This window comes from Myodes glareolus, chromosome 17 (genome assembly GCF_982192425.1).
Source record: "Myodes glareolus chromosome 17, mMyoGla1.1, whole genome shotgun sequence".
Taxonomy (NCBI): Eukaryota; Metazoa; Chordata; class Mammalia; order Rodentia; family Cricetidae; genus Myodes; species Myodes glareolus.
In genome coordinates, this window is record NC_142042.1 from 13,702,354 (window position 1) to 13,757,986 (window position 55,633).

Consider the following 55,633-nt stretch of genomic DNA (forward strand, 5'->3'; position numbering starts at 1 on the left):
ATGTATTGCCATTTATACATATCTGTATCATGTATTGTCATTTATACATATCTGTGTGAATATATTACCATGTATACATATCTGTGAGCATGTATTACCATGTAAACATATCTGTGAGCATGTATTACCATGTATACATACCTGTGAGCATGTATTGCCATTTATACATATCTGTGTTCATGTATTGCCATTTATACATATCTGTGTCATGTATTGTCATTTATACATATCTGTGTGAATATATTACCATGTATACATATCTGTGAGCATGTATTACCATGTAAACATACTTGTGAGCATGTATTGCCATTTATACATATCTGTGTGCATGTATTGCCATGTGTACATCACACTATGAAGCAAACACACTGTTTGTTCCTATGGAACATCAAAGTAGTGTGAGCCCAAAGTAACAGAGCTAATAATTATTGTTATTACTTTATACCATTCTTACATGCAAAGGCATTATTTTATATTTCTATTGCTTCTCAGTTAACAACACTACACTCCTGTATCATTATCAAATGGCAACTACTAAATATAACTAACTTTTGGCGGCAGGATCTCATTTACCCCAAGCTATGCAGCAGAAAATAGCCTCTGACTCCTGACCCTCCTGTTCCTCCCACATCTCAAATGCTGATGTTACAGATGTGCATTACCACACCTGTTCTTTAAGTTACTGGAGATCAATCCCAGGGCTTGGTGAACAATAGGCAACCACTGTACTTACTGTATTATACCCCCATTCCTGAATAACTTCATAATTCTCAAAGCAGTTTTAATTTTGCAAATCCTCAGACGGGATCTTGGAGATCATCAATGAGCAATAGGCTACATTTTGAGGACCAGGACCTCAGAAGAACTTAGGTTTACCAGTGGGCTTTGGTTGTGAGCAACTCCCTTCTGATTTGTACGAGACTTGAAGATGTCTGAATAAACTATTTTCTGAAGTGCAAACAGCTAGCGCCAACTTACAGGGTAAGAGAATGAATTCGAAAGTCAATGAGTTGCTGTTCAGACAGTGGTGGCTATAAACATCACAGCAGTCCCTTGTCCAATAATCAAGTAGAATGTTCTTCAGATTGAAATAAAGCTCAATGGTGTATTAAGATGAATATCCACTGGGCGGTGGTGGCACACGCCTTTAATCGCCGCACTCGGGAGGCAGAGACAGGCAGATCTCTGACAGGCCTGGTCCACAAGAGCTAGTTCCAGGACAGACTCCAAAGCTACAGAGAAAACCTGTCTCAAAAAAAAAAAGATGAACATCAAAGTAATCAAAACAATTACCAGCATCTAAGACCCCATCCAGGATTATTAAGCATTTGAAGAAGACAAAGACCATAACTCTACAATGTTGCATGCCCTTGTGGAGAAGTGTGTCTGTTGCACTGTAAGTGTTCACTAAATTCAATGAATAAGTAAATAGGTTAATAAAAACTAAAATAATCGTCTTGAATTCATGGCAATTGGCAACAAACAATAAAAATAATTTACAATGATTTAACCATGTTTTATGATTTAAAATGTTTTAGCCATGATGGCATAAAAGAAACAGTAAAGGAAGAAAAGCCAATGCACAGACTTCAGGAGCTGTCTACATGGAAATCAAGATGCTAAGCTCACTGAATTCTTCAGTTACATGGTTATGGAGAAAGTTATTCCAGCACAATCAGCAAGGGAGTTAACTACAGCATCCAAGAACAAATGCGTTGGTGCATCTGTGGGTGTGTGGTGTGGTGGTGTCTCACTAAGGTCAGAATCCGTGCCATATCCATGGTTGAGATAGACTTCACATCACAAAGACTAGATCTCATATTACAAAGGCTGACATTGACTTTTCGTCATTTTCACTGCCTTTTTGAAAGATAGAGGGCCTGGGTGTGGAGGTGCACAACCCTTGGGAGGAGGCAGGAACATCAGGAATTCAAAGGCAGCCTGGAATACATAGAGAGTTAGAGATCAAACCTAGGCTATAGGAAGCTTGTCACTGAGGGAGGGAGGAACACACTTTTAATACTGGTTTGCTGCTACTTAATACTTAGGCTCTTCCAATCACACTGCTTTACTTGGAGAAATCAGCCAAGAAGAGAAGAACACAGAAATCATCTTAATAAAGTCAACTTAAAGAAATGGTTGTTCTAGAATTTTGTGTTAATATGATCTTTATTGTTGGCCACCTTGATTTCAGATGCAGTTGAAATGGCATGGAAAGATTTTCTGCCTTGTATTTATCAAAAATGGGGACTAGGTACTGAAAGAATTCTACTTAAACTTAAGTCTTTAAGTCAAAGCTGCCTGAAGACTCCATCTTACAACCTGAGTGAAACAGAATAAAAGTTATCTCATACAAAGTCAATCCTAGCACTCCACATTCTTTTGAGTCTCCAACTGACAACTACTGTTTACAGCACAAACCCTCAAAATAATTTTAAGGTGAGTTCCTTTCTAATCATCTTTTAAGAAAAATAGCTTATGTTCTGTATTTTTTCAAACCATAGCCTCTAGGTGAATTGCCCAAGAGTAAAGCCCAAAGCTGTCCCTTTCTGAAACTGTATCCTAGAGTGGCTTAGCTTCTCCACACTTCCATTGTATAAAGAATGACCCGCCTCAAGTGCTTTTGTGATTCCTTCATTACGAGAAACCATTTCAAATTTGGCTTCCTCATGCTCAGTGACATCTTTCACTCTGTCTTGTTTGAATCCTCTATTCGTCCAATCCAATCCATGCAAGAAGGCTTTGAGATCTTTGGAGGCAATGCCAGAGTTTTCTCAGGTGTGTACTTGAAGACAGAGCACTAGGGACAGCACATGAAGCACTCACTTTTTTACACATGAACTTAACCTAAAAGAATAAGGAGGATCAGAGAATAAATGTGAATTTATTGAGGTCTGCCATGTACTGGAACAACATAACAAAGTCTTTCATAGGATGCTTTTCTTTTATTATTTTGTTTGCTTGCTTGTACCACGGTCTGACTATGTAAGGCAGAGGTGCCAGCCACTGAATCCAGCTTCACACATTGTATCACCTAAGCGTCACAAAACTCCTGGAACAGGTATTACTATTCTCACTTTACGGGTAACAAAATTGAGGCTGAGAAGCTAAAAATAAATCCCTTACCTTCAAGCTAATTTACAGTCTAGTAAGGCAAAGATATTGTATCTGTCAAACTAGCCAAAGCAATGCAAACAGTACAAAATAACAGCAGCTCAAGCAAGTTCAAGAAAAAAGAAAACCATTTCCTTAGGAGGACTTTATAAATGGTACCACATCTTGACTAGTCTAAGATAATGCTAACAGTTAAAGATAAAGGCACTCCGAGAAGTTACAGATTTTACTCCGGCACCCACCGTCTGTCTCTAGTCTTAGACCAGCTCTCCATCCCCCACCCCATTTAAAGCTTACAAGACAATCTTTACGGTTTTACAAAATTTACTCATGAAAGCCAAGAAGTTGATTAACAAATAACCTTTAGCATGCCATGTCTGCTATTTATTGAGGTGTCAGGGGTCAGGGCACGTACATGAAGTTTTTTCTCTAGATTGACTCATTTAGCATTGCCAGCATTTCATAATAATTCAGATATTTCGGAAACAGACAAAGCTTAAGGAAGAATCACACAACCCTAACAAAGAAATACGTGACTATTAGGCGACCAGCACAAGGATCAGGCTCACATCGCTCTGACTCCAGAGCCGGCTCATAATGACATTGGACAGCTGTCTCAAGCTGTATGGCTCTTTATTCAATCCAAAAGAAAAAAAAAAAGAAAGAAAGAAAGATTAGGTGAAGTCTATTAAGTTCTCAAGTTACAAAAGGATTTGGAGTGTCGATACCATTTGAAAGCTGAAACTGAAAAGGAAAAAGAAAAGAATACCACCCTGGATGCTGGAATGTGAGGCCTTAGAGAGAAACAAGTTAAGCCTTTGCTATAAGATAAGGGGGGGGAGGCCTTTTGTCCTGTGGCAGGATATGAGTCAGGGTATTTACAGCCGGCCATCTGGTCTCTAGCTAAGGGAAGGAGGAAGATATAAGAGAAACAGAAAGCCCCTAGACGACCCCCTCCTTGGTATTTAGGTGAAAGGTCAAGAATTTGCCACTCAGCTCTTAGCCTTATTTGAATTGACCAATGGAATGAATCCCCATAACCATGCATCTCGCTTCTGTATGCGCGCTTTTGCTCTCCTATAAAAACCCCTCACCCCAGCCTGGCAGCGCGCGAGTCTTCAGAGAGACTTTGTCACCCCAGGTACCTGTGTATCCGAATAAACCTCTTGCTGTTTGCATCCGTACGAGTGGTTTCGACTGGTCCGTGGGGCACGGGGTCTCTCCTGAAGGAAGACATCCCTCGGGAGTCTTTCAAAACAAACATGTAACTATCACGTAAGGTAATAAAAGAAAGTCCGCATTTGATCCCCAGCCGTTTGGAAGCATTGTGCTCATACCATACCCATCTCAAGAACCAATATGAAGTTATAAACCACGGCCACTCCCACTTCAGTCCTGTTTGTTGTTTGCTTTTTAATACAAGCCTTTTCATCTGCTCTTTCCTAGTGTTTATTTTTTCTCAGTTGTTCACCCCTCGCTACGAACAGACCCTGAAGACTTAGCCTTCCAGTGATAGATGATGGTGGTGGTAGTGGTGATCATGGCAATGACAAATACCCACAACTATGAGGATAATGACCCAAACAACCCCAAAAGATGGCTCACTTCAGTAAATACCTGTTGCCTTAGCTGTCTTCCAAAGTACAATGAATGTATCTACCATAATCCCCACTGACATTCGGCAGCAACGTCTGTAGAATGAATGCAACAAGGAAGGTCAACAAGAAATAGGAGTATTTCACTCTACCCATGCAAATATTCTGGTCACGATCCAAATTCCTGAGTGGAGCAGACATAAATACCCTCCTTGCGTGGCCACCTCACTTAGCATGTGCAAACATGGTGCCAGGTCTGAAGGTCCTTCTGCTCCTCAGCCTGCATCTCTTGCAGGAGGCGAAGAGCTCCATGGTCCATCTCAACAACAATGGGTACGAGGGAGTGGTCGTTGCAATTAACCCCAGTGTGCCAGAAGATGAAAGACTCATCCAAAGCATAAAGGTAAGAAGGGTTTTATTAGCTGCATATCTGCATGTCAGTAATTCTTTTTCCCCAGGCCGCTTTGACTGTGTTTATCTTGTCTGCAATATTACCTACAGTCAAGATGAGCATCTCCTTAGCTCTATATTTTATTATACATTAAAATCAGTGTCCAAACCCTAAGTAAATCATCAACTAGTTAAGGTAATAGAATTAGAGCAAGTGGAAAAAGAAATGTTCTCATATTTTTCTTAATGATGCTGCTTTTACAAAGTCTGTATAGCAAATGCACTCTTAAACCTCAGCAGCTGCTGTCTTACACATTTCTCCAGCTGCTCCTACAAGCCCAACTTTGGAAAACCTAAAATCCTTACCTGTCATACTTTAAAGAGAACCTTGGACACGTTAGAAGTCAGTGTGTTTCTACTTGTCCTTGTAATAAAAGGTATCAGCAGGAAGCATGTGTACTCTATTCTTAGATCCTCTTGGTATCACCAAGATGTGGTGAAGCACAAGGATTCTAACTCTTATGCAAATGAGAAATTAAGAGATGCAGAGTCATAAAATAAGTGACAAAACTGAAACCAATCAGCCCTTCATATTTCTATTATTACCACCTGGGGAACTTTGTCTTTTATTGCACTTGATGTTGATTAGAAAGGCTCATTGCACTTATTTTCAGCTGTCTCTTCTCTATGCACAGTGTGTTCATTAAAAACAAAGCCAACATCAAGTATAACAATCTGCCAAATTTTAAATTCTCAACGTATGTAACTGAGGCCTTAAAAATATAAGATTCAGATTGAGCAAACTTCATCATCCGGGAAAGACATTCTGTACACAATACATTGATTCCCAGGACACTAGGGACAAGAAAACATACAAGGAGTAAATCCAAGTCACTCAACTTTCCACCGTCTGCTGGAGTACTAACCCAGGCCGGCTTTGACCACTTGCAGGGGTGTCTTTTCTTCTTCATCACCCATGTCTGTACTTACTCCTTGGGTCACCTTGCTTCTTCCACTCTGTCCTCATTGCAGGCTAAGTGCAGAGAAATGTTACCCTCTGCCTCTTGGGCATACGTGGCAGTTTTCTAGAGCAGTAAAGAACCATCTTCAGTTGCTCTCTGCTGGTGGCAATGCATTGGATTCACTGATGTTCCTCATAAAGATGTTCACCACTTGTATCTGCACCAGCTCCACCTGCTAATAACATGACAGAGATCTCACGCTCATTTGTCAAAACTGCACAAAAGAGGGAGTGCAGTATTTGATTGACAGCATTCCCTTTCTCACCTTTTCCCAGAAGAACTTTTATAATCTTATCCAAGCCAACAGAAGCAGCAGTATGAGGAGAAAAACCAGATTCCTAGTTATTATTCATTGGTTCTCCAAGTTGAAGCGAGATTTCAATGATTTCTGAATGTCCAGCTGAGGACGCCCAGAGCAATGCAGATCTGCTGTCCTGGTCAGCTCTGGGAGCCAGGGACATTGGCCATGATCCTCTTTGGCAACTCTTCCCTTCTGCTGTAGGCTACAGATTGCTGACTACTAAATTAAACTCTTAACCCTCCACACCATTTTCCAAGCATCTCCACAGACTTCTAATTACTTCTGTAACTAACCCAAATCTTCACTCCTATCTCCAGCCTACACTGCCAATCTCAGGGGTAGACAGGTAGAAACGTGTGTGAATTTGGGCACAAGAAAAGAAACACAGATTTAAGACACTTTGTAAATTTATTCTGTTTGAGGGAAAGGAGATTTGATTTGCTTCTGGTTTAGGTACATATGTTAATGCTAATTTTGTTGCGTGACATTGTTACCACAAAGCACTTTTCATTTTGTCAGGAAATGGTAACCCAAGCCTCTACTTACCTGTTTGAAGCCAGCAAAAGAAGATTTTATTTCAGGAATGTAAGCATTTTGGTCCCGACGACCTGGAAGTCAAAACCCAAGTACTTAATGCCAAAACGAGAATCATATGACAAAGTAGGTGTTACATCCCCCTCCTACCCTGCTTCCTGTATCTTTTACAGATGAATACTTGTACATTTTGGTAAATGCTAATCATGTTGGGAATAAAACTAGTAATATAGCTTTTATGGGTGTACATGAGATGATCCTTATTTGTAAAAATCTCTTGTTTCAAGCTCTCTAGAAATCTCACTGGATTTGTTCTGCATTTTAGGCAGATGTCATAGTTGCTGACCCTTATCTGAAATATGGAGATGATCCCTACACACTTCAATATGGGCAGTGTGGAGACAGAGGACAGTACATACATTTCACTCCAAACTTCCTACTGACTGACAATTTACGTATCTATGGACCCCGAGGTAGAAATATTTATTTTATACTTCTTATTTCCACTGGGGAAAAGCAAACAACAACTATTAATTTCCAGGACTAACTATAAGAAGAGCAAGCACTAAACGATACTTTCATTTAGAAATATACTGATTATAATCAACCTGCTGTATATACAAATTTGATAATTAAATAAGTCATTTGTTGGTCTCATTCTCCAGCTCAGGTTAGCAGATGAGCAAGGAATTTAAAGTAGATGGAAATCATACTTAAGTTATTTTAACTACAGTTTAACAGATGACAATCTTCTCTCTCAGGCAGAGTCTTTGTCCATGAGTGGGCCCATCTCCAGTGGGGAGTATTTGATGAATATAACACAGACCAGCCCTTCTACATGTCCAGAAAGAACGGAAAGAATGTTCTCGAAGCAACAAGGTATCACAGTGTAACCTAAACTGATTCTCCTCCTCTTGCCTATGGCTTCAGCACTCCGTAATTGGGTAGTTTGAGTACAATTCTAGGGTTCGATGTACTCAAGCCCTGTGTATGAACTGGTAAAATGTTTAATTTAACTTTTAAATTAAAGGGAGCAAACATTTAGGACATTGAAGAAATGTTGAAAACGATAGGAATCGGTGTCTGGAGGAAATATCACCATGAGAGAATGTCAGTTAGATCAGGCACTAGAGAAATGTCTAGTCCTGTCCTCTTTGCGGTGTGCAGTGTGCCGAACTGCCTGGAGTCTTGTACACAGGCTGGGCTGCTCTCAGCACGGCCTCCTACCCCGACTGTCACACCACAAAACTACCTCTTACCTAGACAATGCCTATTCAACTTTTAATTATTTTCCTCTTGATCTTTCTGCTCCTCCCATTTGAGGTTAGGTGCCCTGAAGAGAGTTCCCAGAGAGTACGCATGCGCCTCTCGCAGACTTCGGCTAAACAGCCCTAGCTGCCAAGGAGTTTTGTTTTTTCCCAGTAGAGTTAAAGATCCTTCCGACTGTGGATTTTGTTTTGTTTTGTTTTTGGAGTTCTCTAACAAAGTCAAAACTATCAAAGGATTATCAAATGATGAGTATTTCAAACATTAAACATGAATGCATTTCCTTGTAATCAGTCATAGAAAGATAAACATTGGTGAAAGGAAGGCTCTAAGCCCATATTCCTGAGTTCCCTATACTGGGCTCAGAAACTCTGAGTCTCACCATGAGTAAGCTAAGCTTCGGGGCCAACCCTAGAGTTCCCTCTCTTGAAAGGCATTATAACCTCCATTATCCTTGCAATACAAACAACTCCATGTAACCAGCTAATATCATGAAGTATGAATATGAAGAAATTATACATATAAATAAGTTTTCAGAATCCTTTTCCTATTCTACCCTAACCTCTGACAGGGATTTGACAATTATCTTTACCATGAAACCCAATGGTTTGATGCAGTGTTCTTCCAATTCTTTTATAATTAACTTACTGACTATAAAAATGTGAGCAACAAATTACTATACATTTAAAGCCATGTAGTTTATATTTGGAAATTTAAGATTTTAAATATATTTTGACTTTCTTTCCTCACTAAAACAAAATCTCCTGTAATTCTTAACTAATTTAATCTTTATGATATCCATGTAAGTTTGAAATTACTGTCTTATCCCATGACCACAGAGAAAATAGCTTTATTGATCATATCAGGAAGCCAGTGGATGTTTAAGAATGTGCAGTGAAAACATAGTTTTGACTAAAGTCAAAGGTGTGTACAGGCAGTCATTGCGCCTACTTTTGTCAAAATGAAATGTTTGTGCATGATCAAGCAGCACTGCCACTGAGAAAAAGGAACATTGGTCTTTATTGCTGACTCCCCTAGGTTCAAATTAAAAACAGAATGGGTGGGACTCTTCAAAACTGGGGCTGAGGGTGTAGCTTTGTGGTAGAGGGCTTGCCTAGATGCACAGACCCTGGGTTCAACGGCTAGCCCCACAAAAGTAACCCAATTCTTTTACCGTAGATGTTCCACTGGCATTTCAGGCAGAAACGTGGTCCAGGAATGTCAGGGACGCAGCTGCATAGCAAGGCGATGCCGGCGAGATTCAAAGACAGGACTGTTTGAACCCAAATGTACATTTATCCCAGACAAATCCCAGACTGTCAAGGACTCCATAATGTTCATGCAAAGTCTTGATTCTGTAAGTACTTTCTATTTTCTCAGCAAGGAATCCTTGCAGAGTGTTAAGTGCTGAAGCTATTTGTCAACTGTGGTACTGTGTATTCACAAAGAGGAAGAAGGACTCATTCAACTGATCAGAGGCTGTTTGCTCCAGCCCATGTTCGGGTGCGTCTCGATAGTACCCACCCCTCCTTATTAACCTGCTCATTATCTTCAGAGGTAGCACTGTGCCCACTTAGTGAGTCACATAACTCCTTAGAATCCCTCTCTCATTTCTGTCTATTGAACCATGTCCAGGATCACAGGTTTCATTTTTCTCGCAAGTGGTTATTCATGCCGCTCCCAAATTAACCTGCAACTGAGCTTTCGGTTAACGTCTAGAATTTCCGCTATCTTCTCACTGACGCTCACAAATCATCATAAAAGGCTAACACTTTGAAAATATACATGGCCCTTTCTCTGTAGAGCAGATATAAGAACAGATCTAAGAACAAAGGTTCACAAACATGATGGTTTAAACACAGAGATCGACGGGTTTCAACAGATGTGTTCGTCAATGGATGTTGACACAGAAACCCGGTCTGTCGTTTTCAAGATGTCACTAAAAGAGGAGTGCTAAGTCTGATATTTAGTTCCCTCACTTTAAAAATGGAATTGAAATATGTTTCCCATTGCTGTTGTTATGTTTATAAAGTCTAATATAAACAAGTCTAAGTTCAATGCTTGATTCAAGGTGGGTACAAAGCAAGCTTTAGATTTTTAATTTTAAAACACATAATATATTTTGAAAATATCTAGTCAGCTCTTTCCTCAGATAAGCCCAATCTTTTGTAATTTTAAATTTTTACTTGACACATAGTAAATCTATGGGATACAGTGTGACATTTCAATGGACGGACATAATGCCTAAAGATGAAATAGTACTAATTAACATAGTCGTTACCTTAAAGATTTAGGCTGGGTTTTGTGGTAAGAACATTCAAAATTCATTCTTCAAGCTGTTTTTAAGCGAAAATTATTAACTAAAGTTCCATATCGTGCTATTAAACAGTAGAATTTATTACAGTAATCTAGCTATAGTTTTATACCACTAGCCAGCCTCTGCACTTGGATTCCCAGTTGCAAATAACCAACATTCTACTTTCCTGCTAAACACAACATTTCAGATTCGGTGTATATTACTGAGATCACACAGCATTTTCTCCTTGGGCCTCATTTATTTCACTTAGCACAATGTTCTCTAAACTCATTTATACAGAGACAAATAACAGTGCTTCTATGCGCGAATAATATTCCTTCATGTCTGTGTGTGTCTGTGAGTGTGTACACCACATTCATGATCCATGTATCTACTGAGGAACACAGGTTGAGTCTATATTTTAACCACTGGGACTAACGTGCATGTGTAGTTAGCATGACTGTTGGTTATCTCTGAAACACATTGGTCTCCTTTTTTTTTTTTGTATGTACATCTCGCACCCTCTCCAGCATTCTCTTTTTGTCTTTTATTATTTCAGCCATCTGGCTAGAGTGAGGCTGTATCTCACTGTGTATTTCATTTGCACTTACCTGATGGTTTCTGACCATGCCCACCTTTTCATATACCTACCAGCCACTGCATGTATTTCTTGAAAAATTCCCATTTGGATCATCTGATGGTTTTTAATCGTGTTATTTCTGGGCAATTTTTGCCATTGAATTCTTTGAGTTTCTTAAAAATTCATATATATTTTTTGTAGACTGTTTGCATTTTCTGCCTTGGTGAAGGTTGTCTGTTTACTGGCGGCTATTTTCTCTGCTGCACTATCCAGTCCTAACTCATATAAACATAATGATATTTGCATAGTAAAAGTTTATGCAAATATAAGAATATCTTAGATAAGAAAGTACTTAAAAATACAAATTAAAGTTACATCTCTAAATTACAAGACCAGCTTAATTAAAACAAGCAATTCCTTATATACTATCTTACTAACAACAAATACTACCTCACTGATAGAATTAAAAATTGCTGTGGAACCTAGGCAATAATGAAAGTTCAGGTCAATTTATAGACTTGAAGTTCTCTTCTGACCTTTGTAAATTAGCCCAGGTTTTAAGTGGATCTCCCTTCAGGAAATATCCGACACAGGATTAAAGACAGTTCACTTTACCTGGCAGAGTCTAGATCAGCAAAGAATTCAGCACCAAAGCAGACAAGAAATCCCCTGACACACGGGGATGATCAGAACACACTGCCTGTTCCAAGTCCTGCATTGCCAAGGCATGTATCTCTGAGGCCATAACTCCTGCTGCCTATGGGGACACGAGCAATAAGGAAGACACCTCTGCACCTGAGCAAGTATGTAGGGATGCTGATTCCACAAGATGCTACTCAGGAAAAAAAAAATACTTTATTTTAACCAGATTTCTTACCCAGCACCGGACTAGTTTCTAACTATCATGCTGCAGATTAAACATATCACATACTAAACCCAGAATATGAGCTCAGACTCAGAACATACATGACACAAAATAGTGAATGTTCTCTCCAGTGCGTTCCTTTCCTTAACATCCTTCTCTCTGTTTCAAACTCAGTGCTGTGTTAGGAGCTGACAATAAGTAAATAATTAAAAATAAATTTTTCTGATGAAGTAATGGAAGGAGAACAGTTGGAGTACTGAGAAACAATTTAAAACAAGGCAGGAAGAGACATAGATATATGAAGCAGTGTTACTGTAAAGGTCAGAATGTGGCTTCTGAATGGATGAGTTTTTAGCTGGGATTTGAAAATGAGTATGAATTTGGCAAAGTTGTCAGAGGAAGAGAAGTCTATGCAGGGAGACCGACTGACAAAAAGTAGGACCAGGCAGAGTTGGTCCGTGAAACTGTACAAGTTGCAAACTGTCTGAACATTTTCAATGTAGTCATTGAAGATTCTAATGCTCATTAGGAAAATTTTAGGGAGATGGGAACCTGCAATAGAATTTCTTTTTCCTCATTTTTGCAAAATTACCATTAGGGTGAATGGGATTTCAGGTGAAGGTTTTTGGCATAGTCTAGAGACAGAAGGAATTCTACAGAAGCAAGGAATGCTTGCCGAGCAGGAGGCGGGGAAATGGGGCGGAGCCTACAAACGGGCACTTAACAAAGCTAAGGTTTTTCTCAGCTTTAGACGAATGAAGAGACCGCTGCTCAGTTCTCTCAGGAATGGATACGATGCGGAGGCGAGGATGGGATGAGAGATGAGGCTGAGTGAGGCAGGGACGCGGGCTGGGACGCCACAGTCATAGGCAGATGAGGGACTTGATTCAGACAAAGGTCGGTCGGTCGTGGCAGGGGGAGAGGGGCCAGAAAGAGAGAGGTTGACAGACAGCGCACACCCGGAAGTGATGCGAAGCACTGCTTTGTTCGCATGCACATTTCCCCCCATCCAATGCAACCCCATTTGGGAGATTTTAATCTGAGCCATGCCAGAAACAAACACTCTCACAATGTAAATGTGCACTTAGACGTTTAAACTAACACACACACACACATATATATGCCCATAAGTCCGTATATGAGCTTAAATCTGCGGGTGTGGTGTTTGGGAACAAAAGTAATGAAATGACTATTAAAAGCAGTTTCTGCGACCTTACTTGTAGGCTGTTTCCTTTCTGGACACAGTGCTTGTTTATGAGGATGCTCTTCCTTCTTCCTCCAGGTTTTCAAAACCTAGAGGACTTTCGGGGTTTATAGTAATAAAAACTTCCACTGGCAGAATTATTAAGTGTGATTCATCTCTCAGAGAAATGTCTACATCTCTTACACTTTTATTATCTCTCAAGGGTACTGTTTATATCAGCACTAATAATAACAAGCTAGATCGCTAGTGCCTGTCCTCAAGTTTCTGGGCTAACCATGGAGATGTGGGGCATAGACAATAAAAATAGCCATCTCTCCTATTCCGCTTTTAGGAGGCAGAAGTTACCAGGAGCCATAATACTCTTCCCTTAAATTTCATTCAGGATGGGAGATCCCCAAAAGTTTAGGTGAGAAAACAAGGAATTCACTTAATCACATGAGCAGCCGCCATTCTTCACTGACAACCTAGCTTTGAAATCTCCAAAAAGTGTTAGCTGCACAGAGTGATGGCATCGCTCACTTCCACTCCAAGCACGTAAGACGGGTGCCCAAACAATCGATTACAAAGTGATTCTCCTCAGGAGACAATTCCTGTTCAGGATGCATGGCAGCTAACTTCATATCTGGAAAAGAAGGTGATCCTTACACGTGTTTACAATATCCTCTTTAAATTAATGTCTTTTCCCCAGGTGGTTGAATTTTGCACAGAAAAAACCCACAATACGGAAGCTCCAAACCTACAAAATAAAATGTGCAACCGCAGAAGCACGTGGGACGTAATCAAGGAATCTGCTGATTTCCAGAATGCCTCTCCCATGGAAGGAGTAGAAGCACCGCCTCCACCTACATTTTCATTGCTGAAGTCCAAACAGCGAGTAGTCTGCTTGGTGCTGGACAAATCTGGAAGCATGAGCTTAGTAAGATTTTTGCTGACTTTCTCAAATTAAATATAAGTTAAATATAAAGAAATGTAATTTAATTTTAGTTTAGTTCTAATAAACTAACACGCATGTGTTTATGCCAACGAAACAGTGAGAGAAAAATGATGATTAGAGGGAGGTTACAAGATTATGGAGAATTTTATCTCATAAATTTTAGCTCTAACTAAAAAAAATTAATTGCACGCACGCACGCACGCACGCAAACACACATACACACACATACACGAAGTCAAGTGAAATGGTGTCTGCCTAATCTTAGCTACTCAGGAGGTTGCAACAGGAAGATCACTGTGTCTATTAGTTTTAAGCCAACCTGGGCAACCTAGCAAGATCTCATCTCAGAAAAGAGTAAGCAAAGGGAAAAAGATGGAAATTATCCGTGATTACACCATCAAACATATCCCTTCATTCTTTTCTTATTCTTAATGTTTACCTTTTACTTCAAAAAATGCAATTATATTTTGTATGTTTTACAACCTGATCTTTTATATAACATGCATTTAAAACTCCCCATGTAAAACTGATTCTATGAAAGATTTGAATAATATGTCGTATTTACTGAAGCAGCAAGCACAGGGCCTGCATGGGTCCACACAAGGTCCTCTGCACATAACACATAGCTGTTAGCTTAGTGCTTCTATGGGACTCCCGACAATGAGAATGACTGAGCCTCTCTTGAACCCGCTCTTGGGACTCTTTTCCTCCTGTGGGGTTGCCACGTCCAACTTTGATAGCTTAGTTTTTCTGCATCCTGTTATATTTTATCTTGTCATGTTCGGTTGTTATCTCTTAGAAGCCTGTACTTTTCTAATGAGAGACAGAAAGGGAGCAGATCCAGAGGAGAGAGGAGGTGGGGAGGAACTGGGAGGAATAGAGGAGGAAAAACTATAATCAGGATATATCTTATGTGAAAATAATCTATTTTCAATAAAAGGAAAATGGCAAAAAAGAAAAAGAAATACATCATATTTAATGATTATGTCATATATATAAAAAGCGTAATTTAATCAAGTCCCTATAGTTGGACATCTTTGATGCTTTGCTACTTGGTATTTATTAAAACATACATTTAAAAAAATATTTTATTCAGATAATTATTTAATAGATTGTTAGATAAAAATGTAAGAGTTCTATAAATAACTAGTGGTTTTAAGGTTTATTTATTTTAATTCACGTGTATATGTGTGAGCCACTGTGTATATGTGTATATGTGTTTATGTATATGTGTGAGCCACCGTGTATATGTGTATATGTGTTTATGTATATGTGTGAGCCACCGTGTATATGTGTATATGTGTTTATGTGTATGTGAGCCACTGTGTATATGTGTATATGTGTTTATGTGTATGTGTGAGCCACCGTGTATATGTGTATATGTGTTTATGTGTATGTGAGCCACTGTGTATATGTGTATATGTGTGTGAGCCACTGTGTATATGGACTTATGTGTATATGTGTGTGAGCCACTGTGTATATGGGTTTATGTGTATATGTGTATGTGAGCCACTGTGTATATGTGTATGTGTGTGAGCCACTATATATATGTGTGTATTTGTGTTTATGTGTATATGTGCGTGAGCCACTATGTATATGTGTATATGTGTATGTGAGCCACTGTGTATATGTGTATATGTGTGTGAGCCACTATATATGTGTGTATTTGTGTTTATGTGTATATGTGCGTGAGCCACTGTGTATATGGGTTTATGTGTGTATGTGTGTGAGCCACTGTGTATATGGGTTTATGTGTATATGTGTATGTGAGCCACTGTGTATATGGGTTTATGTGTATATGTGTATGTGAGCCACTGTGTATATGTGTATATGTGTGTGAGCCACTATATATATGTATTTGTGTTTATGTGTATATGTGCGTGAGCCACTGTGTATATGTGTATATGTGTATATGTGTATGTGAACCACTGTGTATATGTGTGTGAGCCACTGTGTATGTGTTTATGTGTATATGTGTATGCGTGAGCCACCGTGTATATGTGTATATGGACTTATGTGTATATGTGTGTGAGTCACTGTGTATATGTGTTTATGTGTATATGTGTGTGAGCCACTGTGTCTCATGCCTGCAGAGGTCAAAAGAGGATCTGATCCTCCGGAAGCGGAAGCACAGACCGTGTGAGCCACATCTGGGCTCTGGGAGCAGAACCCAGATCCTCTGCAAAAACAGAAAGGACTCTTTTCTGTTGAGTTTTTATTTCTTTATCTTTTTGTTTTTACATCTCAACCAAAGTTTCTCCTCCACCCTCGCCTCCCCTCTCCCAACCCATTCTTTTTCCTCTGTTTCTCTTCAGATACTGGTGGGAAGTCTTAACCGCTAACTGTCAAAACTCCAAACCGATTTTTTTTCCTTAGGTTTTATTTATATTTTTTAATGAAATGAAGAAGCTAAACTTTAAAATACACCAATGAATTATTATCAAGATCCTTGGTGACTTTTGTGTGTCACCAATCTGACAAGGTGTTGAGAGACTCCAGAGTTGCTCACGTATCTTTCTCTTCTTACAGGGAAACAACGGCACTCGTCTCATCCGAATGAACCAAGCAGCAGAGTTGTATTTAATTCAAATTGTTGAAAAGGGATCCTTGGTTGGCATGGTCACATTTGATAGCACTGCTACAATCCAAAATAATCTAATAAGAATGATCAATGAGAGCTCCTATCTAGAGATCAGCGCAAACCTACCTCGAGAAGCTAGTGGTGGAACTTCAATTTGCAACGGGCTCAGAAAAGGATTTGAGGTTAAAAAAGAAAATTAATTACTATCACTTGCCACTGACTATTTTTAACTTTCAGCAAGGGTTGTGAGTTCCTGGGCTACTTATTTAATAACTTTCTAACCTGATCAAAACAGTCATCTGTGAGATGAAAGCGGCACCCTTTCCCGCTCTCTGTGCCAACTCTGTGCCCCGCGGGAAGACTGGGTAAACCAAGACTGCAGCTTGAAACGATAATACAAAGGTTATCTTCCGCTCACTCTGAAGCGGAAGCCTAACGACTCCCCCAGCACTAAACCACAGCTTTTTCTTGCTTTTCACTTATTCAGAAATCATTTTCCTGTGATTAGTAATGTGGCTTTTCCCGTTCAGGCAATTACCTCCAGTAACCAGACGACTTCCGGTTCTGAGATCGTATTACTGACTGATGGGGAAGATAGTCAGATAAGGTCCTGCTTTGAGGAAGTCAAACACAGTGGTGCCATCATCCACACCATCGCTCTGGGGCCTGATGCTGCCCAAGAACTGGAGTCTCTGTCAAGCATGACCGGTACACTTCAGAATAGAGTTTGGACTGGCAATCGTCTGTAGTCTGTTCTGCCACACATGTTCTTTCCTATACACTGAAAACTGCTCAAAAAATTCCATTTCAAAATTAATCTTTGCTTCTTCCCACATGGGTTCTTTTCTCCTCCCTTCCACTCTTCCATATGCGGACTTCTCACGTTCTCCATTATCGGCTGCTGTCGTTCTTTCTTCCCCTGATTCCAACCAATACCGCTGATCAGAACCTTATTTTCTATGGTTTCTCAACCGCATCCAAGACTATTTCTCTGTTTAAAAACACATTCAAGCCCACAGCAAATGTTTGGACATCCCAATTCTAAGGAAGAGCAAACGGAAACCTAGAGGCTAGAAATGATTTGCCTAAGAGTCCTGGCTGGGTACCCATTTCAGAACTCATCCCATCGTGGAGTAGTTCAGTCAGGTCCTAACGAACTCTAAGCCTTGTGTGGGCTACTTCAGTAATCTTCCTGGTGGGTTTGCTGATATTTATTAGTTCTACAAGTATGTAATGAATATTATATTTTAAGCAATCATTTCTCCTGTGCAACTTATTCTTTCTTAGCTTCTTACATGCAAGTAACCTCCTTCTTCCTTAATGTCTCCATTATCTATTTTTATCTATCCATCTTTACTTCATTCTAAACAGTCAATATTTAATTATCATTGATGTGGTTTTGATCCAACTAAAAAACGAATCATTAACTTCTAAGAACTGGCTTAAATTTCATTTCTGAGATCTTATATTTTATTTGGACTTTGCTAAGATAGCATACACTTCCTTCTGGTGACTGATGAATAATTAGAAAAATGTTTTAACACTTTAAATTTCCCTCTGTCCTTATCACACTTCTTTTGAGCAAGGTTTTTGTAATTTTAGAATTCTGCCTGGGACACTACAACGCTGAGGATCTTGAAAAGTAATCTTTTGTGGAGTATAGCTAAGTATCTTAAATAGATTGTTAAATAGATCAATGACCGCACAAAGTAAATGGGGTCTTCCCATTTAAAATTCCCCTTTAGGAGGTCTTCGCTATTTTGCCAATGAAGACATAAACGGCCTTATCGATGCTTTCAGTGGGATTTCATCTAGGAGTGGCAACATCGCCCAGCAGGCTCTGCAGGTCAGCAAAACCCTTTGTCTTCTTACTGTTGCAGTGAACTTCCATCATCCTCATTATTAACTATTCTCTAGCACCTCTTCCTTAAAAGCAGTCCCATTGTATGGAGAAAGCACTTCCCTACTGAAGTTGGTTTTCCGTGGCTTGCACGTGCCTCATCTCCTACAGTTCTTTATTCCTTACAAGATTATTTCTACTCTTTATAATTTAATAATTTAATTTATTCCTTAACTATTATTTGACTGAAAAATATTTAATTATTTTAACTGAAATACTTTTTAAAACTTAAAATTACACTGACCTAACTAAATTTTAGAATTCCATAGTAGCAACATTTGAGGTTTTAGCATGCCTGTTTTTTTATTTCTCCAACAGTTGGAGAGCAAAGCCTTGACTATTGCAGGGAAGGGACGGATAGACGGCACAGTACTGGTGGACAGCACCGTGGGCAACGACACCTTCTTTGTTGTCACCTGGACAGCACAAAAGCCAGACATTATTCTTCATGATCCAAAAGGAAAAAAATACACAACCTCAGACTTCCGAGAAGATAAGCTAAATATATACTCTGCTCGGCTTCGAATACCAGGCATCGCAGAGGTGAGCCTGTTCTTTGGTTTTCATCAATTATCAATTTATGTTAGAAAAAAAAGTCCCCTTCTATATTCTCAATACTAAAACAGTACCAGATAATTCATCTTAAAAATAAGCTTAATAGAACACATAAGGATTCATTCTCATGTTTTTTGTTTAAAAGTCATTGTTTAGGCTGTGGCAGTACCCAAGCAGTGCACTAACATAGCTTGCTCCATTCCCATCAAAAAAGTAACAATTATTCCTCTTTTTACATTTCTCGGCAATTATATATCCTAAGCACAGAGTAAGAAAATACTATCAAAGCTCTTAAAATATTTTTTTTCAGACAGGTACGTGGACTTACGGCCTCTCAAATAATAATGTCATATCTCAGTCGCTAACGGTGACAGTGACCACTCGAGCAAGAAGTCCTACCACGCTCCCAGTCATCACAACTGCTCACATGAGTCAAGACACAGCGCGGTACCCTAGCCCGATGATTGTTTACGCCCGAGTCAGCCAAGGGTTCTTGCCTGTCCTGGGAGCCAATGTCACGGCTGTTATAGAAGCCGAGGATGGACATCAAGTCACACTGGAGCTCTGGGACAATGGGGCAGGTAATGGAACTGGCATCGACCCTGAACTTAAAATTCTCTCGCTACACTCGCTCTCAATGCTTCCTCTGTATGCTTAAGAACTGTATTTCAAAGTGCGCGAAGTCTACTTGTAATGTGTTAAACCTTTGCACGGCTGTAAGTACCCATGGCCGTCTTTAAAGTTCCTGAGCGGTTTTAACTTTACCCATGGAAGGAACTTGAGCCCAATTTTTCTCCATCTCCATTGTCAGCGTCTTAATGCATTTTGTTTTCTTTATATTTTCTTCTTTGGATAAGTTACTTATATGAAATAAGAACAGCTATTATTAAACAAATGGGCACCATAAAAGGACTGAATCCTACTGTAAATGACTCCAAAACCACGGGATTATCATGTAACCAAGACAGGCTTGGAGACAAAATGGTCTGACCCTAGGACTCATGGACCTGAAACTGTGCTCCCTTATCTGTGACGTCACCGCCATCACCTGTGCTCACAGTCACAACTATCATTTTTCTTACTAGGTGACTAATTCTTACATTTCAATGCCAAGGTGCTGATACACTCAAAAACGATGGTATCTACTCAAGATATTTCACAGAGTACCATGGGAATGGGAGATACAGTCTAAAAGTCAAGGCCCAGGCAAGAAAACACATCACTAAACTACATTTAAAACAACCGAACAAGTCTCTATATATACCCGGCTACATTGAAAATGGTAAGTAACACTCAAACAGAAATATGTGTGGTTTAGGTCTAATGAACACAATAAGCATCAGAAACATAACAGACTACAGAAAGGTCAAGGATATAATTCCTTGTAATCAGTCATCTGAATGCTTCAAAATCAAATTCAGGTCCGTGGCCCTGTAGACTGTATTTCTGCAAATTGTTAACACCCACCTTGTCGTTCCGTTTACGTTTCTACACTTCACCCAGCATCTTCTATGATGCGGGCTCAGTGCTAGAGGCTAAAGCTGCAACTATGGATAAAACACAGTTCGCGTCCTCAAAAGATTTACAGATAAGTATTAGACAGAGATTGGTTAAAATACAGTTTAGCTAGAATTGTAATGTTCCCTCGTCCAATTCAAAGTGATGTTAAAACACGCTTTTATTTCCCTACACACTGTCACTTCTCAGTGTCGGCTGTCAATCACCATTAGCACCGAGTCGTGCAAGATCAACCTACAAGAACAGACATGAAAACATATAAAGTCATTTTTGTTGTTGTTGTTGTTGTTGTTGCCGGGGTGTAGGTCAAATTACCCTGAATCCACCCAGACCTGAGGTTCCAGAAGCCACAGACGCTCCAGTGGAAGACTTCAGCAGAGTAGCCTCCGGAGAGTCGTTTACCGTGTCTGGAGCGCCTCCTGATGGCAACCACGCTAATGTGTTCCCACCCAGTAAAGTCACAGATCTGGAGGCGAAGTTTGAAGGAGATCACATCCACCTTACTTGGACGGCCCCTGGCAAGGTCCTCGACAAAGGAAAAGGTGAGCTAGGTGTTGAGTTTTCAAATGTTCTAAACTAAAATCACTGTCTTCTGAGCCCCCAAGGTTCAAATGAAGACTGAGAAGCCATTGACAATGGCACTGGGTCTTGTTCAGTCTGCATGGACTGGCTTTTTGGGATCCTGGCCTGTTTGGATGCTCACCTTCCTGGACCTGGAGGGAGAGGGGAGACACTTGGATTTCCCACAGGGCAGGAAACCCTGACTGCTCTTGGGAATGGTGAGGGAGGAGGAGAGGGAGTGGGGGGAGCGGGAGGGTATTGGGAGGAGGGGAGGAAGTGGAAAGAGTGTTTTCGGATACTTGAATAAACAAGTCTAACGGAAAAAAAAATAAAATTAAATAACAATTTCAAAAAAAAAAAAAGAAAAGAAAATCACTGTCTTTCACTTGCTTAAACTTCCCCAAAGTTCTGGTAACATTTATGGAGTGGCTTCAACAGCCCATTGCTCACCTACTTTCAGATGTAAAATCTCAAACCCCAAAAGATACAAGTTGACCCAAATTATTGTATCTAAACAATTTAAATTTTCAACCCAGGATTTTTTTTTGGATTTTTTTCATCAAATTGTCTCTCTCAATTTGAACTATTTTTAAATTAAATGAGAAGATTAAGTAACACCATTCTGTTGGGTTCTATTATTGTAAACAAAGACAATTTTCTAAAAAGTTCTGGTTTTACTCAATTTTATTCAATTACTGTTCAGTTTCAAATACTATTGGGCTCTCTGGAGCAAAGTCTACTCTTAGAAATCAATTAAGTACAAAATATACGTAGGTAAACAAACAACTCCAGACAGATAGAGACAGATGATAGATAGATAGATAGACAGACAGACAGATAGATAGATAGATAGATAGATAGATAGATATGTTAGAGATAGATAGACAGTCAGACAGACAGATAGATAGAGATGTTAGAGATAGATAGACAGACAGACAGATAGATAGAGATGTTAGAGATAGATAGCCAGATAGATAGATGTTAGAGATAAACTAATTTTAGTGATAGATAGATGATAGATAGATAGATAGATAGATAGATAGATAGATAGATAGATAGATAGATATGTTAGAGATAGACAGACAGTCAGACAGACAGAGATGTTAGAGATAGATAGACAGATAGATAGATGTTAGAGATAAACTGTAATTTTAGTCGTAGATAGATAGATAGAAGCAGATAGGTGGACAGACAGACAGATAGATAGATCAAAATTCTTAAGATATTTTATGTCAATTTCTCTATTGGATTTCTAAACTCAGTGTGGAATTCAGTGCTCAAGCAGGCTCCTCCTGCCCTTCCCAGCAGCTGTGTTACACTCACCGTTAATTATCTCCTGAAGTGTTCCAAACACCTTTCACTCATTATCATTTACAAATCTCACTTCAGAATACCAGCAACTAAAAACTTTCGTTGAATTAACCAAATGACTAAGTCCTGTTTTACATTTTTAAAACCGGAGAGGAGAAAGATGGCAGTAGTAAACTTAAGGTGTCGGCCGAGGTCGGACCGGGTCCCGAGCACACGTGTCCTTAGCGCTCACGGCTTCTGCGCCCTTTGATGCACCCTCAGCTGCTCTCCGCTTGTCTTTCACTGGGTGCCCCACCCCCATCCCATTACCCCTTCTTTCAACGTAATAAAAACTCACAAGAGATGCTCACGGTCTTCACTGCACAGGAGCATTGTGTGTCCCTTGTCCCAATTTAAAACTGAGTTCAGCTCTTTCTACGTCTCTCTGAAAAGAAACCTGGGCTCATGGTGGAGAGCTGGTATTAATGATAATTAAGTTTTTCTCCGATTTTATGACTGGACATTTTTAAAATAACTGTTCCTATCCTTGTCTCTAAAGTCTGTGAGACGGGATACCCAGACACACTGTTCCTGGGCTCTCCATCATTAAAGCTCGGCGGGCACGGCTGGTAACTCCTACGCAGGCGCAGTGCAGTGCAGAGAGCCGTCCTCCTGACTCTAATGAACACGTTTCTCTCTTTTCCAGCCTATAGATACATCATCAGAATGAGTCAGCATTCTCAGGATCTCCAAGAACATTTTAACAATGCTACTTTAGTGAATACTGCTAGTCTGATGCCTAAAGAGGCTGGCTCAAAGGAAGATTTTGAATTCAAACCAGAAACTTTGAAAATAGAAAATGGTACCAAGTTCTACGTTGCGATTCAGGCCAGTAATGAAGCCGATCTCACCTCGGAGGTCTCCAACATCGCACAGGCTGTCAAGTTCATTCCTCCACAGGTACCTGACTTGGGTACCAAAATGCCCATACCCAGTTTGACAATTTTTGTATTTGTTGCAACTTTATTCATATTTTAAACTAGAAATTGTAATAGAACTAAAATTCAATCCTATTTAGAACTAATTTGCTAACCTCATTATCTACTATACAACTCTTTGTAACAGGAAAGTGAGTGTTCAATGTTGTAAATCTTGTATTTGAGTCAATTAAAATCAATTAAGTTGCTATATATAAATCAGAGTATTTCCTTAATCTAACTTTGAAGATGATGAGTTAAATTGAATAACTCATTAAAATGAAAAAGTTATTACACTACATATAATATGTCATTTTATAGAAATAAACACACAAAGAAACAATATAAAGCTCAGAAAGAGAAAAATTATGTCTGTTTACAGTCTAAACCTGAAAAAAAAAACAAGAAAGAAACAAACATGGACTAATTTCCATAGAGCACTGGAAAACTAACTCAATATACACGAAAAATGTAGTATTCTGTAGGCAGTGCACACATATGGGTGAATACAAAACAGAAAAGTCTTCCAAATTGAAAGGTAAATTTTAAAACGAAACTTTAAAAATGAAAGAAATATCTAGATAGCCTTGGGGATTTTAAAGACCTTTTACAAAAAGGCTGACTAGATATGGTGGTGTGTGGCGGTGAGCTCAGCAATTAGGTGTCAAGGAAGGAGGATGGGAAGTGAGTGTAAACTACATAGCCCAGTATGCAAGATCCTGTCTCCAAAAAGAAAACTTTTAAATCTGCTCAGGCATGATTATATGTTCTCTGTGGTTTTTTTAAATAGGAAGCAAAAGAAAAGCAGGCAAAATACATACGTAGGCAAATTATTTCATTGTATTAATCTCTTTTCTGTCACCCAACGGCCCACTTGAGAATGGATAACGTATAAAGGGACTTGGTTCTGGAGACCTGAAGTCTAAGATTGGCAGGCAGCCTCTGGCAAGGACCCCATGATGAAGCTTCAGCTCTTGATGCAGATTAAGGACGAGTACAAGCCTGTGGGAGAAGCGGAAGATAAGAAACACACTTTGTGATAGCCTGCCTTCGCAGGAGCCAATCTGGCAAGAACGGCTCCAGGCAAAGCTTCCTAATCACAGCACAATCACTTCTCAGCATCATTGTAAGATGGGTTTTATAGAAAACAAGCCATATTCAAACCATACCAAAAGCCTAGTGGCAGCTGAGCATTGCCTAATATTTTAAAAGGCAGACTTTATCTCAGAGTCAAAACCTATCAAAGCAGTCCACATTCTCCTGACTCTTTGGCTGAGAGCTACTGTTTAAAAGGAAACAAAAGGAACTACTCTCGAATGTTTCTCAAGGTTCATCTTCTCCGGGTGCCCTTTGGAAACATCTCCTGTGTCATATAGCATTTTCAGATCGACTGAAGGCTTGGAAATAATGACCCCAAGCCTTTAATGCCAGCTCCCCTGGAGGCTGAGGCAAGCAGATCTCTGCTGAGTTCCAGGACAGTCAGGACTACTTAGTGAGACCCTGTTATGAAGAAGTAAATTAAACTGAAGTTGAATGGCCTGTGATGAAACCCAAGGTTGCCATCTGCAGCTGTTACCAACAACATGGTCCCTTCCTGGGGCTTCAATTACCCCATCTACAACTGTTACCTATGACACATCCCCTCCCTCGGGCTTCAGTTACCCTGTCTGCAGCTGTCACCTACAACATCTTCCCTCCCTCAGCTTCAGTTACCCTGTCTACAGCCGTCACCTACAACATCTTCCCTCCCTCAGCTTCAGTTACCCCGTCTGCAGCTGTCACCTACAACATCTTCCCTCTCTTGGGCTTCAGTTTCCACCCCAAAGGCTGCTTCCTGGTTCTCTTCCACTTGAGCAGCTGTCCTCTGACTCTGGGTTCCCTGGTGCTGTGTCATAACTCTCTACAGAGCTTCTCTCGCACTGTTGTGTATTTTACATATTGTTTTCTTTCAGTTGAACCCATGAAGCCGGTCTTCAGGTCCTGTCCAAGCAATGTCCACACTGACTCCATTCTGTACGTGAGGAGCACTGGGAAGGGGCACAGAACACAGAGAAGCAAACTCATCTTCTGTGTGGGTCAAAAGCACCACGATTTACGAGAGTTTGGGGGACACATTCTTTTCATTCCCTCATTCATTCATTTAACTATTCGTTCTTTTTTATGTTGCCTTTGGCTTTTTTTTTAAAACATGGTCTCACTACATACATAAGCCAGCAGTGTAGGCCACCAAATGCTTCACATTTTAACTTTTGTAACACTGCTTTTAGGAAGAAACCGTTGTCCTCATTTTACAGCTTAAAAATAATGAGAATGCGAGAGGTTAAAGTTGTGGGCTCGGGAGGGGGTTTCCTTGCTGGTAATGGAGTGTATGAGCCGCTCAGGTGATATGTTATGTTTGAACAAACTGGCCCAAGATAAACAGGCGGGGTGCAGTACAGTGACTCAAGACAGGAAGAACAGCTGCTCCTAATGAAGATGATGTGGGAAGATCCTACAGATGAGGCTTTACCAAGCCTGGGCTGGCAAGCGTGGGGCACTCCCAACCGCTGAAGATAGGCGCATGCAGAAAAGCTGCGGGTCTGCTGCCATCGCAGGGTTTTCCTATATTCTCAGGAAGGCTCGGGGACTTTCCATTCCCTGCGCAAACCCTGAAGACTCTATTTACAGATCTACAAAATAAAGCCATGAGAACAAATTTTAATTAGCAATCGTTTTGTGCCAACATTCACACTCACAACACCATATGATAGTTAATAATAATGTATAATACTTATTGATGTTGTTTAAAGTGTCAAAATCCTGCCTGAAGGATTTTCCCTAGGTTGTTTCCTTTAGTGCTTCCAATATTTCATACCAATTCTTACAAGAGAAAATAAGTGTCTCAACTCCAGACAGAGAATAGAGTTCCCTTTCTCTGTGTTTTTAAATTTTTTTTATTACTTTTAATTATGTTTGTGTTTGTGGGTGTGTGTATGCAAATGAGTTTGGGTGCCCAGGGAGGCCAGAGGCATTGGATTCCCTGGAGCTAGGGTTAAAAATGGACGGGTTTGTCTGACGTGTATTTGGGAACTGAACCCAGGACCTCTGGAAGAACAGTATGTGCTCTTAATTGCTGAGCCATCTCTCCAGTCCATTTTCTCTGTGCTTTTGTTCTTCATGGGTTCTCAAGACACTGGATGAGGGAAGGCAATTTTCACTCAGTTCTACTGGTCCAAATGTTAACCTCTTCCAGAGGCAGCTTCACATACAACCCCAGGAACAGCATTCCAACAGTTACCTGGGCATCCCGGAGCCCAGGTTAAACATCACCTAAAATTAGCTGTTACCGAAGGAGGCTTCCAATACACAAACAAAAACAGGCAGGTTCACAAAGAACCAAAGAGGCACCCCAAAAATATTGTTTAGAAGGTTTTCACTGAAATAAGACTTTAAGTTCTCAATGAGAGGATTTGATTCTGGACTGGAAATTACATGACTCATTTCCACTTGACTCTTCGGAAGACAGACTGCTGGGCACAGCGGTGCTCTTCAGTGGTCCAGCACTCGGGGATGGAGGGGGGGGGGGGATCAGGAATTCAAAGACATCCTGAGCTACATAGCAAGTTGGAGGTCAACCTGGTCTACATGAAAGATTGTCTCAAAAAAAAAAAAGGAAGTATACAGCTGATTTGTTGTTGTCTCTACTCTTGAACCCTCGGTGTTACCAGCGAGGGAAGCACATTTCAAAGCAAGCATCCAGGAGGGAATACAGAGGTCATTTAATAAAGTCACTAACACAGAGATCTCACTTCCAGGATGTTGTGACAACATGGGCTTTAAGTTTGCTGTCCACTTTTGAGTTCAGCTCCAACTGAAGGATGACATTGGAAGGTTTCTTCCAGCAACTTGACCAGAATCAAGAGTTAAGTTATTATAAAAGACTTAGACAGCTGAGACTTTAATGCAACCCTGCCTAAGAAAGTCCGTTATTTGGCCCAATATTTAAACAAAACAGAAAGTCTGGTTTCCCTCATGTGGAACCATCATAGCGATCTGCAGTCCCTTGAACCTTTGTTTAAATGGAAGCCAGCAAACAAGCAAAACTACTCAGAAGGATTTTCAAGATTAATTCCTCTGATCTAACTTCTGAAAAGCAGGGTATGTCACATATGTGTTAAATATGTAGACTCTATGGTTGAATCGCCCCCGAAATACCAAATTTCCCCACCTCTGAGACTCACTCGGAGCAAATGAGCTTCTTCGGGCTTCCAGTTCTAAAGAATGCTCTCTCCCCAAGGCTTTCTGATTCCCTCCATCCTGAAAGTTTCCCAATTCTGGGCCCCCGAGGGGTGTAGTATAATTCCCTTACAGAAGCCCCCTTGCTCTGGTCTTCATTTCTTATTGCATTCCAGTCTAACCCACATAACAAATCTCCAAGTTCTTTGGGGCCAATGCCAGCATCACTCAGCTCTGGGTTGTTGATGAACAGTGCACTGGCAGGGGCCAGAGGACACAAAGAAACACTCATCTTTTTTCACAATAATGAAAAGGAATGAGAAAAAACACCCAATATACATTTATTTCTGTGTTCAGGACCTTGTTTGCACAGAAATTACAAAAACTGCTTTCATACACATTTTTCTTTTTCTTCATATGTATTTTTATTTAAATGTGCCCCCTTGCTGCCTCTCAACATCATGGTTTCTTTTTCTTTATTATTATTTTATATTATTATATACATGCCTAGATATATAATATAACCTGCTTGGCCCATTTAGTGTTACTTACATGTATATGATTTCAGGGCTGACCACTTAATAGCCGATAGCCCCAGGAAACTCATTCTTTTTTTCTTGCTGTTTCTGGCTTTAAGATACAGGGTCTACTCTGCCAATAGCCCAGCAGTCTACAGTCCCAAACCCAGCTTCACATGCTATTCCATTAAATCGTCACAGAATGTCTCTTAGAAGATTTCAGTGTCCTTGTTCTAAGTTAGGGGAATTGAGGCTCAGAGCAAAACTAAACTCAGAAAAATAATCTCTTGCTAACAAGAAAGTTTTAAATGTAGTACAAAGATACATTATGCGGGTGAAAATGAGTCTAATCGGTGGACACAGGCTACAGTAACAGGCTCCGCTCCTCTCCTCCTTCATCATTGGCCATACACTTAACTCGGCTTCTCACCGCATCCTCTCACACTCAAGTGATTCCAAAGCAAGAAACAAAAGCAATATCGTCCTAGTCCTCAATGGGTTTGGATAAAACCTGGTGAGAAAACCAGGTACAAATCCAAGAGAAGCCCCTGGAGAAGAGCAAAGCTGGGCCTGCAGGAGTCACACATGGCAAGACTGGGAGTTTAAATGGGAGCACGGCCATCGATCGGTCCTACCAGATGGGGTTGAACATTTTTAACCTGGAGACCTGGTCGTGTTTAAATTGGCAGTGTGGTTTAATCAGTAATAAAATATAGACTCTTTCAAAAATATATTAAAAATACAATAACAATGACTCGGGGAAGCTGAGAAACACTTAGATGCTCCAGGACAGATAATATGGAAAGATTTCACAGGAAAGGCCATAGGACATTTCAAAAAAAAAAAAAACGTATTTAAAAAATACAATAACAATGACTCAGGGAAGCTGAAAAAAACTCTTAGATCAAACCACACTGCCAATTTAAACACGACCAGGTCTCCAGGTTAAAAATGTCCAACCCCATCTGGTAGGACCGACCGATGGCCGTGCTCCCATCTAAACTCTCAGAAAATATGGAAAGATTTTACGGGAAAGGCCACAGCAAGCCTGGGCTGGCACAGTAGAATACCATCAACAGTTGGAGGCAGAAACATGCCAAAAAGCCATAGTTTCCCTCCCAGTAGCCAGTTTTTCTGGTAGTCTTTGGCACGTTCAGGGACTCTTCATTCCCCCACTTTAGCACTGGAAGACTCACGGTTGAACAAAATAAACTCACGTAAGCAGAGCTTCACTAGCAATGTCTTTTAGCAGCTCCCCACTGTCCACTGTCTTAGAAACGACCATACATGCATTCACCCATGTCACTTAATGACCAAGGAGATTGCATAAGGCAGGTCACCAACTGACATCAGTATTCCTCTCTATCAAATATATGTAAATATTCTGGTCATGATCCAAATTCCTGAGTGGAGCAAACACATAAATACCCTCCTTGTACAGCCACCTCACTTAGCATGTGCAAACATGGTGCCAGGTCTGAAGGTCCTTCTGCTCCTCAGCCTGCATCTCTTGCAGGAGGCAAAGAGCTCCATGGTCCATCTCAACAACAATGGGTACGAGGGAGTGGTCGTTGCAATTAACCCCAGTGTGCCAGAAGATGAAAGACTCATCCAAAGCATAAAGGTAAGAAGGGTTTTATTAGCTGCATATTTGCATGTCAGTAATTCTTTTTCCCCAGGCCGCTTTGACTGTGTTTATCTTGTCTGCAATATTACCTACAGTCAAGATGAGCATCTGCTTAGCTTTATATTTTATTATACATTAAAATCAGTGTCCAAGCTCTAAGTAAATCATTAACTAATTAAGGTAATCGATTTAGAGCAAGTAGAGACATGCTCTCATACTTTATCTTATTGCTGTTGCTTTGACAAACTCTATACAGCAAATATACTCATAAACCCCAGCAGTTGCTGTCTTATTAGAAAACCTAAACTCTTTACCTATCTTACCTTAAAGAAAACCTTAGACATGTTTGAAGTTGGTTAGTTCTTAAATGCATTTGTATAATAAAATCATTTGTGGAATAATGTACTTTGTTCTGAGATCCTCTCAAAATCTCCATGGTGCTTAGGAACACAGGGTTTTTGTCCTCTATCAATGGAACGATTGGCTTTTAGGATCATAGCAAGCAGACAGCTGAAACAAGTCAGTCTTGTTTATCTTTATCATTCGCACTCGGGCAATCCTAGAATGGAAGGGCTGAGACCAGCTCCCAGCCCCTACCCAGGTTCCTCTGAGAAAAACTTCCCGGGGGTGGAGGGAAGAGTATACGTCACACACGCAGGGGGCAATGCTCTTCATTCCGTGTGCTCTTTATTATTCCGATACAAATTCCCAAGCAGACATCTATCCATTCATTAACAACTTGTTAGTAATAATAAAAAAAAAACTACAAGGCAAATTCTCAGGGACACGGGCATTCTTTGAAGATAATGATAAAAGGCACAGTAGCAAAACTTACCAGCTAAGCTGCAGTCTATAGCAGCTGCATCGGTAAAGGTTTCCTTACCTCCTTAAAAGGGCGTGGGGGGGTGCTGCTACAGGTTACAAAAGGAGGAAACTAAACCATTAAGAGATCTAAGAAAAGGGCAAAGAATACATGCATTACTTTACGTTTCTTAAGTGTAACTAATAGTGTAGGCTAATACTTTGTGGCCCTGAAAACAGAGGTGGGGGAGCAGAAAATCACAGAAATGCCGCTTCTCCACGGGGTGAGGGTAGTGTGGGGAATCTGCTTCCAGCTGACCCAGGTACAGTACGTAACCATGCAACCTGAGTAAAGAAGGGGAAGCAAGCAGCGCTGATCTGTATCCGCAGTTTCACCAAAAGCTGGCTGCATAAAAAGGGAACCTTTCAGATTTAAGAATTCGTTCTCTGCCCTTCAGTCGTTTCAGAACCTAGGGAGCGGACCGACGTAAATTTTCGTTCATGGCTGAAAGACTGGGTAATTGTTTCGTAGATCTGACGGTTGCGGAGCTGGTTTCCACCGTAGAGCTCAGGGTAATAGTGCTAAATTTCTTTCACACTGGGTTAGCTAACCAGCAGGTCAATTATCTGTTATTCACATAAAATCCAGGGCTGAAGGTAACAGTTACTAAACTGAGTTTAGTTAGATCTTGCATCGGAAGTTGGCGTGTAAGTTGTAAACAAAGCATGGGTTGCTATTTTGAGTTAGAGCAGAGGGGTCGCTATTAATCTCTTGAAGGACTATGATATAACATGGATAGACACCTGCAATGCCACCCTAATTCATCATAAATCTTTGAAGGACTTAGATCTAGGAAGGCCAGATGCCTGAAACACTCTGTGAATGTTCCGCCTGTGATCTCTCCACAAGGACTTCATCTGGCCAATTTGCCTTGTCAATCAGTCTATGGTACAAAGACTGGACTATGGGAGCTTGTTTTATATACAAGAAATATAGTGTAGGAAGAAGTCATCCTTCTATCAGTACACAGAGAAACAGTACCCAGAAATTGAGGAATACACTGCCGGGATTTGTGGGACAAGTCCCAAGCGGTTTATAAAGAGAAACCGTGGGATAACGGGAGAATCACAAATAGAAACAGCCAGTTATTTATAGACAGTATTTTTTTTTATGAACTTGCTTAAGAACTTAACCTCCATCAGAAAATTTATTTCTCTGGTGTGTAGCCTTAGAAACACACCAGCTGTCGTTATTGCATATCTTCATGGACTCCATCACTAGAATGATGCAGTAGGTTTATATTCTGATGGATGTGTAGAAATATATATATATATATATATATATATATATATATATGTAACTATGATAGTTAACAAGGAGGTCATGAATTTGGTAGGGAGAGTGGAGGTTATGGGGAAAGTTGGAAGGGGTGGTAAGGATGGGTGTGGTGTAGATTCATATTTATACATGAAGTTTTCAAAAGATATGTTTTTATAATCTAGTCTTATATGTATAAACTCTACTCAGTTAATAACTACAAATAAAACAAAAATAATTCTAATAACATCAAATACAAATGTTACCAGACTTTTACCAGTTTTTTTAAACAACCCAATTGTAAGAAAATTGATTAAATAAACAACTTGCCTACAGACTTCTGCTCATAATGACCTTTATACCACACCCAGAGACTTCATTCCCCAGCCCCATCCTAACGCTAGCTGGAGGGATGGGCAAGTGAGAATCAGAGTTGACTTTGGGCACATGGGAATGAATTCATAGACTGGAGAGATTCAGGGAAATGTATTCTACTCTTTCAGTTACTCCGTGCAAATATATTTGAGGAAGAAGAGGCCCCATCTATTTCTTCTGGTTTAGGTAGAGACATTCTTGCTCATTTTGTTTTGACATTCTTACCACAACAAACTTTTAATTTTGTCAGGAAATGATAACCCAAGCTTCTACTTACCTGTTTGAAGCCAGCAAAGGAAGATTTTATTTCAGGAATGTAAGCATTTTGGTCCCGATGACCTGGAAGTCAAAATCTCAGTACTCAATGCCGAAACGAGAATCATATGACAAAGTAGGTGTCACACCCAGGCTCTAAACTGTTTCTTACGCCTTTTCCAAATGAATGCTTATGGGGTTTGATAATTATTGATCATTAAGTTAGTAATTAGTAGAATAACTATTCTTTTGTTGAATGTGTATATGTGTATACATGTGTGTGGACTATGTTTCTGTACATGTCCACATGTTTGTGCATATGTGTGTGTAATGTGTATGCCTGTGTGTGTAGAGTGTGTGCATGTGTGTGTAGCGTATGTGACTGTGTGTGTATATATGTGTGCACACATGCTCATGTAGGAGTCAGAGGACAATACTTAGTGCCTTCCTCTATTTACTTTCAACCTAAAATTTTTTTAAGACAGGATTTGTTACTGAATTTGAGAGTCACCAATTTTGCTAGACCAGCTGGAGAACCATCTCCAGTAATCTGCCTGTCTCTACCACCTCACTACTGTGGTTACAGACATAGGTCACCATACCCATCTTTTAAGCAAGTGTTGGGACTGGAACTCCAGTCCTTGTTCATAAGCAGAAAGCACTTTAACCCACTTAACGCAGCCCTAACTTTGATCAGTTTAAATTTAAGACAGTTCTGGTTTGTAAAGTCTCTTGTTTCTAATGATCTTAAAATCTCACTGGGTTTGTTCTGCATTTTAGGCAGACGTCATAGTTGCTGATCCTTATCTGAAATATGGAGATGAGCCCTACACACTTCATTATAGACAGTGTGGAGACAGAGGACAGTACATACATTTAACTCCAAACTTCCTACTGACTGACAATCTGCTTATGTATGGACCCCGAGGTAGAAATATCTATTCTGTATATATTTATATGTTCTACTAGGGAAAAACAAACCACCACCATTAATGTGGATTTCTAGGACTTTGAGGAAAGCAAACATTAATTAACACCTTTATTTGAAAATATGGCAGCTACATTCCACCTCTTTGTGCATCCAAACTTTTAAATATAATCAGTCACTAATTGTAACTGGCATATTTGAATTTTTGAGCTACTAAAAAGTATAAATTTATAGAGGTTGTAACAATTTCAGTTTTGGAAATCGACAAAATGATGATTGGAAATAAAAGGAAACTGAGTTCAAATATTTTAACTACAGTTTTACAGACGACAATCTTCTCTCTCAGGTAGAGTCTTTGTCCATGAGTGGGCCCATCTCCGGTGGGGAGTATTTGATGAATATAACACAGACCGGCCCTTCTACATGTCCGGAAAGAATGTTCTCGAAGCAACAAGGTATCACAGTGTAGCCTAAACTGATTCTACTCCTTCTTGCCTATGGCTTCATTTCTCTGTACTGGGCAGTGCAAGTGGGCAGGTATTCAGACAGCTCATCACACATTCAAGCCGCACCATTATGTGCCAATATATATCCGACTAATCCTTGTGTCCCCATCTCGGGATATTGATAGGTACTGGGACCTGTCTAGATTCAGGTGGTCTTCCCAGATCAAACCTGATCCATATCAGTCCCGAAGGGATCCGCAGCCTCTCGTTTCCTGAAGAAACAAAAGCAAATCTGCTTCTCCAAAGCATTTTTTATTTCAATTTGACAATTACATTTTTTGCCTTTTTTTTAAGTTAAGGCATTCTTTAAATATCCAGGCTGACTTATCTCGACAGACCCTTTCTCAGTTCCAGCTCTCTCAGCTGTCCTTTGCTTTTCAGCAATCAAAAAATTCAAAATCAACACAATAACACACAGGATCCAGACTCCCTCTGTATTTTCCACCTTTGCATAGCTTTTTTCTGTTATATTGCTTTTAATGTCTCTTTAAATATTTTATTTTATTTTTTAAACTATTCATTTTTTCTATGACTATACCCTTTTTCTTTTCTTAAGCCTACGCACAATCGTTAAACACACTGTGACCTGGTTCAGAGGTTTGTCCCATCTGGACCTCTTCTACTGCATACCTTTTATCCTTTTTTGACCATGTGAGCAAACCTTTAAACTACTAACCTACACAGGATCCTCCGCTTGGCTCTCTTGGCTGATTCCGCCCGCTCCCATCATGAAAGCCAGTCCTAAAACCTGCAACCTGGTTGGAGGTGACCAAGAACTGCCCTCAACTTTCCTAGATCTCTAAAATGCCAGTGCTTGTGCTGTGGCAGGCATTTTCACTTAGTTTTTTGTTCCTACTTAATCTACTGACTGCTCAACAGCTTGCCAAGAAGCAGAAACTCTTAAAGGAGCCATATCCTTTTTTTTCCCAGTTTTCTCAAGCACTATGGAAATCCAAGTGCCACGTTGGCATGCCAATATGCTGTTGGATGTTTTTGCTCTTTGGAGGGGTCCACCACCCAGCTCCCAAGTAAATCACTCATGGAGGCCCATTATTTCTTTTAAATGCCCAGCCTTAGCTTGGCTTGTTTCTTGCCAGCTTTTAACTTAAATTATCTCACCTACCTTTTAGCTTTGGGTTTTTCCTATTCTCTTCCTTATATAAATCTTACTCTTACTCCATGACTTATTGTGTAGCTGGGTGGATGACCCCTGAAGTTCTCTTCCTTCCTCTCTCAATACCAGATCCCTTTCTCTCCCAGATTTCTCCTCTCTACCTGCCAGTCCCACCTATTTCTCTCTCACTATTGACCGTTCATCTCTTTATTAGACCATCGGGTGTTTTAGACAGGCAAAGTATCACAGCTTCATAGAGTTAAACAAATGTAACATAAACAAAGTCACACCTTTACAATAATATTTCCCATTAGTGAGCATCATATGTGAACATTTAAGAGGATTTTAAGCATAATTTTGACTCACCTCACTCTGCCAAAAAAATTTCTTAGTTCATTTAGTATTTACAATGTTACTGTAATATAAGAATTACTATCTTTTTTAACTCAAATAAAAACAATAGGTTTACTGACCATATTAATAAGCAGTGAATGCTTAGGGAATCAGAACTGAACGTGTGGTCCTCAGCAGGGAATATGACTCAGACTATGAAGCATTTGCTTTACAAGCATGAGAAACTAAGACTGATCCCCAGAAGTCACACAAGCATGCTGGCATGGCAGTGCATGTCTGTAGTCCCAGCACTGGGGAGGGAGAGAAAGGAAGACTCCGGGGCTTGCTGGCTGGTCAGTCTAGCCTAACTGGTGAGTTCCAGGCCAAGGAGACTCTGTCTCAAAGGAGGCGAATTTGATGACTGAGGATAACCATTAAGGTTATACTAAGATTATACTCTGTCCTCCACACATACACATACGTACACATACACAATGAGCACATATACCAAGCATACATGTACCTAAAAATTAACAGTAAAGGCTGAAAATACTGACTCCATGTAAACCACGGTAGGGATGGGGAGAGCCCTGTTTCTACTCTTGTCAAAATGGAGTTCTTGGTACATGATGACCAAGAACTGCTGTCACTGAGAGATATTTTAGGGTGTTGACTTGCCTAGGTTTGACTTCTACTACTGAAAAAATGGAGGAATTAAAAAAAATGGGGGCTGAAGAAGTAGACACATGGAAGAGGGTTGACCTGGCACATACAAGCCCTGGACTCAACACCCAGAACCAATACAGTAATCTAATTTTTCTGTCATAGATGCTCCACTGGCATTACTGGCAAAAATGTGGTCCGTGAATGTCAGAGAGGCAGCTGCGTGACAAGAAAGTGCCGACGTGACTCAAAGACAGGGCTCTATGAACCGAAATGTAAATTTATCCCAAACAAATCTCAGACTGTCCCGGAATCCATAATGTTCATGCAAAATCTCAGTTCTGTAAGTACTTCCTATTTATTTTCTCAAAAAAAAATCCTTGGGAAATTAACTGTGGAAGGGTGGAAGAAAATTAACCTTAGGACTGATTCAAGGTCATTTTCTCCAGGCCATGCATGATGTGTCTGTGAATAATCCTGCTCTTTCGAAGTAGCCTGTGCCTTTGCTTCATATGCACAGGGTACCCTTCTCAAGGGAACCTCATGATGCCACCATTGAGTGCCTCTCTCTTCGCTTCTGTCTGTTGATTTGTATCTAGAGTAACAACCTGTTTTTAATTCTTCCCTGGATGCTATCCATGTTACTTTTTAATCCACAGTGGAGCATTCAACATTCTAAAATTTCCATTTTCTTATCGCTAAAGCTTTTAAATGTTTACAAAGTGTTGCTATTATATAATCTGCAGGATCGTCTCTGCAGAATAGATGCCATAGCAACAAGGTCACTGAGCTACTGCTCGACCTAGAACTGTTCAGCCTGATGAGTGACAAGGTGTTTGGGAGTCAGACGGTCTCAGTACAGAAACCATTCTTCCGCTGTCATTGAGGGAAAACTGATAAATCAGAGATTTATTTCTCTCATCTATTTTTAAGATTTGTTTTTAATTGTGTGTCTGTGTGCCTGCGTATCTGTGTAGGTGTGTACAAGGTGTGTGTGGTTGCTGGAGCCTGCAGAGGCCATAGTCATCCGGGTCCTTGGTGCTGGAGTTACAGACAGTTGTGAGCCACCACATGGGTGCAGGTCCTCTACAAGAGCAGCGCATGCTCTTTATGCTGGGCCATCTCTTTAACCCCTTGTTCTCTCATCTTTAAGTGGAAACTAAAATATACAGGCTGCATTGTTACTGTTGTTGGTTTATAAGGGCCCATATAAACAATGTCTTAACAGTGCTTGACACAAACTAGATACAAACAGATTTTTAATTATAAAATTCATAATATAATTGGAAAATAACTACTTGGCTCTTTCTCAGGATTAGCCCATCTTTCGCTTTCCTGGTTTTTGATTGATAAAAGTAACTAATTTTAATAGACACATAATAAATAAATTAAAGTGTGATATCCCAATAGAGGTATACAATATGTAACAGTCATCTAGAACTAACTGTCACACTCACCACCTCAAACAGAAAGTTTTGTGTTGCAAATGTTCAAAATCCTCATATCTATTTACCCTGAAACTCAGAATTATGGTAACTGTGATCACCCACTGGGTACACTGCCGTCGTGTAAACACTGAAATCCACTCCTGCTCTCTAGGTAAAATTTTACACCTAGTAACCATCGTCTCCCCTTCCCACTCCGCTGCACAGCTGCAGTGAACTCATTCTAGATTCTACTTCTATTAGATCAACTTTTCTTAGACGAGGAAAATACTTGTCTTGCTGTGCCTTGTTTATTTCAGTTAGCACAGTGTCCCCAAGGATCATCAATGTGTGACAAATAATAGTGCTTCATTCATTTTGTGGTATAATGTTCCATTGTGGATATATGCAACATTTTATTAATCTAGTTATCCATTGACTAGATTACCTTGTCACTTACCTTGACTGTATGTCTGCATTTTGAGCAACACAGCCAACATGGCCATGCAACAAGAAGGTAACATACTGATTTCCTTACAGTGATTCCTATATATACCCAGTTATGGGATTTCTGGGTCTTCTAGTATTTCTATTTTAGGTTTTGGAGGAACGTCTATAGTTTGCCCTAAAAATGACTAAATTAATTCATATACCTAACCAAGAATGCAAGTTAATCTTCCCAGTATTCTCTTCAACATTTATTTGGCTTTTTTATTATAGTCATCTAACTAAAGGGAGATGGTTTCTCACTGTGGCTATAATCTGCACTTCTTGACAACAGTGTTGAATTATTTTACATATCTATCATTCATTTGCAGGTCTGTTCTTCTGACTGTCTATTCTTATCATCTGCTGGTTTTCATTCAGATTATTTGTGGACTTTACTGCTCAGTTATTCTCTCAAATAGCATAAATTCTGAATATTAATCTCTTGGAAGATGAGCAGTTTACTTTGTTTTTTTACTGGGAAGACTGTGTATTTACATTTTTTATTTGCTGTGCATCCCAGTGTTAATGGGAATAAAAGTTTCTATACAGATAGAAATATATTTTAAAATATGAGGCTTATGAAGGTATTCAAAACAACAAATCAAAATAATATATCTCCAAAATGCACGATCAGTTCATTAAAAGAAGCAAATTGCTGGCAACAAATATTTACAAGGGAGAGGTTTACAAAGCTCTATAGTTTCTAATAAAGTTAAAAAGTCTTATGAAGCCTAGGAAACAATGAAAATCCAAGTAGAAATTCAGTCTTGAAATTTTCTTCTAAAAATGTTTAAAATGTATTTATTTTACATGCACAGGTGTTTCCCTCTCTCCACATACGTGCCTGGTGTCCAAGATTCCAGAAGAGGCTGTCAGAGTCCCTGGGACTGTATTACAGATAGTCGTGACCCACCATGTGGGTGCTGGGAATTGCACACAGGTCTTCTGCAAGAGAGCCAATATTATTAACAATATTATTAACCAAACAATCTCTTCAGGCCTCTCTTACGTCCCCATAGACTTCCCAGGTTTAAGAGGATGTGCCTCATGGACGTATTTGCCACACGACTGAGGAACTTCTCAGCTGAAACCGAAACAACAAAAAGATTTAACATCCAAACAGACAAGAAACCGCGTGCCTCAAGAGGATGTTTCGAACACACGCTGCCCGTTCCTCATCATACACCACCAAGGCACTTGACTATCAGGAGGTGTGGTGGTTTGGGTGTAATTGGCTCCCATAAGCTCATAGGGAGTGGCACTATTAGAATGTGTGGCTTTGTTGGAGTAGATATAGCCTAGTTGGAGTAGGTTGGAGGAAGTGTGTCACCACGGAGAGGGGCTTTGAGATCTCATATATGCTCAGGCCACGGCCAGTGTCCCAGATCACTTCCTGCTGCCCTCAGATCAAGATTGTAGAACTCTCAGCTTCTTATCCAGCACCATTTCTGTCTGCAAGCCACCATGTCCCACCATGATGATAGTAGACTAAACCTCTACTGCTATAAGCCAGCCCCAACTAAATGTTTTTCTTTATAAGAGTTGCCATGGTCATGGTGTCTCTTCACAGCAATAGAAACCCTAACTAAGACAGGAGATAACTCCTACTGCCGACCAGGTACATGAATAATAAGGAGATGCCTAAGTGACTAAAATAAACAGTAAAGTTAATCACACAAGACATTGTTTGGAGACAAAATATTATATGTTAGACATGTATCTTATCTGAGATAATAATAACTTCTAATTATCATAGCATAGATTAAATATACTATGTACTCAGAGCATAAACTCAGACCTAGGAGATAAATTATGTAATATTTTGAACAACCTATTATTTCTTTCCTTTAACCTTCATTCTATTTCAAGTCCAGCACTGTGATAAAAGCTAGAAATAAATAAATAAATAAATAACTGTTCAGGATGCATGGCAGCTAACTTCATATCTGGAAAAGAAGGTGATCCCTAACAAGTGAACTTTTTTGAAGAATTCAGTTTAATGAGAGAGATAGAAATACCAGGAAAAGTTTTAATACAAAGTAGGAAGAGATAGAGCTAACGCCGATCCTAGGAAGGGCAGACAATGGCTTCTATCTGTGGCCGTATCATCCTGAAGGGAGCCAGTCTCCTATGATCCGGGGAGCAAAGCATGACCAGGCCTACTTAGTGCTTGAATTGGAAGCAAGGACTTTCCAATGGATGCTTTTTAGACTAGAGTTTGAAGAGATAAGTATAATGTGCCAAAGAATGAAGATGGAGAGGATCACATGCCAAGAAGCAAACCTGACCAAAGCAGAGTGTGTCCAGCTTCGCCTGGCCTCCACTCCAGGCTTGTAAAACGAATGTCCAAACGTCTGACAACAAAGTGATTCTCGTCAGGAGACAAAGCCTGTTCAGGATGCATGGCAGCTAACTTCATATCCAAAAAAGAAGGTGATCCCTTACAAGTGTTTACAATATCCTGCTTAAATTAATGTTTTTCCCCAGGTGGTTGAATTTTGCACAGAAAAAACCCACAATACAGAAGCCCCAAACCTACAAAATAAACTGTGCGACCACAGAAGCACATGGGACATAATCAAGGAGTCTGCTGATTTCCAGAATGCCTCTCCCATGGAAGGAGTAGAAGCACCGCCTCCACCTACATTTTCATTGCTGAAGTCCAAACAGCGAGTAATCTGCTTGGTGCTGGACAAATCTGGAAGTATGAACAAAGTAAGACACTTTTTTACTGGATTCCTTAAATTAAGTATTTAAGTTAAATATTGAACTATAATTTATTCTTAGGTTTAGTTCTAATAAACTAACAAATATTTATGTTCAAATATATATTAATATTCAGATGAATACCTGCCCAATTGTTTTACCTAAATAGGTACCTAGAATAAGTTAAAAACAAATTTTTGTTTTATTGTTTATAGACTATTGGTCGTTTTTACTCCTTAACTTTCAATTCTTACTGGGAAAGAAATAAACGAAAGGAAATCTGTAATTTCACCATTCAATGTAGTATGCATTACTACACTTTTACTGCATTTGCTTCTCCTCCACAAAACTGTTATGGTTTAGGCATTTTATAGTCCAACTTTTATGGAATATACCATAAGCACTCCTCATAAAGAATGATTTCATGAAAAATAATTTGTGTGGTGCAGTGTGGTGTACATCTGTGGGGGTGTGTGTGCGTGCAAGAGAGAGAGAGAGAGTTAGTTGCTGGGAACTGAACCCAGGGCACTTACATGCTAGGCAAAAACTCTAACACTAAATAGTTTGGGGGTTTTGCTTCTTTGCTTTCAAGACACCGTCACACTATGGAGCCATGGGTGGCCTGGTGTTTGTCATAGTTTCATAATTATGTATTTTGAAATTTTTCACCCCACCACCCTGTCTTGTCCCTTCTCTCTCCATCTCAACAAATATCCCTACTACTTTGATGGGTGTTATAGGAATAACTCGCTAGACATAAAAAGCATAGACAATTTATTAGTGGCTACTTGTGAAGAAATATGAACCCCTGTGCCCGCAGCCATTCACTACCCACTACCCATAGCTCCGCATGGGCCCTCCCCCATCCATGCTGAGCTGTATTGTTGGACTCGATCTTGTCAGGTCACCACAGCCACTGATCTCGTCGGTGCAATGGCCATGGCTATCCAGAGGACAGTGTTCACAGCTCTGTCTTTCATGTTCTTTCCACCTCCTCTCCTGCTGTGTTTCCTGGACTGGAGAGGTAGACAGAATATAGATGTCCCACTTAGGGTTGATCACTCACTCACAATTCATTTACCTTCAGCACTTTGACCAGTTATGACGTAAGAATTAACCACTCCCTACTGCAAAAAGGTCAGGGCTATGAGTGACCTAAAAAGTTAAGACTTTGAAGGCAGCACTAACCTATGGGTATAAACATATTTAGAAATCAAAAATGTACATATTTCATAATATGTACACATGGCAAAACTGATAGTAGTTTCCCGCTACAGCCTTTGGCCACCCCAGCCTTGGGCTCATGACCATTTTTGCAGTACAAAGCACAAATTCTCTCTTGTGGAAAGGGCCTCATATCTGATCAAAAACCCACAACAGTCATATGGCACACGGTTTGGCAGGTGAACATTGTAGTGTTCAGGGTCCACCATTGAATAAGACTGTTATTGACTTTTTTCCCCAGGGGCCTATGTATACCTGGCAACATGGAAGTTATCCAACAGAGAAGATGCTTCTTGCCTATCTCCAGTTTAATTTCTCTGTATCCTAAACCAAGGTGTGCTCCCTAGTTCGGGGGTGGGAGGCAGCCAAAAACAATGATAATGGCTTATATTGTTTGGGCCTTTGGAACCTCCTTGGTCATAAACTCATAAGGGGTATCCCACACATGGCACTGGACTCTTTAATAACCTAGGCCTTCTAGGAGCAGCGATATCCCGTCAAGAGCACAGACATGATTTTTAGAGGTTTTATCATGTGAACAGTGTTCCATGATCTACGCAATTAACTCCTTACTAATGGACATTTTGGAGATCCTCATTGTGCTGCTCTTTAAAAATACAAGCCATTGGGCTGGAGAGATGGCTCGGTGGTTAAGAGCACTGCTTGTTCTCCTAGAGGACCCGAGTTCAAGTCCCAGCAGCCGCATCACAGCTCACAGCTGTCTGTAGCTCCAAGATCTGACAGCCTTACAAGACGTATATGTACACCAATGCACATAAAAGTAAAAATAAATAAGTTATTAAAAATATATGTTTATAAAAAAATATATGCCATTGACCAAAATATATATGCATATATATAAAAAATATTTGCATGTTCTCATGCACTTTTTAAAAATCATTTTCTCAAGTGAAACTTCCAAACAGATAACTATTTTAAAACGACATAGACTTCGAAGGCGTTCACAGCCCAAAACTGGTGTTTAAACATTTCAAACCGTTTAATAATATGAAAGAGGTAAAGTTTTTTAAAAGCTCACTAATTATTACCAGGTTCTGTCAAGATTTAAAGAGACTCTGTGGTTGTTCATACATCTTTTTCTTACAGGATAACCGTCTTATTCGGATGAATCAAGCGGCAGAACTTTATTTGACTCAAATTGTTGAAAAGAAATCAATGGTTGGATTAGTCACATTTGACCAAAAGGCCAAAATCCAAAATTATCTAACAAAAATAATTGATAGTAGTGACTATCCAAAGATCACTGCAAATCTCCCACAGCAAGCTTCAAATGGAACTTCAATTTGCAGTGGAATTGAAGCAGGATTTCAGGTAATCTTTTAAATGTAATATAATTTTCTATTTACTTATTGCTTTCCATACTATTCATATAGCTTTGAACACAGGTCATGAACTCAGGGTTCCAGCATTTAATAACATTCTGATCTGAATGAGACAAAGCCTTTCTGGAAGAAAAAAGATGTAGCTTCACCAACTATTAACCACAGCCACAGCCTCTCGGTGTCCGGCTGTGCCACTGATAAAATCTTGAGATGGAGTGGCACTGGGGAGTGGCTGAGGTGAAATCTCCTTGGGCAAATGGTAATCAAAACCTCCCCGAGGATCTTCACATGTCTCTAAATTCTCACAGATGGAGTTTCTAGGCCAGGAAGATAATGCCATTGAATGGACAGGAAGAAATCAATGACAGCTTTACTGTATGGATAAAAGTCATAACATACTAATTTAAATAACATTTAAAAATCCAGAGATAGAGAACGGCAGCTCCACACGCAACATGCAATGAACACGGGTAGATATAGACGAAATCATGACGGTGAACTTAACAACGAGGAGTTCCTTTTGACCAGTGTCCTCAGGGGTCATGGCATTGGGATAGTTCTCTTCCCCAAGTTAGCCTCCACGCCAGTGTGTTTGCGGTCATATTTGGAGTCGCTGAAACAGAAGACCATTTCCTCCCCTCATCCTCCACTCGTGAAAGTCCTCACTGCTGCTCTGTGCAGACCATTGGTTCACAGTCTCTCTCAACTTCCTTGGTGGCTCCCGTTTGTCAAAAACCAGACCGGCTTTAGAAACCTGAGATGCTCACTCTACTGTGAATTATCTAAAAGATATTGGGAAAGTAACTCAATATTGAAAATCGGTTGCCTGCACCCAGATCATATGGGTATTAATAGTGCTTGCCTCATTTAAGTGTGACAAATATGTAAGCTATATAAATGTTTACAAAGTTTTGCTATTATGAAAATAATTATGATGTCTATTCGGTTTTAAAATATGAGTACTGTATATTACAAATATACTAAAATTCATGTATAAATTGGGGTGTGTGTGTGTTTCCCTTAGTAAATTTTATTGTACTTTATATTTTGGTCACAAAGTTTATTGCTGAACAGATGATGGAAAATTACATTCAATATTATTAACAACTTTTACTTAACAAAATCTTATCAATACATAAGTGTATCGCTTTCAGAATCATTGAAAAGTAGCTATGCGTTGACTGTATACTACATTACTGTCTGTGATAAATGCTTTAGGTGCAGGATCTTATATTCTTTGAGGAGTTGGGAATACTCTATGATCATTCTTCAGAAAAAAAAGCTGAACTTTAGAGTAAAAAAATCTCTCTCAAGATCATAAGACAATTGCCAAATCTAGGATTCAGAACCTGATCTCTAGAATTTATAAATTTGATGTAGTGTGTGTGTATGAGTGTGTGTGTGTGTGTGTGTGTGTGTGTGTGTGTGGTATTTGAGCAAGTCTCAGGAGCGACAAAACATAATAGTTCATATTTTAAAACAAGAAATTAAAAAATGTTCTCAAGATACCTAAGACCAAGGTCTCTAAAACCACCTAGACTCTTAGCTAATACTCTTGGTAGCATAAGTCAGAAAAATATGATTGAAAATTTATCAACTTCTTCCTTCATGATAAGCCAAAATTGCTTGGTTTTGTTTCAGCTTTGGAAAATCATAAATTTTTTTAGTAGTGACCAGATAGAACACATTAGAAAGTCACATAACAAATAATTCAGTCTCGCTCACCCACCTCTGGTTATGATTTTGCAAATGCTATTCGTCTGGGAGTCTCGTATCCTCATCAAGTGCTCGGGGGATGATAGCAGCCCATATTCAACAGGTAGCTAGTATACGCCAGCAGCTATTATTGGTTTGTTCTTCCTCACTGAGTAGCCAAAATGTATACATCTAGAGGATTAAAAGTGCTGAGAAGTCTAGCGTTCTACTCATTGCCTTGTATCAATTCAGCTTAGAAAGAGAATATAAAAAACATGTGTGTCCTCAAATTACTCAGAAATGACAATCTGTAATTAACACACCGGTTTTCACAGGTAATCACCTCCAGTAGGCAAAGTACTTCCGGTTCTGAGATCATATTGCTAACAGACGGAGAAGATGATAAAATAAGTTCCTGCTTTGGGGCGGTCAAACACAGTGGTGCCGTCATCCACACCATCGCTGTGGGCTCTAAAGCTGAGAAGGAACTGGAGACTCTGTCAACCATGACAGGTACAACTTCGAAGCTGACTTTGGACAGATGTTCCTAAACTGGGAAGCTGTTAACAATTCCCCCTTTTAAAGCTAATTTCTGTCTCTTCCTTGACCTTCGAGTTACGTTCTTTCCTCTTCCTCCACATCTTCACACAATGACTTCTTCAATTATTCAGTACCTGCTGTTTTCATTCACTCTTCCTCATCCATTCACTCTCACTCATCCATTTTCTCCTCATCTCCCTAAACAGAAGCGTCTGTCTCTATGGTTACTCAAATACAAGTCCAAAATGTTTGCTCAATTCCAAAGTACCATTCAACCCCACAGTAAAGATTTAGACATGTCCTATTTCAGGTGAGGAAGAGGGAAACTGCAGGCTATAAACGATTTTCTCAAGACAACAGTTAAAACCCGGAGCAGGACTTCCCATCGCTCTGCCCAGCTCCCACCATCTCACAAAATCTGAGTCTGGAATATTTCTGTATTTTTCCCTTTCTATCCAGTTTTCCTGTCACAGCTTACCCCAGCACTCACAATTCCCTGCCCGGGTTATTTCAAGAATCTCCCAGTTCGCCTTTGCAGCATTTACTGGTTTAGTTGCTATGCACGGATTGGTGTGTTTCTGGCAGGAGCCAGTCTAATTCTCGCCCTTTGTGATCTATTCTTTCCTAACTCTTCACACCCAAGAAATCTTTTTTCACTAACATCATTTATTTTCTGCATTTTGCCTATGTTTAATGTGTTATAAACTGTTATCCTCAAGCCGGGCGGTGGTGGCCTGTAATCCCAGCACTCAGGAGGCAGAAGCAGGTGAATCTCTGAGTTTGAAGCCAGCCTAGTCTACAAGAACTAGTTCCAGGACAGCAGGACAGGCTCCAAAACTACAGAGAAACTACTGTATCAAAAAAAAGTCATCCTCTAATGTCTATGTATGTTTTGATTCAACTAAGAAATAAGCATCTGGTTCTTATGAGCAACCTCAAGTCTCACCTTCTATAAAACCACTGGGTACTTAGGTCAATTTAACTATTGCACTTACGTTTGATGATTAGTTCACATAATAAGAAATTTGCCTGATTCTTACATTTTCAATTTATCTTTATCTTACATATTTTGTGTAAGATTGTGGTTAATATGAGTTTACAGTAACTTCAGAGATCTGCTGAAAGTCCATGAGATTCTGAAATCTCATCTTTTGTACAGTGTTTAATTCACATGGGCTGGTGGGAAAGCTCAGTGAGTAAGGGTGCTTACCTCCAAACGCAGCTCATCTCCTGGACCAACCAACACGGTGGAGGGAAGAGAAGCCACTCCAACAAGTCTTATGACTTCCATGCATGCACGCGAAAGGGCCCACACACACTAAATAAATGTCATTTTAATTTGATAATAAAAAGGAAATTGAGTGGGTTTTAAAGTATATGGGGATGGCACATTTGATTTTCCTATGTAAACTCCCCTTTAGGAGGACTGCGGTTTTATGCCAACAAAGACCTAACGTCCCTGATGGATGCTTTCAGTGGGATTTCGTCCAGCAGTGGCAGCGCCTCTCAGCGGGCTCTGCAGGTCAGCGCTTTGTAAAAATACTTTGGTTGTAGCATTTCTACTATGCTGCTGTTACACGTTCTTTTTCTAATAAATCATTCTTTTGCCATAAAAATATTTCCATTGTGAAAAACGCCATTCGTGAATCTTCTTTTATGTGACATAAACACCTTTTCACTTGCATTCTTCTAGTCTTTGTTTTGTGGTGGCGGGGTGGGGTGGAATATTTGTTTAACCAGGCAAAGATGTGTTGCGACTGTTCACGCCACACTTGTCAACTACATAAAGATGCACTGCGTTTGCGCTGATTAAATAAAATTAACCTCGGTTCAGAGAGGCAAGTTAGCAACTGGTTGACAGGAAGTAGCAGGGAGGAGCTTAGTGAGCAGGGAGGTAGCTGGGGGGTCTTCACCGTAGCCTTTGAATCTCAAGTTTTATTAGAACCATACATATAGATTTAGTTAGAACTAAATTCAGCGGCAGAAACAGAGCCATTGTCTGAAGGAACAGAACTGTTTCCAGGCTACAGTCTTAGTGTGTTGGGTCACTACAGCTACTGTAATGGGGGGAGGGGGAGGAAAGGGAGAAGGAGGGAGAGAGGAAGAGAGAAATTTGGAAAGTGTTTTAATTCTGTGTCATTGTAATTGAACCTTAAATATGGATTTTAAATTACCATGAACTACCTAAATATTAAAGTCCCATTACTTAAAATAACAAATGGTTTTCTGTGTTTGCGTTTTGTCTCTCTCACAGTTGGAGAGCATAGCCTTGCCTGTCCCAGCGAGGCAGCAAATAAAGGGCTCAGTGCTGATGGACAGCACCGTGGGCAGCGACACCTTCTTTGTTGTCACCTGGACAGCACAAAAGCCAGAAATTGTTCTTCAAGATCCGAAAGGGAAAACGTACAGAGGCTCGGATTTCAAAGACGATACGCTGAATATGCGCTCTGCTTGACTCCAAATACCAGGCATCGCAGAAGTAAGTCTGTTCTTTTCCCTGCGCTTCATTAACCCGTCCTTGTGTTAAGAAATAGACATGTTACGTTGTCGGTACTAAAACAAAGGCAGTAGTACTTTTCACTAAAAATTCAGTATACTACCTAAGCATTCAAATCTATATTACCCATTCTTTTTTAACAATCATATTAAAATTGTCAGATACGTGCTTAGCATGAAGCCTGGGTTCCATTGCCGGTACCCTCCAATTTTTTTATTTTGTTCAAATTTCCAAATAATCGTACATCCCAAGTAGCAGGAAATTATTAGCAAAGCTCTTAAAGAAATTTTTTTTTCCAGACAGGTACGTGGACTTACAGCCTCTTAAATAATAATGTCATATCTCAGTCGCTAACGGTGACAGTGACCACTCGAGCAAGAAGCCCTACCACGCCCCCAATAAGCGCGACTGCTCACATGAGTCAAGACACAGCGCGGTACCCTAGCCCGATGATTGTTTACACCCGAGTCAGCCAAGGGTTCTTGCCTGTCCTGGGAGCCAATGTCACGGCCTTTATAGAAGATGAGGATGGACATCAAGTCACACTGGAGCTCTGGGACAACGGGGCAGGTAATGGAAGGTGCATCGACACCACTGGATTTAAATTCTCCTATAGGATTCTATAACTTCAGAGTCAATACTTTTTCTGGTGTACTTACAAATCTATTTGAGTAACGATGTCTTTAAAACATTTTACTTGGTTATGTTAAAAGAAGCTTAGATGTTTATTTCGGTTAAAGTCCATTATCAATTTCATGTTGCCTGTGGAAATTAAAAGTATAATTTTTCCATTTTCACTAATGTTAGTGCTTTGTGTAAGCTCTCTCCATCTACTTACATCTTCTTTATCTTGGTAAGCTTCCTTTATAAGAGTTTACATACTTACAGCTTTGCATACACGCATATTCCATACTTTAACCATATTCACCCTTCAATACCATCTTTTACTCTCTTACTTCTCCCAGTAGTGCCCTTCATTATCCTGGTCTCACATCTACTTTCAGATATACACAATTTTATTTATCTACATAAAATCCAGTATCACATAAAATCCAGCACTCAGGAGGCAGAAGCAAGTGGATCTCTGTGAGTTTGAGGCCAGCCTGGTCTACAAGAGCTAATTCCAGGACAGGCGCCAAAGCTACAGAGAAACCCTGTCTTGAAAAAAAAAAATCCAGTGCCTACAAATTAGAGAAAATATGAAGTTTTGTCTACATCTGGTTTATGTTGCTCCACATGGCGATCTCAGCTGGGATCCACGTTCCTGCAGATGGCACAGCTTCATCCTTCTCTACTGCATGGCCCTCTATTGTGCACGTGTACCACATTTTCTCTATCCGTTCATCCTCTGGCAGCCGCCTGGACTGACTGTGCGGTTTGGCTATGATGAATAGTGCTGCAATAAACATAGACACTCTCTGGGGTTCTTTGGGTGTATACCTAGGAGTGATATGGAGGGATCGTACAGTCGTGCTATTTTCAGTCTTCGAGAAACTTTCATACTGATTTCCATGGGGACTCAACTAATCTACAACTCAAAAGTGTTATAGAAGGGTTTTCTCTGCTCCCTTCACATGCATGCACGCACGTGCAAGTGCACACACACATGCACACACACACACACACACACATGTTTTGTAAGGATATTTTTAATCATTTGTTTTCTTAATAATAAACATTCTGACCTGGATGATAGGAGAAGGGGAAAATGGAATCTCGGAGTATTTTTGATTTGCATTTCCTAATAATTAAGGTACTGGACACTCTTCATATGTCAATGACCCTTCTCAATGGCTGTTGGCACTTCATCTCTGAAAACTGTATGCTCTTTGTCAGCCCGTCTATTGAGCTGTCTGTTTTGGTACTTTTCTGAGTTATTTACACATTCTATCCTGTCAGACTAAAACTACCAAAGACTTTCTTCCACATGGCGCTCTTCATTTGGTTGTTTGCCATACGGAAATTTTTTTAGTTCCACGTTTCATTTGTCAGTTCTTGGTTTTATTACCAAGTTATTGGTGCCCTTCAAGAAAATCCTTTTGCCTATGCCTATATCCTGAAGTGATCTCCTCCAACAGGTTGATAGTTTCAGATCTTACACCAAGGTGTTTGATCTACCCAGAATTTATTTCAGACAAGACAAAAAAAAATAGGGTTCCCATTTTATTCTTCTGAATTTGTCCCGTCTCCGGTACTCTTTGTTGAAGAGGCTATCTTTCTTCAATATGTGTGTTTGGCATCCTTGACAAAAATCACATGGTTCAGTGTGTGGGTTTAATGCTGTCCTCTCTGCCGTTCCACTGCTCTGTGTGTATCTCTCATGGCATCACCATGCTGCTTCGTTACCGTGGTCCTGCACTAGGACTAACCAGACATGGTGATATCACCAGCATTGTTCATTTTATTTTGGATTGATTTGGCTATTCTGGGTCTTCTGTGTTCCCATGTGGATTTTATAGTTAATTTTTTTTTGTATTCATGTAAAGAATGTCACTGGGCTTTTTATTGGACTTGTACCAAGCTGTTGATTGCTGCTGGCTATGCAGCCATTTTCATAGTATTAATTCTACTGCTGGGTAAGCATGGAAGGTTTTTCCACCTTGAGGTGTCTTGTTTCAATTTCCTTCTTCAGTGTTTTATTCCTGGGTATTTTTAAAGGTGTTAGAAATAGCATTGTTTTCCGGATTTCTTTCCCAGCATGTTCAGTGTTGACATAAGGGGGAGCTACTGGCCTTTCAGTCAGTAGTGATTGTAGCTCAGACAAGCCTCAGTGGCCACCATGCTGGCATTGCACAGAACTTGGCTGCTGATTTTTTTTTTTTTTTAATGTTGGCGTTGTATCCTGCTCCTTTGCTAAATGTCTTTTTCGGTCCTCAGAGTTTTCTGAACAAGTTTTTATTGTGAAATAAAACTAAGCGCAAATGTTAATCGAATGCCTCTAAAATAACCGAGTTATATTTTCTAAAGTAACAGAGTTAGAACGTAGTCAAGCCAGACTTTGAATCAAAATACTATGCTCTAGGTCTAACTATCCTACACTCACTGATAAGCTCACACCAGCAACGCCTGTGAAAAGTGTCGGGTTTCGTTTTAACTTACTGCGTGGCTGATTATTGTGCTTCGTTGCCAAGGTGCTGATACCGTTCAAAATGATGGCATCTACACGAGATATTTTACAGATTATCATGGAAATGGTAGATACAGCTTGAAAGTGAATGTCCAGGCAAGAAGAAACACAGCCAGACTAAGTTTAAGACAGCAGAGCAAGTCTTTCTACATGCCTGGCTATATCGAAGACGGTAAGTCGCGCTAAAACAGAAATGTGCTACCTGCTTCAGGAAATTACATAAAGCAAACACTGAAAGGGATGTGAAAAACCTAAGTATATAATTATCTTTGGGATTCAAAATCATATTCAGTCGGTGGACTCAGCATAAACCAATTTTCCACATACTTTGTTAACATCTTCCTCAGTTTGTTTCATTTACAAAATACATTTCCCAAGCTCATGAAACAAGCCCGGTGCTAAATACTAGCGCTGTGGAGCCGGATGAATCCTTGTCATCAGAGAACTCGTGCAAAAGTAGTGGGTTAGGATAGGTTAAAAGTCAGTTTTATCATAGCACATTTCAAAGTGGTAGATATGAAAATAAGCTTTTCTCTCACTTTTCAATGGCTAGTGTCAGTCTACATGAGCCCTGAACAACTGTGAGATCAGCATGAGATAAAGAACAGACAATATGAGAAATACAGACATCTGGGGTATTTTTTGTAGGCAAAATTATAATGAATCCACCCAGACCTGAAATCCGAGAAGCAGACGCTCCAGTGGAAGACTTCAGCAGAGTAGCCTCCGGAGGGTCGTTTACCGTGTCTGGAGCGCCTCCTGGTGGTAGCCCCGCTAATGTGTTCCCACCCAGTAAAGTCACAGATCTGGAGGCCCAGTTTGAAGGAGATCACATCCACCTTACCTGGACGGCCCCTGGCAAGAGCCTCGACAAAGGAAAAGGTGAGCATGGTGCTGAGTTTTACAGTATTGAGTATGTAAGAAATTAAATTATTGACAGTGTTACATTTTTGTATAGATACTTACAAAACATGTTGCCAGGAGTTCTTTGTTCCACGGGGTTTGTAAGGGGTGCGTACTTACACAGCAGATAAAAGTAATATGCATAAGTGTTGTTTATTTAAAAATAAAAATAAGGTATTCTGAATGGAATCTCATTGGTATTCTTTCCCAAAGTTTTTCCAGTGTCTCATTTATGAGTAGTATTTATGGGGTCTCTACTATAGGTTTCATTTATTTTTAATGTAAAAACTGAAATTTTTTGGAATCAGCCAACTTAAAATTGTTATTAAAAAATTATGTATTTTTATTTTAAAATTATAAAATCTGTGTTTAAGATTATGTGCTCCCCCCAATCTCCTATAAAGATGGCTCAGGAATCAAGAGTATGGTTGTTTATCCAGAGGACTCAGATCCAATTCCCAGTACCCACAAAGCAGGCCCAACATCTGTCACTCCAGCCCCAGGGAACTCTATTCTGCCCTTCTTCACGGCAGATGAGCACATGAGGTGCAGACATGCATGCAGGCAAAACACCCATGCACATAATAAACTACAAAAAAAATTTAAAAAAAATAGAGGAGAGGAATAAACTTAAGGTTGCCGGTCGAGGTCGGACCGGGTCCCGAGCACACGTGTCATTAGTGCTCACAGCTTCTGCGCCCTTTGACGCACCCTCAGCTGCTCTCCGCTTGTCTTTCACTGGGTGCCCCACCCCCACCCCATTACTCCTTCTTTCAATGTAATAAAAAGTCACAAGAGATACTTACGGTCTTCAGTGCACAGGAGCATTGTGTGTCCTTTGTCCTAATTTAAAACTGAGTTCAGCTCTTTCTACGTCTCTCTGAAAAGAAACCTGGGCTCATGGTGGAGAGCTGGTATTAATGAAACTAATTCAGCTTTTTAACGATTTTATGACCGGACATTTTTTAAATAACTGTTCCTATCCTCGTCTCTAAAGTCAGTGAGACGGGACACCCAGACACACTGTTCCTGGGTTCTCCATCACTAAAGCTCGTCGTGCACGGCTGGTAACTCCTATGCAGGCGCAGTGCAGTGCAGAGAGCCGTCCTCCTGACTCTAACCAACACCTGTCTCTGTCTTTTTCTAGCTCGTAGATATGTCATCAGAATGAGTCAGCATTTTCGGGATCTCCAAAAAGATTTTAGCAACGCTACTTTAGTGAATACTGCTGGCCTGATACCTAGAGAGGCTGGCTCAAAAGAAAATTTTGAATTCAAACCAGAAACTTTGAAAACGGGAAAGAGCACCATGTTCTACATCGCGATTCAGGCCGTCAACGACGCCGGTTTCACTTCAGTGAACTCCAACATTGCACAGGCTGTCAAGTTCATTCCTCCAGAGCACAGTGTCTCTGCGCTGGGCTCCAATATTTCTGCCATCCCTCTGACAGTTTGGGGGTTAACTGTGGTTTTTAAATATATTTTAAACTAGAAGATATACTAGAACTAAAATCCAATCTTGTATATACTTGCTAAGAGTTTCTTTAGAATGAGTTTACGAAACCCACTGTCGGCTAAGCAACAGCTGTAAGACAGAAATTAATATTTGAAGTTATTAGAAAAACTCCTAGACTTAACTTACACTAATTCTTTTGCTATATATAAATCAAGACTAACATGCCCTCAATCATTAATCATTCCATTTATTATGGAAATAAGATCTCTGCTCTATTTTCATAGTGTGATTCAAATTCACATTGTATATTAACAAAATGAAATGATGTGTGCATAGATAATAGCAAACAATTTTATATTTGAATTATCTGTAACATAATTGATGAGGAATACTTCCTGTTTACACAACTGAAATAAAAGAACTATGGAAGTACTTTGTAAAGAAAAATGGTCTCAAGTGGTCAGAAAGTCAAATGTCTTTTGTCTTTGGCTGAAGGTGTTTTATCAGTCCTAGGCGCAAAACGATGAGCAAAGAGTTTGTTCATGAATTGTGGGCATCATAATGAAGTTCTGTTTCTGTCCTGGGACCATCATTTGATCTAAGAGTACTACCAAGATATGTACTTAGAACCGGGATTTTTTTTCACTGCTGTAAATTTTGCAGAATTAGATATAGAGTAGACAGTCAATAAATATTTGTTAAATAAGTTTATTCTTTTATACAGATGGGGAAGGAATGGGCATGGCTTGTCTCTTAAAAAGACAGAACAATCATTACACTCTTAAAGACAAACAAATATAGCCTAATCATATAAACAATTCCTATATAATATCATGTGTGCGTAATAATGTGAGAACTTGAACAAAAGTGATCGATTTTATAACATTAATCTTAACAAAAGCATAAAGTTTCAAAAAAGCATGTATAAATAAATAATTGATTTCAATAGAATGTAAAAGCTAATATAAGCTGGTAGTGCTGCTATAGTATGATCTTCCTATGGAAAAAAGTTTAAATAGAGAAAAGCCCTTTCTTATAGACAAGATTTCAAGAACTTTTAAATATGTAAAAGGGAGGAGCAACATGAAATCATGAAACATCAACAAACCAAATTAAAAAGAACATATGAAAAACAGTATTACCTAGTTGATTTCATGTCAGTAATCTAAAGATGATTTAATATAAAAATAACATTGGTACATGACCATATTAATCACTGAAAAAATACTCGGCAAGTTCTGATGAAAGAGAAGGAATAGAAACTTCCTTGTGGAGGGAGTTTGATTGTATTTGGTAAATATAAAGACAAACACACTACTTACAGGGATGTCCGTGTGTGTGTGCGCGCGTGTGCACATGTGTGTACGCATTTGTGTTCTAGAATCCTTGAAGAAAGATACTAGATCTGGATCTGATGGTGGATGCTTGTAATCCCAATACTCAAGAGACTGAGGAAGGAGGATCACAAGATTGTGATCAGTGTGGACTACATAACAAGACATTATCTCAAAAAGCCAGTAAACAAACAAACTGTAAGTTAGTTTTGTTAAGAATTAAAACCAAAAGGGTGGAGAGATGGCGCTGCAGTTAAGAGTCGGGGCTGCTCTTCCAGAGGAGGAAGCTTCCATTTTCAGCACCTTCATGGAGGTTCATAGCCATCTGTAACTCCGTGTCTAGGGAATACAGAACCCTCTTCTCAGCTCTGTGGGCACTATACACATGTGGTGGACAGACATTCATGTAGGCAAAATATCAATACACATGATTTTTAAAATTAAGAATTAGAACAAAACCTCTAAATATTCAGGAACTCGACAAGTAAGGTGTGGCGCATTCGTGCAATCAACAGTGAGTTGGTTACTCCTATTGCTACCCTAAAACACTGACCAAACTTGGGGGAGGAACAGGACTAATTGGCTTACATGTCCCAGTCATAGTCTGTCACTGAAGGAATTCAGGGCAGGAACCATGGAGAAAAGCTACTTACTGGCTTGCTCACTCTGACCTGCTCAGATATACAGCCTAGAACCACACACCTGTAAGTAATACCATCCACAGTGGATTGGGCCCTCCCACCATCATTAACCAAGAAAA

At 39.9% G+C, this 55,633-nt stretch overlaps 2 protein-coding genes across 2 annotated transcripts; both read left to right on the forward strand.

Moving 5' to 3' along the window:
* The first annotated feature begins 4,953 nt into the window (after positions 1 to 4,953).
* LOC125412868 (calcium-activated chloride channel regulator 3A-1-like) lies at positions 4,954 to 23,675 on the forward strand. Its single transcript, XM_087897480.1, has 14 exons — positions 4,954 to 5,112; positions 6,942 to 7,082; positions 7,282 to 7,429; positions 7,718 to 7,835; positions 9,402 to 9,579; positions 13,856 to 14,083; positions 16,631 to 16,864; positions 17,213 to 17,390; positions 18,428 to 18,528; positions 18,901 to 19,125; positions 19,448 to 19,718; positions 20,252 to 20,419; positions 20,961 to 21,197; positions 23,213 to 23,675. Exons 1-14 carry the CDS (start codon positions 4,954 to 4,956, stop codon positions 23,542 to 23,544), a joined length of 2,718 nt encoding a protein of 905 aa, XP_087753606.1. The 3' UTR covers positions 23,545 to 23,675.
* A 5,949-nt stretch (positions 23,676 to 29,624) lies between these two features.
* LOC125412852 (calcium-activated chloride channel regulator 3A-1-like) lies at positions 29,625 to 53,987 on the forward strand. The gene is given in 14 exon segments (XM_087897481.1): positions 29,625 to 29,840; positions 32,588 to 32,728; positions 33,373 to 33,520; positions 33,867 to 33,975; positions 36,302 to 36,479; positions 40,537 to 40,764; positions 43,087 to 43,311; positions 45,353 to 45,530; positions 46,979 to 47,079; positions 47,812 to 48,036; positions 48,354 to 48,624; positions 51,186 to 51,353; positions 51,830 to 52,063; positions 53,232 to 53,987. Coding segments are annotated over 14 exon segments (2,709 nt in total). The 5' UTR covers positions 29,625 to 29,681; the 3' UTR covers positions 53,576 to 53,987.
* The last annotated feature ends 1,646 nt before the right edge of the window (positions 53,988 to 55,633 follow it).

Bases quoted from the DNA above. Each gene is read 5' to 3' on its own strand.
- LOC125412868 (XM_087897480.1), top strand. From the start codon at position 4,954: ATGGTGCCAGGTCTGAAGGTCCTTCTGCTCCTCAGCCTGCATCTCTTG. The intron at 9,580-13,855 runs GTAAGTACTTTC...TCTTTTCCCCAG, and splicing joins TCATGCAAAGTCTTGATTCT to GTGGTTGAATTTTGCACAGA. The intron at 19,126-19,447 runs GTGAGCCTGTTC...ATTTTTTTTCAG, and splicing joins GAATACCAGGCATCGCAGAG to ACAGGTACGTGGACTTACGG.